We start from the raw sequence: 72,089 nt of genomic DNA, 5'->3' as shown, positions 1-72,089 counted from the left end.
GAGTGTGTCGTGAGAGGAGCAGAATGGCAGGACTGGTGTGGTCTGATGTCCTGTAGAGGGAGAGCGTCGTGAGAGCAGCAGAGCGGCAGGACTGGTGTGGCATGTGTGTCCTGTAGAGGGAGAGTGTCGTGAGAGGAGCAGTGTGGCAGGACTGGTGTGGTCTGATGTCCTGTAGAGGGAGTGTGTCGTGAGAGGAGCAGAGCGGCAGGACTGGTGTGGTCTGATGTCCTGTAGAGGGAGTGTGTTGTGAGAGGGGCAGAGCGCAGGACTGGTGTGGTCTGATGTCCTGTAGAGGGAGTGTGTCGTGAGAGGAGCAGAATGGCAGGACTGGTGTGGTCTGATGTCCTGTAGAGGGAGTGTGGTGTGAGAGGAGCAGAGTGGCAGGACTGGTGTGGTGTGATGTCCTGTAGAGGGAGTGTGGTGTGAGAGGAGCAGAGTGGCAGGACTGGTGTGGCATGTGTGTCCTGTAGAGGGAGTGTGTTATGAGAGGAGCAGAGTGGCAGGACTGGTGTGGTCTGATGTCCTGTAGAGGGAGTGTGTCGTGAGAGGAGCAGAATGGCAGGACTGGTGTGGCATGTGTGTCCTGTAGAGGGAGAGTGGTGTGAGAGGAGCAGAGTGGCAGGACTGGTGTGGTGTGATGTCCTGTAGAGGGAGTGTGGTGTGAGAGGAGCAGAGAGGCAGGACTGGTGTGGCATGTGTGTCCTGTAGAGGGAGTGTGTTATGAGAGCAGAGCGGCAGGACTGGTGTGGTCTGATGTCCTGTAGAGGGAGTGTGTCGTGAGAGGAGCAGAGTGGCAGGACTGGTGTGGTCTGATGTCCTGTGGAGGGAGTGTGTTATGAGAGGAGCAGAGTGGCAGGACTGGTGTGGTCTGATGCCCTGTAGAGGGAGTGTGGTGTGAGAGGAGCAGAGCGGCAGGACTGGTGTGGTCTGATGTCCTGTGGAGGGAGGGTGGTGTGAGAGGAGCAGAGTGGCAGGACTGGTGTGGTGTGATGTCCTGTAGAGGGAGTGTGTCGTGAGAGCAGCAGAGTGGCAGGACTGGTGTGGTCTGATGTCCTGTAGAGGGAGTGTGTTGTGAGAGGAGCAGTGTGGCAGGACTGGTGTGGTGTGATGTCCTGTAGAGGGAGTTTGGTGTGAGAGGAGCAGTGTGGCAGGACTGGTGTTGTCTGATGTCCTGTAGAGGGAGTGTGGTGTGAGAGGAGCAGTGTGGCAGGACTGGTGTGGTGTGATGTCCTGTAGAGGGAGTGTGGTGTGAGAGGAGCAGAGTGGCAGGACTGGTGTGGCATGTGTGTCCTGTAGAGGGAGTGTGTTATGAGAGGAGCAGAGTGGCAGGACTGGTGTGGTGTGATGTCCTGTAGAGGGAGTGTGGTGTGAGAGGAGCAGAGTGGCAGGACTGGTGTGGTGTGATGTCCTGTAGAGGGAGTGTGGTGTGAGAGGAGCAGAGTGGCAGGACTGGTGTGGCATGTGTGTCCTGTAGAGGGAGTGTGTTATGAGAGGAGCAGAGTGGCAGGACTGGTGTGGTGTGATGTCCTGTAGAGGGAGTGTGTTCAATTCTATGACTAAGTATGGGAGTTACAGTAGACATCATTCTAAGATAACTTGTTGAATCTATTTTGGAGATTACATATATTGAAAGCTTTTTTGAAATAACCTTTACTGGCAAAACACATACACATGTTTCAATAAGACCATGTGGCATTTACTAGTATAAAACATAATTCATGCATACAATTAATCACTTATGGTTTCTGATCTCTTCAGCGCTAGTCTGCTGATGACATACCATAGAATATATATTAAGTATGTCCCTAGGGGTCTTTACTGCTTGTTAATCTATAAATCACCAATAACATTCAGCACATATGACGTCAATGTTTAATACCAGCTTATTATCTTTGATGACGAGGAGTACACCTCATTACCCCAACTATCTTTCTGACGACATAGACCACAGACTTCATCAAATGACCAAACTGGTCAAAATTACACTTTTATCATTGTCCAGATAAATGTTTTCATAAGAGCTTGCACTGTATTAGAAAGGAAGTGAGCAGATATACAGGAGTTTATTAATATCATAGAGACAGCATGGCTCTGGGTGTGAACCTGAACAACCAGGGTTCACATCCCTGGCTGAAAGTAACTTGAAGCTGTTACAATGGCTGGAAGTAACTTGACACTGTTACTCTGGCTGGAGGTGACATGAAACTGTTACAATGGCTGGAAGTGACATGACACTGTTACAATGGCTGGAAGTGACATGACACTGTTACAATGGCTGGAAGTGACATGACACTGTTACAATGGCTGGAATTGACATGATACTGTTACAATGGCTGGAAGTGACATGACACTGTTATTATCGCTGGAAGTGACATGACACTGTTACAATGGCTGGAAGTGACATGACACTGTTACTCTGGCTGGAGGTGACATGACACTGTTACAATGGCTGGAAGTGACATGACACTGTTACAATGGCTGGAAGTGACATGACACTGTTACAATGGCTGGAATTGACATGATACTGTTACAATGGCTGGAAGTGACATGACACTGTTATTATGGCTGGAAGTGACATGACACTGTTACTCTGGCTAGAGGTGACATGACACTGTTACAATGGCTGGAAGTGACATGACACTGTTACAATGGCTGGAAGTGACATGACACTGTTACAATGGCTGGAATTGACATGATACTGTTACAATGGCTGGAAGTGACATGACACTGTTACAATGACTGGAAGTGACATGACACTGTTTCTCTGGCTGGAAGTGACATGACACTGTTACAATGGCTGGAAGTGACATGACACTGTTACAATGAATGGAAGTGACATGACACTGTTACAATGGCTGGAAGTGACATGACACTGTTACTCTGGCTGGAGGTGACATGACACTGTTACAATGGCTGGAATTGATAGATACTGTTTTTACGGCTGGAAGTGACATGACACTGTTATTATGGCTGGAAGTGACATGACACAGTTTCTCTGGCTGGAAGTGACATGACACTGTTTCTCTGGCTGGAAGTGACATGACACTGTGACAATGGCTGGAAGTGACATGACACTGTTTCTCTGGCTGGAAGTGACATGATACTGTTTCTCTTGCTGGAAGTGACATGACACTGTTACAATGGCTGGAAGTGACATGACACTGTTACAATGGCTGGAAGTAACTTGACACTGTTACAATGGCTGGGATTGACATGACACTGTTACAATGGCTGGAAGTGACATGACACTGTTACAATGGCTGGAATTGACATGACACTGTTACAATGGCTCGAAGTGACATGACACTGTTACAATTGCTGGGATTGACATGATACTGTTACAATGGCTAGAAGTGACATGACACTGTTACAATGGCTGGAATTGACATGACACTGTTACAATGGCTGGAAGTGACATGACACTGTTACAATTGCTGGGATTGACATGACACTGTTACAACGGCTGGAGGTGACTTGGCACTGTTTCTCTGGCTGGAAGTGACATGACACTGTTACAGTGGATGGAGGTGACATGACACTGTTACAATGGCTGGAAGTGACATGACACTGTTACTCTGGCTGGAAGTGACATGATAACACAACATTGTAACCAATATGTGTCACATGTTGCATCATAACATTGTTGATAAAAAAATGTTGTGAGTATATTAGTATTCTTTAAAGCAGTGAATGTATGAAAAAGACGTCATACAATTTGTGAGCCTGTTTAAATGATGATGAGTACCAGCATGTGACACAGTTACTGTGAGGCTCCCTGAAAGCCGATTCTGTTGCAACATGTCACACTATTCTAGTGCAACTGAATAATACAAGAGCGCGCCCACTGCAGAACTTGCACCCCTCGAAACAAAGATGACAAGTTCACCGTCCAAGACTACCAGAGGACATCAGCAGTCACGGGATGACAGATCATAGTTCCAAAAGTCTCAAACACTTGACATGTTTTAAAGTGGAGTAAATCTGATATTCATGCGTGAAACGGACCAGAATACCCCTTAGTAGATATATGCATCTCCACATTAAGTCATCAGGTGAGCCCTCGAGTCAAATGTGACCACCCAATAAAAAGGAAGGGTGTGTGGGTCCTTGAGACAATCAAATATCTGCTTTCTTTTCAATCTAAAATTGGGAATTTGGATTGAGCAAAAGTAAACCTGCACAGAAAACAAATAAACAGCTTCATGTTTTTGCATTCAGAGCAGACATGCTTGGACAAGAATTTAGAAAAATGGTGCAAATTGGCAGATTAAAAAGTTCACAGACACCTCCTCCTTTAATTTGGAGTGAGTGAGTGAGTGCGTTGGGTTTAACCCCGCTTTTAACAGTATTCCAGTTATATCACGGCGTGTCAGCTTAATGTGGGAGGAAAGCCCGAAGTGATGCAGGTCTCAGACGTTTACCACTTCGGTGAAACCCACGAGCACGGGTATGGCGCTGACAAACCTAGAAACATAATCGGGGTGAACCAGGATTCAAACCCACTATCATAGGTTTCTGGCACGCCCAAGGGACATAACTCTGCACAGTGAAGACTGGGCCACCCATGCCCCCTATTATTTGGAAGTGTTCTCAGATCTTCAAACAGAGAGGTATCAAATCTGAGTAAAAGATACGATTTCAGCAAGATTAGCCAGCAACAGTGATACAAAAAAAATAGAAACACATTTCACATGAAGTATGTACATTTTTTTTTATTTAATTCTCTGAGATGTCAAATGATGCATGACTGAAATGAAGGGGTTAGTCTAATTTTCAGAAATTGTGAGGTTTAGTTCAATTGTACAGGCTGCTACCATCCATCGGCCGAAACTTGAGTCTTACCCTTGTGGACTAGGTGTGAATAGGGCAGAAAGCTTCTGTTGATGGAGCCTATATCTAGCTCGGACTGCAGACTTGTACATGAAGAGGAAGCAAATGTAGATGTGGATCTCACATTTACCAGACAGACTATTAGACTGAAAGCACCCCTTAGTATCCCACACACACTGTAAATACACAGAAGAACTGCATTAGGATGCAATGCTGAATTCCTCATCATACATCCATCATCCAATAAGCATGACACACAGTGCCACACTAACACAACTTATGCTGTGCAGATATTACATTACAAAGGGATACGACATACAAACTGATACATCTTAAAATGTTCATACCATTAAGGACCAACCTTTAGATATTTGGGGGGTTATAAGAAAAATAATATATTGTCCCAGATTGCAAAAAAATAATTAGGCTCATAGTTTAAATTTTTTTAATCTGGTTTTACAGCTGTGGCTGAAAAATATAAAATATTTGGTTGACATATGCAAAATCCAAGTCCACCTCCCATAAGAATATCAAACAGTCATTCCCTTTTTGGTGCACAATGGCACATCCTGCTTCTGTTGTAAGTGTCTGGATACGCATAGTGTTATGTCCCTAACTCATGCTGTGGCTAGATCATGTACCTAGTGTGTGTTATGTCCCTAACTCATGCTGTGGCTAGATCATGTACCTAGTGTGTGTTATGTCCCTAACTCATGCTGTGGCTAGATCATGTACCTAGTGTGTGTTATGTCCCTAACTCATGCCGTGGCTAGATCATGTACATAGTGTGTGTTATGTCCCTAACTCATGCTGTGGCTAGATCATGTACATAGTGTGTGTTATGTCCCTAACTCATACTGTGGCTAGATCATGTACCTAGTGTGTGTTATGTCCCTAACTCATGCTGTGGCTAGATCATGTACATAGTGTGTGTTATGTCCCTCACTCATGCTGTGGCTAGATCATGTACATAGTGTGTGTTATGTCCCTAACTCATGCTGTGGCTAGATCATGTACCTAGTGTGTGTTATGTCCCTAACTCATGCTGTGGCTAGATCATGTACCTAGTGTGTGTTATGTCCCTAACTCATGCCGTGGCTAGATCATGTACATAGTGTGTGTTATGTCCCTAACTCATGCTGTGGCTAGATCATGTACATAGTGTGTGTTATGTCCCTAACTCATGCTGTGGCTAGATCATGTACATAGTGTGTGTTATGCTGCTAGCTCATGCCGTGGCTAGGTCATGTACCAGTACATAGTGTGTGTTATGTCCCTAACTCAGCCTTCTCTGGATCTATCAGTTGGTTTAATTTCAGGTCATTTCATTTATTGAAAGAATACTAATGACAGTATGACTCATGTCATGATGAGCTGTAAATCCAAACACATATACGTGTATATTCCACTTCTCATGATTCATGATGGCCTCACACTTGGTTGCCCACCAATATTAACCAGTTCAGTTTCCACACAACACGGTGATGCGTCCTCTCCAAGTCCATACAGATATGAAGGGGACATTCAATCACATTCAATCTAAAATGTCCATACAAACTGCCCCCCTAGTTAACAATTACACAGCTGGTTAACTGATGCTGATCATCCTTCATCTTGCTGCTTCAGTATCCTCAATCAGGGCCAGGTACTTCATGTTGATGGGCCCCGGACATGGATGCTGGCTGCAGGCAAGGGATGTGATATGCACTGATAATACATGTACTGCACTGAAAGTCCTTCACTGGCTCTAGGCGAGGTCTTTATGTCAGGTTGATGGCCTAGGCTTCAAAATAAGCTTTCCTGTCTGCAAGGTAAAAACATAGACAATAATTAGTATTAAATTGGATTTATTTCATTTTCACTTGCGGGCTACATGAAGCATACTAAAGCTCAAGCAGGGATTTTCTGTTGAGGCCACAATGTTTTCAATGATCAAAGCATAAGCCATCAGATTCGTTCACAAAATGACTTCATATATGCACACATATGTAGAAATACTATTTCAGTTTGGAAATGATCCAGGCAAGACCTGATAGCATAAGAAACAACATCAGAGTACACTGACACACATGTAATCATCTAGTCACTGTTTAAGCAAACTCTTATGGCAACAATTAATATTTTGAATCACATCAATGACAACAGATGGTAAATATTGCTTGTCATTTGGTGAAAAAAAACAACACTTGAAAAGAGTTCAATAGACGACATGTGCTCGTAAGGCCGTGAAACACTAATTATTAGATTTTCATCCAAAAGTTTCAAATATGTGTGCACAGTGTTGGGAGTGAGCCTGTCCTGGTCAATAATTGTCATCACAACAATGTAGCGGTAGCTGCCTTAACTGCTTCTCGGTGTGTTTGGTACCATCAGGCTTCTTCATGTTCTTGTGAAGCCAAACAGAAAAATATTTTCCACCTTAACATGTTTCCTTTCTGTTAATTGCTTGGTAGTACTGAGCGATTCTGGTTAAATATAACGTTAATTTAATCAGACAAGGAAGTTTTAAACAACAGGATGCACAGCTGTACATACCAACATCTAGAAATAACATTCTTCAACAAAAGAATTTTGTGGTAGTTGTTCCTTGTGGATTGAGGATGTCACAGCATGACTGACATTTACATTGCAATACAGCATAAATAATAAAGAGAGGTCACGAGGCATCCTACAGCTTTGTGTCATAACTGTGCCAACGCTCATTGCAATCATAAAGAAAGAATTATCAACTTCCTCTTTCCTTATTGTCTATAGCACATTTGTAAGTCAATCTCAGTAAAATCAGATCTTGGATCTGATACCACACCTCTCTGCATGAACATCTGAGGACCAATCCACAGGTCGCATCAGGTGAACTTTCAAATCACAATTTTATTGACATGACATGTATATATATGCTGTACCCGCTGAGATGAATAAAGAAGGAAAGATTGGTTGGTTTGTTGATTAACGCCGCACTCAGCAATATTCCAGCTATATGAGGGCGGTCTGTAAATAATCGAGTCTGGACCAGACAATCCAGTGATTAATATCATGAGCATCGATCCACGCAATTAGGATCGATGACATGCATCAACCAAGTCAGCGAGTCTGACCACACGATCCCCTTAGTCGCCTTTTACGACAAGCATAGTCACCTTTTACGGCAAACATGGGTTGCTGAAGACCTATTCTACCCCGGAATCTTCACGGGTCAAAGAAAAAATATATATATAAAACTTAAAAGAATTTAAATGCTTTTATGCAATAATTGGAAGAATTGCACCTGAAACTACTATTTCATCAGAAAAAAAATAATCAAATATCAAGTTATTTAGTGGCAGCTTTTACTATATATGTGTAAAATAATAATAACCATAAGCGTAGCACTTTTGAACAACTGGTTTTGGAACAATCTGACCAGTCAACATAGAGGCCTCCTGCATTCTTGCTACAGCAAATGAATAAAAATTAAATAATGAATATTGTAGTGAGTGAGTGAGTTGGGTTTAACGCCGCTTTTAACAGTATTCGAGTTATATCACGGCGTGTCAGCTTAATGTGGGAGGAAAGCCCGAAGTGATGCAGGTCTCAGACGTTTACCACTTCGGTGAAACCCACGAGCACGGGTTTTGGTGCTGACAAACCTAGAAACATAATTGGGGCGTACTGGGATTCGAACCCACAATCATAGGTTTCTGGCGTGCCCAAGGGACGCAACTCTGCACAGCGAATCGCGGCGCCTTAGACGACTGGGCCACCCGTGCCCCCAGTGAATATTGTAATTACAACCAAAATATGTATAGGTATAAAATCAGGAAGTCACCTTGTTCAAGGAAAATATCCGTCAATATTGTTTATTGTACAATAAAACACTGCAGGGAGAATAAACCACTTGTTGTTTATCATACAATTATACACTACAGGGAGATAAAAAAAACACTCGGGGCTGCAGTGTTTCATTCTATGATAAACAACTCCCACTCGTCGTTTACTTCTTGAATATATAGAGTGTTTCAGGACATAGTATCCCGTGTTCATCTCTCAACTGATCACATAAGTTTGTTTCAGGTGTTTCAAATAGGTGTCCAGTCTCATTGGTCAGCTGAGATAGCACATGTGACTACTAATTTCATGATGTCTATATGTCTTTCATGATGTTAAAATATCCCTTGAGGTAGATAACAATGAGCAATCAATCGTGGTATTATCGACTAATCCTTTGAACAAAGTATGTAGTTTTTACATAGGCAGATATGTGTGTATTCTGTCTGCTGCAGTAAACCTACATACATAAACACTTACTTTTGACAAAACCACTGTGCAAGATTACAGTAATTAATCAACATATTAACATCAACATATTAACGTCAACATATTAACGGTTTATCCTTTGCTCAATTTTTTTGCAACTCAACCAACAATTCCTCCATTGCTGCACTGCCACGTGCATACTACATAATATGCAATACATTAACCACATCAGACCTGGATTTATAACCCAATCTTAGATTAAATAATTACCGCAAACACGAGAAATTCCAAATGTGAACCACTGCTATATATCCTTGACACCCTCAGAGGCAGGAAATTTGCCAGGTGAAAGGTTTTAGTAAGCATCATCCAATCAAATCCAAGGATTCAAGGGGATTCCACCTCTGTCAACGAGGTCCTCCCTTGCATGTCCGAAGCCCAGTTTGTTAGGTCACTGATGATAATTGGTATCTGGTGATTATGCAGGATAGTTAAAATGGCACCAGCTAGACAACTGAGAGTTAGAGTGTTGTTTCCGTTTAAGATGACTGGTTTATTTAAGCTTGTTTAAATCATGCTAATAGTATTATGCAATCAGATCTAACATGTTGTTTTTATTGTGATGGTAAGGTATGCAAGTCATGACACAACCCGTAATAACAGAGTTCCTTGATACATAAAATGGGAACAGTTTTTTATAAAGGTACTGTTGTTATGTAGACATACTGGACAAAGCACACTTTCACTTAAAATGGCTCCTATTTCATTCCTGGAGACATGATGGTTGAGTTCTGAGTACCGGTATTGTTGTTTCTGTTTCATATTTGACATAAACCCAGAACCAGGTAACTGTCCCATTGCAGTGTCTACATTAGAATGTATTTCATGTCCATTGCTATACAAACAATAACAATGGTGAAAAATATTCTGAAAAAAAATGTTTATTGCTCAATAATTAGTTGATGCTGTTTAGTGAATTTCCATTCCAACTCCTTAATTAGCATAATTTAAATATTGGAAAATAAACTTGAATGCCTATCATTCTATTCCTGTGAGAATAAAAATTATTTACACAATTGTATTTAGGCCTCTGTTTTATTAGTTTTTTCCAGATCTTTCTTTGCAAAGCCATAGTGTTGTTGACCGAAATAAAAACAAAATTCATCTTTTTCTCTGATTGATTCCACAAAGATATTGATAGGGGAAATAAAGGACAAACAAATCTTAGCCAAAGGATTACTTCAACACACTGACCATACTGGCATACAGCAAATTTCTTTCCAGTTAACAGATTTTGCAAAACTGATTCTTCCCAAAACTTTAACTTCATTCCACATTTGTGAAATTAAGGTCGGAGGATCTGTAAACCAATTCTTAAAAAACCCACTTATTTCCCTTCCTAATGCTTCCTCTCTGTACAGCATAACCACAGACAGAGAACACTATACTGTGAAGGCAACATCCATAACTGACACTGAGAAGAAAGGTGAAAAGTCTTACGTCATCACAGGACATGTTATAATCTCCCAGGACTTGCCGGCATCTGGAAGCAATTCTGTGAAAGTTAAGGAAATTAACATGTGTTCTCAATTACCAAAAATATTTCCTCAACCTGAAATTCACTTTAATATAAATACATCAAATAACAAAATTCAAACAAAATAATATATAGGTACCAAGCAATTTAAATTATTTAAACTGAAAATAAAATATCAACTTGCAAAATGATTTTGTTGACAGGAAACATCTGTGTATGGCTTAAATATATATATAAGGAAAAAAATACCTGTCATAAAAAACATTCCTGTAAAAATAATAACATAAATAATGCCCCCCAAAAGATACTTATGTGAATTACAAAAAAATTACCAGTAAGTAAACTATACATTGTATGTCATAAATATACATACACAAGATTAACATAAACAACCATTCAAATTATCCGTAATTATAAATGCATGCACAATAAGCAGTCTACACAAGCTGAACAAGAAAGGCAGTCAGTGGAAACGCCAAAGTTATGTGTGTGTGTATGTGCAGACTGACACAGGACAAGCTGTCAGCATGGCTAGGGCTGTCTGCCTGCTCCTGCATAATGGGCCTGGAGACACACCAGTGCATTCATCCACCAGTCTCAGATAAATTATGATGATGTAGGCCCAGATGGAAGCATTTGTGTGACATGGCTGGTGCCGAGACAAGCAGAGTTACCTCCCTTACTGTAGCTGCCTTGGTTCATGCAATGTGTTCAAACGCCCATGTCTGCAGTTTTTGTTTCTGATATTTCTAGTCTTAGTGAACATAAAATGCATCCAAAAATGTGTTATATTGAATTCAAACAATTAATAGTATATTTTTGTTTAAAAAACCCAAAATTGGATATTCAAATAATTTTACACACACTGTTTGAAATAACTGTAATAGGGTGCAAGCAGTTGTTGATTATTGGGTATTACAGAACTTACTAAATGACAAGGATATACAGTAACCTGCGTATCTCACAACAGAAAGAACCCAGGAAGTGAACGATAGATCTAGCTTTCCAAAAATATATACTGTGTAGTACCATATACATGATACAAAAGAAGGGGCCCCTGACTTTAAACAACAGTAGGCCCTTGGTTATATATGCTTGAGACTGGCCAAAGGACCAGAAGTTAATCCCCTGGAAGTCCGGGTCAGATTTAGCTCCATAACACCAGCACCAGCGTGTTTGACTATCCATTACTTTTCCACACAACATCCAACACACTCAATACCTTTAAGCTTCATGTAGCACACTACATCAGTAATTCCTGTGTTATGTGTGATTTGTCATGTTTCTTGGGTGCTGCAAGATTATGTACATAGACTATGTTCCTCTTATGTTACCGCAATACCTCCTTAATTTATGTAAAATCAAGACAGTCATCAGAGATTTGAGATTTTATTTATTTAGATTAATTTATGCATCTATGTTTCAACTTTGGTGCAACCTAGTTGTCTTGTGCAACTAGCTTGTCATGTCAACATACGACTGGTGCAAGTTAAATGAATGTCTTTAAATCGGGCCCTGCATTATATGATGCTTGTCATTGATGACAGTGCCAAATAAGCACTGCAACCGTAAGTACTAACTGTATTAAAATCATGCCAGTCGTCAACATCTGAGATTGTATATACTTAGACTAGTGTAGGCATCAATGTTTCAACTTTGATAACTTGATGGGTCCTGGGTGCCACCTGGTATTGTCTGGTGCAACTAGCTTTTCATGTCAACATGCCACTGGTGCAGGTTAAATCGATTGCCTTTATTCAAGACCTCCTCAATTTGAAGTTGAGCAAAAGTCCAATACCTACTTCCCAATTGTGGACAGAGCAACACTTCATCTGTTCTGTTCTATCACTGACAGTCATTTTGGGCAATGCAAAACACAGCAAACAATTTCTCAACATTAGGTACACCATAAATATCTCTAGTTCTGACATTTCCCTGATAAAAGATCACACGTGTCTGTGTTTTTTCAAGACACCAACAATCATTCTGCCAAATCACAGATAAAAAACAGAAATTTGTTTAGATGGTTTCAGAAAAGACCTAAATATTAACACAGAAGTGAACTTTCTTCAATACTGGATAGCATGTACGAAGTCACGTTTAAACTGGTCATAAGCTGGTAATTGGATCCTTATTACATCACATATAATCACACTCACCGGCTGCTCATGCATCCCTAAATTCTACATTTTTCAGAACTAAATGACAAATGTCACAAAAATTGTATAGACAAAATCAAAAGAATCCACTCTAGTGTGAATACGAAAGCAACACTTGTTTGCTGATTGAACGCTGATTATACAAAAGTATACTACAAGAATTTAATATCACATGCAACAGAAGTAATGAATCTTATGATAACCTACTCTTCTCTAGAACTTTGTTTCACAGAGTAAGTTCATCCTGGTAATTTCATATAAACAGGTTAATGAAAAAACATTTTGTTTTATTTCTAATTAAAATAAACCGAACATGTGAAGAAAATTGATAATGCTTTAATTTTAATGATAACTATAGGCGAACAAAAAGGATGTTTTTGGAGAAAGAAATTCCTGATATAGTTATATAATAATGTAGAAATACAAGCATGTCTGTTAAAAAAATATAATGTTATGTTTTGAAATATTTTCATTTTATGTTTATTCACGGTATTTCTTACATAGCTCGAAATAAAATTTTATGCAATAAATTTTTATCTTATGAGGTTATGACATAAAAGTATTCAAATTTTCTTCATTTCTTAAAATTTTACGATGAGACTTACACAGTTAGTGAGAGGGCATGTTTTAGAGGGTCATACATTCAAGTTTTCTTAAATATACTACCATTTCAAGATGTCTTATGATTTTTGAAAAGACCATAATGAATATGGTTGCAATGTTGACATTTGCGTCGGGATAGCATGGTGACAATACAATACAAAAATATATTGTTGTGATCCCAAGCATATTAAAAAAATCCAATGATCTTCAGTTAAGCTTAGCAGAGTTATGCCCCTTTTACTTAGTGCCTGTATAAATCTCTGCAATGGGTATTGACATCAGAGAGGAAAGGCGATTTCCACCAAAGACTGCAAGTTATGTTTTATACCAAACGGGTAACATTACACATAACCCAACAAATACATTAGTCACATACATTTTCATGTTATAATTATTATCAACATGGCAGAAGACAGGAAATGTCTTGCTGTAACCTGTAATCAAAACCGTTCAAATCCCAATGCGTCTCAGTTTCTCAAATTATAACAAATATAACAGTATTTCTCTTAAAAATTAGTGTCAATCATAATGAATCATGTACTCCCCTAATGTCAAAAGTTACTTGCGAGGTTTTCATGTGCTTGTCTTTATGATAATTTAATTAAGTCATTCCTTACAGTAAAACAAATCAGAAATTATTAGTAGAGCTTTGGCAATGTTAACTTTTTTATACTTGTCTTAAACCCAGTAAAACGGTGTTTAGAAATCAAAACATATTTTGTGACTTGTATAGTTTATTAACTAAACTGACAACCAAGTTTGAAGTTTATAGTGTGTTTGATTTAAAGATAAAAACCTAAAAAAGGTAATGTGACCTTTATACTTGCCATTTGGGACTTTATAAATCATATTCAATTAAACACAGACAAGACAAAACAACTTATGTTTTATCTGTGCATATTACTTCCCTTGCATGAACTATTTAGCCTGAGTTGCCTCCCTTCGTTTTGCTAAGCCTTTGACTTTGTCAGCAGTGTGTGCTAGTTGACATTGTCTTTTGTGGGAATATTTGGTGTCCTGTTTGAGTTTGCAACTTTATTTTGTAGGCAATTGATACAAGCAACAAGCAGATTTGTTGTTGATAAATATGGTGAATGTTGTATCAATTTACATATCACGATACACGAGTCCAAAACGGGTAATGATTTTTCCTACCCCAAAAACCCTATAATAAGCCATGAGCTAGCTGAAGGATACATTGATGGTGCCACCACTCGCTTGTGGATGCCCCAGAGGAAGAGCATGACGAGGATGAGGCAGCTGATGGTGAAGAATGGGTGGTTCAGCAGAGACTGGGTGAACGATACCTGGAACATAATGTACAATATGAACGATACCTGCAACAATGTACAAGGTACTGGGTAACTGATACATGCAACAATGTACAACATACTGGGTAACCGATACCTGCAACAATGTACATCATACTGGGTAACTGATACCTGCAACAATGTACATCATACTGGGTAACTGATACCTGAAACAATGTACATCATACTGGGTAATTGATACCTGAAACAATGTACATCATACTGGGTAACTGATACCTGAAACAATGTACATCATACTGGGTAACTGATACCTGCAACAATGTATATCATACTGCGTAACTGATACCTGAAACAATGTACATCATACTGGGTAACTGATACCTGAAACAATGTACATCATACTGGGTAACTGATACCTGCAACAATGTACATCATACTGGGTAACTGATACCTGAAACAATGTACATCATACTGGGTAACTGATACCTGCAACAATGTACATCATACTGGGTCACTGATACCTGAAACATTGTACATCATACTGGGTACCCGATACCTGCAACAATGTACATCATACTGGGTAACCGACACCTGAAACAATGTACATCATACTGGGTAACCGATACCTGAAACAATGTACAACATACTGGGTAACTTATACCTGTAACAATGTACAACATACTGGGTAACCAATATCTGCAACAATGTACAACAGACTGAGTAACTGATAACTGCAACAAATTTCAATGTACTGGGTAACTGATACCTGCAACAATGTACAACATACTGGGTAACTGATACCTGAAACAATGTACAACATACTGGGTAACTTATACCTCTAACAATGTACAACATACTGGGTAACCGATACCTGCAACAATGTACATCATACTGGGTAACCGATACCTATGGGCTACTTGGGACAACTATGGGGTACTTGGGAAAGCTATGAGGTACTTGGGACAACTATGAAGTACTTGGGACAGCTATGGGGTACTTGGGAAAACTATGGGGTACTTGGGACAACTATGGGGTACTTGGGACAACTATGGGGTACTTGGGACAACTATGGGGTACTTGGGACAACTATGGGTTACTTGGGACAACTATGGGGTACGTGGGACAACTATGGGGTACTTGGGACAACTATGGGTTACTTGGGACAACTATGGGGTACTTGGGACAACTATGAGGTACTTGGGACAACTATGGGTTACTTGGGACAACTATGGGGTACTTGGGACAACTATGGGGTACTTGGGACAACTATGGGGTACTTGGGACAACTATGAGGTACTTGGGACAACTATGGGTTACTTGGGACAACTATGGGGTACTTGGGACAACTATGGGCTACTTGGGACAACTATGGTGTACTTGGGACAACTATGGGGTACGTGGGACAACTATGGGGTACTTGGGACAACTATGGGTTACTTGGGACAACTATGAGGTACTTGGGACAACTATGGGGTACTTGGGACAACTATGAGGTACTTGGGACAACTATGAGGTACTTGGGACAACTATGGGGTACTTGGGACAACTATGGGGTACTTGGGACAACTATGGGGTACTTGGGACAGCTATGGGGTACGTGGGACAACTATGGGTTACTTGGGACAACTATGGGTTACTTGGGACAACTATGAGGTACTTGGGACAACTATGAGGTACTTTGGACAACTATGAGGTACTTGGGACATCTATGGGTTACTTGGGACAACTATGAGGTACTTGGGAAAACTATGGGTTACTTGGGACAGCTATGGGTTACTTGGGACAACTATGAGGTACTTGGGACAACTATGAGGTACTTGGGACAACTATGAGGTACTTGGGACATCTATGGGTTACTTGGGACAACTATGAGGTACTTTGGAAAACTATGGGTTACTTGGGACAGCTATGGGGTACTTGGGAAAACTATGAAGTACTTGGGAAAGCTATGAGGTACTTGGGACAACTATGAGGTACGTGGGACATCTATGGGGTACTTGGGACAGCTATTGGGTACTTGGGAAAACTATGAAGTACTTGGGAAAGCTATGAGGTACTTGGGACAACTATGAGGTACGTGGGACATCTATGGGGTACTTGGGACAACTATGGGGTACTTGGGACAACTATGGGTTACTTGGGACAGCTATGGGGTACATGGGACAGCTATGGGGTACTTGGGAAAACTATGAAGTACTTGGGAAAGCTATGAGGTACTTGGGACAACTATGAGGTACGTGGGACATCTATGGGGTACTTGGGACAACTATGGGGTACGTGGGACAACTATGGGTTACTTGGGACAGCTATGGGGTACTTGGGACAACTATGGGGTACTTGGGACAACTATGGGGTACTTGGGACAACTATGAGGTACTTGGGAAAGCTATGAGGTACTTGGGACAACTATGGGGTACTTGGGACAACTATGGGGTACTTGGGACAACTATGGGGTACTTGGGACAACTATGGGGTACTTGGGACAACTATGGGGTACTTGGGACAACTATGGGGTACTTGGGACATCTATGGGGTACTTGGGACAACTATGGGGTACTTGGGACAACTATGGGGTACTTGGGACAACTATGGGGTACGTGGGACAACTATGGGGTACGTGGGACAACTATGAGGTACTTGGGACAACTATGGGGTACTTGGGACAACTATGGGGTACTTGGGACAACTATGAGGTACTTGGGAAAGCTATGAGGTACTTGGGACAACTATGGGGTACTTGGGACAACTATGGGGTACGTGAGACAACTATGGGTTACTTGGGACAACTATGGGGTACGTGAGACAACTATGGGGTACTTGGGACAACTATGAGGTACTTGGGACAACTATGGGGTACTTGGGACAACTATGGGGTACTTGGGACAACTATGGGGTACGTGAGACAACTATGAGGTACTTGGGACAACTATGGGGTACGTGGGACAACTATGAGGTACGTGGGACAACTATGGGGTACGTGGGACAACTATGAGGTACTTGGGACAACTATGAGGTACGTGGGACAACTATGGGGTACTTGGGACAACTATGAGGTACTTGGGACAACTATGAGGTACGTGGGACAACTATGGGTTACTTGGGACAACTATGAGGTACTTGGGACAACTATGGGGTACTTGGGACAACTATGAGGTACTTGGGACAACTATGGGGTACTTGGGACAACTATGAGGTACGTGGGACAACTATGGGTTACTTGGGACAACTATGAGGTACTTGGGACAACTATGGGGTACTTGGGACAACTATGGGCGACTTGGGACAACTATGGGGTACGTGAGACAACTATGAGGTACTTGGGAAAGCTATGGGGTACGTGGGACAACTATGGGTTACTTGGGACAGCTATGGGGTACTTGGGAAAGCTATGGGGTACTTGGGACAACTATGGGTTACTTGGGACAACTATGGGGTACTTGGGACAGCTATGGGGTACTTGGGAAAGCTATGAGGTACTTGGGACAGCTATGGGGTACTTGGGACAACTATGGGGTACGTGGGACAACTATGGGGTACTTGGGACAACTATGGGGTACTTGGGACAGCTATGGGGTACTTGGGACAACTATGGGGTACTTGGGAAAGCTATGGGGTACTTGGGACAACTATGGGTTACTTGGGACAACTATGGGTTACTTGGGACAACTATGGGGTACTTGGGACAACTATGGGGTACTTGGGACAACTATGGGGTACTTGGGAAAGCTATGGGGTACTTGGGACAGCTATGGGGTACTTGGGACAACTATGGGTTACTTGGGAAAACTATGAAGTACTTGGGAAAGCTATGAGGTACTTGGGACAACTATGAGGTACTTGGGACATCTATGGGGTACTTGGGACAACTATGGGGTACTTGGGAAAACTATGAGGTACTTGGGAAAGCTATGAGGTACTTGGGACAACTATGGGTTACTTGGGACAACTATGAGGTACTTGGGAAAGCTATGGGGTACTTGGGACAACTATGGGGTACTTGGGACAACTATGGGGTACTTGGGACATCTATGGGTTACTTGGGACAGCTATGGGGTACTTGGGACATCTATGGGTTACTTGGGACAGCTATGGGGTACTTGGGACAACTATGGGGTACTTGGGACAACTATGAGGTACTTGGGACATCTATGGGGTACTTGGGACATCTATGGGGTACGTGGGACCTGTTCTGATTCTCACAAGGTTGGCAATATTGTGCTATAAACTTTTGGACAAGTTTGCCTTCAACTCCATTTGTTTAGATTTTGCCAGTCTGAGGACAAGCTGACACTGTTATCATCAATTACAGCCCAGTAGTTGTGACATTGCTGCCAACACCAACATCCCCTGTTCCCCTGTAAGTGCCAGTGCCCACCTGAGGTGTGAGGGGGTCCCAGAGCCACGTCCATGCCCCTACTGCTGTACACACGGAGATGAAGATCAGGATGACTGAAACACACAATGACCATCAATGATTCAGTATAGTCAATGGGACTACAGTAAGGCTAGTCACAGGCACCTTTAACATTACAACATGATGTAGGTACCAATACACTTCTTGTCATTACAATACATATTATTTCTTAATATGTTTTGTTCCACAACCTTGTTTAGAAGCACACTCCGGTGCAGTGGTGACTTTGCATAACACCACTGCTACAGGCTCATTTGCATATCATGTGACCAGACTGCCTCTTGTTTATTAACAAACGCTCTTACCCTGAAATCAGAACAGATTTGGCTAAAGCGAGCCATTTGGGGCGCTTTACATATTGTTTTGCATAATCATTTAGATATGCTACTACAACTGCTACAGTGAGGTGCATGGCAATACATATTTATACATCAAAGTGACTGTATCACTAGCTCTCCACAGGGCTTGATCACAGCACGTTACTTACATATCATGATAAAGCCCTTGATAAAGTAAATAAGTTATTCAGTTTACAACAAATGAGAAGACTCTAAACAAACATGGGGCTGGAAAAGATGTCTTCCTGAGTATAAAGGCAGGGTGTGGGAAGTCCTTCTGCTACCAGCCGCACCTTGCTGTAAGTGAGATGGGAAATGCTAATCATATAGCTGCTTGTTTCAATCATCATCCCTTTTTCAGCATTGAGTCATTCCAACCAGACCCAGAATAGAATAGCAATACAGTACGCTTGAAGTTGATAATCAAGGATGGTCTAACTGAGATGTGAAGAATCTCACCCAAGTGTCTTTTGATACCAAATATATCAACACAAGTTGATAAAAGTGGAAAAACTGTGTCTTAAGTGTAAAAAGTACTGCTAACAGCTTCAGTAGCAGAGCCATAAGTGATGTCATTTGATTGTCACGTCATGGTAACCAATGATGTCACAATAGTCTGCAAAGGATTGTGATGCAATTTCATTGCAGCGATATCACTTGATCTCACCCAAGCCATATCCCCTGTGGGAGCCAGTTTTTGATGATAAACATAATCATACCTGAGCGCTGATTGTCTTACCCGAGCCTACTGATTGTTAAGATTATTTGAAAAGTGGACTTAAAACAACATTATGACTATGCATAATTGCAGATGTCATCCACAGTTCATGATGTAATAAAGAATTGAATGTGACATTTCATGCCTCTTCATATAAATAACAAGCCATTTGGTACATTTTCACATGAAATACATTGTGGGTAATAGTAGTATGTAAGGTAACTTGTCACAACTCGGGGGAGGGGAAACAATTCACTTGGATAATCCTAATTTTAAAAACTTTATTTTTTGTTGCTTAACGTTGCACTCACCTGTAATCTAGCTACATGAGGCCAGTATATAATTGACAATCTCCAATGATGGATATTATAAGCAATTTTGCAGTAAGCTTTCACAGAATTATATTCGGTCAAAAATACAAAGTTAAAAAAAGGACAAAAGTATGCAATTAAGGTCAAATATTACGAATAAAGAACTAAATATTACTACTAAAGGTCAAAATACAAAACAAACAGACGAGGGTTAAACATACAAAGTACGCAATATTAATAGTCAAATGTTACGAAAAGACGTCATAAGAAAAGAAAGAACAATGTGTACGAAAGAACGTCCGTGAGCACGAAAGGACGTTTTTAATAAAGAACGTCACTCAGCACGAAAGCAGTGGACAATAAAGAACGCCAGATGGCGCTGCAATTTGTAAAACGTTCCAAGTTTAATCGGCTTGTTCCGCCGTGTATATGATAACTGCATGCCGAGGTGCACAATGTATTACGTCATTCCTCGTGCACTCACCGTCTGACGTCACACATATATATATACATGTATTTATAATGTATAAGAACACATTGTGTATAAACATGAGAGCCTGGGACCCTTCACAACTGTTACTGAGTCAACCCAGGATTCACAACAAGACAGGTTAACCCAGGGCTTGTGTATCATAAGACAGGAAAACCCAAGGCTGGTGTATCATAAGACGGTTGCTTATTATTTTTCAAAGTAATTTTATCCGAAGTCTTCTGCTAACCATGCTGGAGTGCCTGGGTCCCACTGGTGTTATACCCCCATCACACCAAACTAGTTCTCAATACATTGAGAAAAGTAATGTTGTCGAACAAGCTCCAAGTGTATGAACGTAGTGGACGCAGTAGCAACTATTGACAGTCTTTTTACGAACTTCATGGATGGGCTCAGACGGGGAGGGTGCTCAAAATTTTATCCTGTCCATCCCGTTCTGCAATTAGTTGGATTGACAACGTACTTAAAACAAGAAAGACATAATACGAACGGAATTGCCGTACTTCGAACCTACTAGGGACGTGTTACGACGTGGTGCAGTCGGACATAAATTTCAGTACGTGTGCATACTGATCGGGTCGACTTCTCTTTGAAGGCATGATGTGTACAGCTCGGAGCCCTGAACTTGAATGAAGACTGGCTACAACGAGCTTGGTATCAATAGGCGTCAGGCCATGAATTAGTTAGAACTGGCTTGGACATATTGTGTTTGAGGTAGAACGGGGTTGAACAGGGTTGAACTGGTTAAGAACGGGTTCAGAATGGCTATGGACGTGCTTGAACTGCTTCGAAACATTGTCGGGATGAGGTGAACGGGCACTTTTACACAATCTGAACTGGATACAAACGGACTGCAGACTGGGTAAGAATGAGATAGATGTATTGAGGACTGCTTATGAACGAACTAGCATCGTATTTTACGCCAAACTACGTGTTCTACTACTAGGGTAGAACGGGATAGAACTACTTTGGTGTGATAGTATTATAAAGGCGATGGAAAAAAACCCTCCACAAGTTTGGGAAGACACGGAATTCTGCTGGTGGAAATCTAGTTAATACAGAGGAAATTCAGTGAGTTCAAAGCCACAGTCAGGCATTGCAGCCATGGTGACAACAGACGTGCACAAGTGCATTGTCCGAAGCCATCACCCTGAACAGACTTTGCCTTCTTCTTCAGAGGAGACGTTAGATGTTTCCACTGCTTTGACTGTTGTTTAGTCTCTGTCTGATAGTGGTGAATCCAAGACTCATCCAGTGTTACAAATTGCTGAACAAAGTAAGCTGGGACTGCTTCAAAACAATGTAAAGTCATTGAACTTGGATGATGAAACCTTTGTAAGATGAGACTTTATTATCCCGAAGGAAATTTGGGTTAAATCAGCACAAGATCTCAGCTTATTGATAAACACACATACAAATAAATAAGAGCATCACAAACCGAATTAGCATTAAATGTGGCACAAGATAATATTTGATTTGCATCCTATGTGAGTTTTGAATCAATGACAGTGCCCAGATATTTATACTTATCTACAACTTCTATTACCACATTATCATTAACAAGCGGATTATAACAGGAGTTATCTTTCCTAAACTCTATGACCATTTCCTTTGTGTTCTTGATACTTAAAAACAGACAACCATCCTTACACCAGGATATAAAATTAGAAATTTCTGTACTCAAATCTTTGATAAGACCTGCAAGTGCAGCGTCATCTGCAAGTTTTACAGTAAAACAATTAACAAAACGGCTGATACAGTCATCAGTGTACAAAATGAATAAAATGGGCAAGATAACGTGACCTTGAGGGCCCCTGTACAAGTGCAAATAAGAGGTGAGCGGGTTAATGGTGATGAACTGTGGCCTGTTTACAATAAAAGACTTAACCCATTTGACAACATTGAGTTAAACACTCATGGTGTTAAGGTTTTGCATAAGTAAGTGACTGTGATGCTCTATGGTATTGAAAGCGGGTGAAAAATCATCGAACAATATTTTTACATGTAATTTACTGTTAACCAGATGGCTGTAGATTTTATGCAGGAGAGTCTGTGTTGCATCCCCTGTTGGGCCTATATGCAAATTACCAAGCTCCAGAATATGCAGAACTTTGACAAATAACAATCTCTTGATGACATCAAGCAGTCGGTGTTCAAGGCATTTCATAGCTATTGAAGTAAAAGCCACAGGCGTACATTGTGTACAGTTGGGTTTAGCTTTTGGGGAACAGGTACAAAGTTATAACTTCTCCATAAGAGAGGAATGTGATGGTAATCTAATGAAGCTTGAAAATGATTTTGAAATATGCCGCACAACTGCTCACTGCATTCTTTGGGGTTGTAGCTAAAACGGCCCCTCAGCAAAATGGCACCTATTGGCGAAAATGGCACCTCGTCTGAAATGAAAACAGCTACTACTGCCTGGCGAAAACGGCACCTTATAAATTTTTTTACCTTGGTACTGAATACATGAAATAAAACTCACATGGTCACTTGCAAACACAAATAACTATGAAATGTTAAAAATAGTTTACATTAGAAACCTGCCTCTTTTCGCCGACTCTGATTTGAAGGCACAACTAAACTTATTGTGAAAACATTACATGCTTTGAAGTAAAATATATGAAATTAAACTCACATGGTCACTTGCAAACACAAATAACTGTGAAATGTTAATCGTCTTAAAACAAGTTTACATTAGAAATTAGCCTCTACTCCAATTTACACCCCGACTCTGACTGGGAGGCGCAACTAAACTTATCGTTGAAACATCACATGCTTTGAAGTTTTAAGTACCTTTACTCAAAGTAACTCAATCATCAGTCAATGTCAAGCTGAAACTGAGTCTGGCGGAAATGTCAAGAAATTGGACTACAGGTATACTTTATATTTAATATTTATTTTAGTAAGTAGGAAAGAAATAGTAATTTTATAGTTATTTCACATATATCTCCCCTTTTTGCTGGCAGCCGACATCACAAGAATGTTTCTTCGGATAACAGACGGTGTCCCACCCAAGGAAAACATATATACTACAACATAACATAATAAAGAATGTAAATAAAGCATATATACCACTACATAAATTGTTCTTATTGTTTTTAAAAATAGAGGTGCTGTTTTAGCCCAACAATTAGTAGGCGTTTTGCAAAAGGAGGTGTCCTTTTAGCCCGAGAAATCAGCAACTTTTTGCTGAGGTGCCGTTTTAGCCTGCACCCCATTCTTTGTCATACCCTCAGTTTATTCCTGAGGAATGTGATGGGAGATGCCTACTGTACTGGCTACGAGACATGTGGTCCAAGTGCAATCATCCATGATCAAATCATGTATTTTATCAACAGTAACCTTAGTGGTGGCAGTTGTTGGTCTTCCTGACCTTGAATCATCTACGAGGCTTTCTTCCCCTCTTGAACTCCTGATTGCGTATTTGGTTCATTTGCAGCCTGTAAGCTTTGAAAGTACTGTCCATAACACATGTGAACTGTTAAGGGTGTACTGTACATTCTTTGTAGTTTGGCTCTGAACTTTTCAGCCACTCTCATATATCGCTGTCGACATCATTACTCCAATCTCAGACTGTACTTACTTCTCCAGAACCTTGCTGCGGGCTGAAGCTTATCTATGACTTCTGTCAGCCTCCTCTCAAACGCCTTTAAATCTAAAACACAAAGTCGACACTTCTTGAAAACACCAGCTCATTTATAGAGATTATTATATATGTGTCATATTGATTTTACAATACAAGTGTCAGAATTCTTGAGCTAGGGCAATATATTAAATCTGACACAAGTTTGGGTGGGTGGGATAATTTTCAATATTTGGGAGTCATGACTTTCTTTACACAAATACAGTTATGATCTTACTGTTGTTTTTTCTATCAATTTATGCATTTACATAGTCCATGCAGTGAGTGTCATCTAAGAAAGTACAAAGAATGCATTACAGCGTTAGAAATTGGCACTAGTCCGAAAGTCCTTGCCAAACTGCCCAATGGTAAAGGTATCATAAGGACTAGTAGAAATTTGCCCTTTTTAAGGGTTTTGCTATATGTTATCATTATAAGAACTAGTAGACGAAAACTGTTAGTTTCTAACCCTGGCATTATTAGAATCCACATGAGCCATGATCCAGTGCAGGCAAACCTGAAGGCTCAGGTTAGATGGGTGAGTGAGTGAGTATGGTTTTATGCCGCTTTTAGCAATATTCCAGCAATATCACGGCTGGGGACACCAGAAATGGGCTTCACACATTGTACCCATGTCGGGAATCGAACCCGGGTCTTCGGCGTGACGAGCGAACGCTTGAACCACTAGGCTACCCGACCGCCCTCAGGTTAGATGGATAAACTTAATATTGTAGTCAGTAATTTATCATGTTTATCGCCTCAGTCATCAAAAATGCAGTATTTGAGGAAATTATTGAGTCAAATACACAGAAATTACATGTAATTATAAATACTTCAAAATATACAAAATGTTCCAAAATTGTATTCAAAATTATTAATCCACTTTCAATTATGTTAATATAGCGAATGGAAATTTTTTATTCAGGCAAAATATTTAACATACATTTGTTAGACATGCTTATACATTGTTTCCTTAAACTGACTCTCTCATGCTACAATTTATCAAATTTTCAAAACATCTCTTGGGACTTCAATTGACATTAGTTGGCCAGAACGTGGTTTATCAGACACAGTGTTTAGTATAGTGCCATAATCAATCAGCATAATATCCAGCTCTATCATAGCAACCTGTAATAATCAAGACTGAAACAGAACCAGTGGTTGATATTATGAGCAACATCCCATGCAGTCAGGGTAAGGTGACACACAATGATACACTGTTGTGTCGAAGTTGAGAGGACCTATGTAAATCATTCCAGTTATCCGAAGTTTGACACAACCAAAGAGGATGAATAAAGAAGGTACATGCAGGGACCAAGCTCTTACTTCAAGACATGATATTAGTCAGCTCTTACAAGTGTGGCATACTCCAAATGTATTCTAACCTGATCAGTGGAGAGCTAATATGTAGGCTAGTAGCATTTGACGACGAAAACCTTGTCAATGTGCAGAGATACCAAACATTCAATCATGCTTTATGTGAATCATATCAGCCTACCCTTAGAATACAGAACCACAAACTTTTCAAACACATGTCAATACCCTATGACGTAATTTGTGGTATTTTGTTGCCAGTCACACCGGCAAAACAATGCTCTGTGACGTCGGCGGTCATTGAGTGTGCATAAGCTCCTCCCAGTGATCTATCATCTCTACACACAAATGTTATTGAATACGCCCAGTGATGTTGAGAGTTTCGAATATTTGTTTACTAAATATAATCTGTAGCGGCGCATTTTATAGCAAGCGCTTATGAAAGCACTTTTATTTTCAATATATTTGTTATTTCGTCTTTTTCGTAATTCTAAGGCTGAAATGATTATAAATGGGAACTAATATCGATACATTATTATTTCGATTCATTAATTTTCATTATTATGCACCGGAATGCAGTTTATTAGGTATATTATATTGGCACTGAACACATCCAAATGTCTCTGGTGTTAGGGTAGGTTACCCCGAACTCTATCCTCAGCCCTTGGATCCCCTTTACTATCATAAGGGTTAGGTACCTGTTTTGTAGCTAATAGATTACCCGAACTCGGTCCTTAGCCCTTGGATCCCCTTTACGATCAATCAACCCTAGCTTTATGATCATTAGGGTTAGGTACACGTTTAGTGGCTATTATAGATTCTATAGCAGGACCTAATATTTTTCACACAAAAATGTGAGGAAAAAAGGATGAAATGGTTTAGTGTCAAATATTTTGGCTGCTGGAAACTCCTGGAACATTCACACAAGCCACTTTCACCCGCTACATTTTTTCAGTACTGATTCAAAAGCAAACTCACCCTCATGTCGTCACTAGCCATGGTTATTCTTCCCTCCTTCCTTACTATTATCCCCATTATCCTTACAGTGTTCCCTACCACACTTTTCTGCACAAAAATCATTAAATACCATGTTACCCCAGAGTTTGACGTGTGATGCATGGAGCCGTTTTCAGTTTGCACCATATCAGCTCATTCCTCAACACTTGGTATCTTGTAGATTACGGGACGAGTGTGCCAATGGCATCAGGATCACTCGTAAGTGTCTGTGGATGAAAGTCACGGGACACCATGCCTACCCGTAACCTTCGTAAGTGTCCATCACCTTTTCGTTCAGTTCTGAAACGGTGTAGGCATGACTAGGTAAATTTTCTCTAGTTTCTCAGTGTGGACATAGTTCAGTCGGGTACCTGTCGGACAAACAATCCGAAGGTTGCGAGTTCGTGTCAGACAGATTGTCACAAAAACTGGTTGCTTGTCTTTGAGACATGTGACCTACGGCAGATATCGTTCTCACAAGAAGTTGTGGTACTGTATTCTTAAGGTGCTCCATCATATCCATTGACAACAGTGTTTGCACATGAAGCCTTGATAACAAGACTATCAAAGGAGAAAGGAACCGCACAGACTGACAGAGTGGTACATTTCTGGTCTGCATACTTTGCAACAATAAAAGGAATAAAAGGAATCTCCCATTATCTTATATGGCCGGGTGATATTTTTTCCACCATTACATCGACCCATTTACTATATATTATTGTTCAGGGCTGTAACATTATCATTACTGCTACTAGATTGGGGTGAAAAAAAACGTGTTTCCGGTAACATGCACTGTTGCCTGTGGCGCTTGTGGTGGTGTAAACATAAGTCTTCGAGTTATCCTTTACCAAGAAAACATTGACACTGCCCTTCGGGGACATTTTTGAAGATTACACATGCATAAATATACATTTGAAGTTAATAGTTTGATTGCAATTTTTACAATATGGCCCAAAGCTATAAAAACATATCCATGTACTATTTTCAGAAGAACGTTCTTCGTTTATTCTCCAAAATATTGTTACCTTCCGTTTGTTCTGCCATCAGACCGTCTGTATACACGATATCGTGCATATAGTGGACCAATGCCGTGCAATATACACGACTGGAAAACTCCCTTCTCCGCCGTGAGACGCGAAAGCTGATTGGTCTATTAATTTCCTACACAACAAACCTGGTTCCCGGTCTCAGTTGCGCTACGCTACATTGTATATTCCCCAATAATGACCAAGTGTCGTTATTTACATAAACCCATTATTCAATCTCTCGATGTATTCACATTTTTCATCATCAATATTTTGGCATATTAAAAGACGAATACCGGAAATATTTTCCAAAAATAATTCGAATACACTTATGATCTTCTTAAACAATATAAATGATGACAGATTGCAAAATTGTGATGTCAGTTAACAGGCAGTCTGGTTATTACAGTTTGTCGTTGAAACTGAAATGGTTGGTTGCATCCGCTAAGTACGGCAGGTTGAAATAGCAGAATTCAACAACAAACAATACACCATAACAAGTATCAGCTGACTACCAATCAGTCACCCTGCACACTCAAGTAGCCCTAAAAATCTTTCGATTACTTTTCGTATATGGATTTTATTAGCACGAATTGTTACTATTTTCAGTATAAAACAATTGACTCTGTAAAGGTCATTTGTTAATCCTCGAAACTAACGCTGAATTTTTACAAATAGTTCAGCTGTGAGAATTCTGTCGAAATATCGTCATAATAAACAACATATAACTTAATGTCATATCAGTTGACGATCAACCAAACACCTGTGTCTACCAACCAACAAAAAGGTTTTTTTTAGAGAATCACAGACACGCTTGCTTCCAGTGACAAACACGCTTACTTCCAGCATAGGCACAGGAAGCACTTGTTGAATTATATGTTGCATGCAGTTTGAAGACGTGTGAACGATTTACTGAAGTACTTGGGGAGTTTCTTCAGCTTGTCAAAAACAGATATTTTCAAAGATTGTTGATTGTGTATACGTGTTTGGATTAACGCAATTATAAAATACTCATTGAACCATTTCAACGAATCACTTCTTACATATCCATAACAAATAATTCCTTCGTTAATATATCTGTCTTGTGTGATTTTTCTTTTTCTTAATTTTGTTAATATATACTATGCCAATCGTCTTAAACTGACAGTTTTTCTCCGTCAGAACATGATGACATGGTAAGCTCGTTAGTTAAGATGTATTAGTGCACCAGTGTGTTGACCGAAAACTTGTGTAATTCAGTATGAATAAGAAATAATATGAAAATATTGTACACCGACACCAACACAAAGACAGCAAACCTTTTACATACATGTATATATGTTATCGTCTGGGACACAATTCTAGTTACACCCCCTACCCCCATCGGCACCCACCCTCGTTACCAAAAAACATGTTAGGATCCCCCAGTCACAAACATCTTTATTTGACAAAAAGAATGTGACAAATAGTGACTGAAACGGACGTAAAATATTCATATACATGCAAATGTGTCTGTAATTAACCCCTACCATTTATAGATTCAACGGAAGCAACATTACATGTCTTTTAAACAAAAAAATAACATTAATCATTTAAACACCAAAGATGGACAAAATGTTTAACGACTGATCATAATTTGCATGCGAAAATATCGCATTTTGATTTAATATGTAAAAATTTCAGTTGAGAACAATATTAAAATTTGTATTTGGAACTTTAAACCAATAATCAGTCATCAGATATATGAATACATAAACCGTTCTTATTAGAATTGAATAGGGCAACTCTGATATGTTATTTAGGTATTTATTTCTTAGCATACGTACACAGTAGTGTAGGTTATTGTCATTATGGGATCGCTACAAATTGCGTACTGAGGAATATATGACAGGGTTGTCACACATCTATCGCCGTTGAAAAAGCAAAAACGACTTTTTGCGCAATTAATGTCTACATTTTAACGAGGCATATAAATTATCATTTAATATAATGTAAAATATACCCAGTAAATAAGATGTGTAAATGATTAAATATGTATTTGTATGTATATGTATATAGATATGTATATAGATATAGATATATCTACTAGTAGATGATTGCTTTTAATATTTATCATATTCCATTTTATCAACGAGTATCATTAAAAACCAGTGTTGTCGGTTCTAACTGTTGCGCAAATGCCGAGATCGATGTGTTGATCTGTGTAGATATTAGGCCTATAAACCGCAAACATATATATATAGCGAGTTGATATAATGTTCGTAATCGCTGCTGATAGATCCAATCATATAACCCGTGATACCATAACGTGTGAGTATCGTGTGCTGTTATTCCCACGATATCGTGCATATTATGGTAAATGTTTCATTATTTACACGATATATCGTGCATATTATGGTTCTGTTATTAACCTGATTAACACGTGCATATTGTGATAAATTGTCTGTTATTTATACGATATCGGGCATATTGGGATAAATTGTCTGTTATTTACACGATATCGTGCATATTGTGATAAATTGTCTGTTATTTACACGATATCGTGGATATTGTGATAAATTGTCTGTTATTTACACGATATCGTGTACATTGTGGAATATGTACTCTTTATGTACACGATACATGGCCTTCTGCCATGATGATCTGTTTACGTTATGTTACTTTATCTGTGATTGGCTGATTTGTGATTTTTAACCAATCAGATGCTATGTTGCAAACAGGACTGTGAAACGCGAGGAGTCGTTCGGGCGAAGAAGGAAAGCCAATCAATTTGTCATTTTATGGTGAGAATTGTGGAATTAAATATTTTGTCCCCCTTAGCAATTAAGGTTATGGGTAAGCAATAGCAATATGGGTGCCAGATCCCCCCCGTGGTCTTTGCTATCGCCTCTTTTCTACGATTGATTTGCCAGCAGATCGGCGTGCACTTTTCAACATGGCGGTGCATTTTTGGAAGAATTTATTTTCAATTTGATAATTTTACCGCGGTTTGAAATTTGTTTCCCTATTCCTGGAATTTGCATTTACACAGCGATAATATCTACAAGAAAAGTGCTTTCAAAACAGCAGTCGCGTGCAGCATGGGGAACACATCAGATCTTAACAGCAACGTCTCCTAATTTCGTGTGTTGAGAGCTTGTTCAGATAAATTTTGAGGGAGAAAACTTTATTTGAGGTTTGTTTATTACATATACCTACAATTTAACCTTTAACCTTTGATTAAAGGTTTACTTGCTAAAGTGAATTTGGAGTATGATGATTATGCGAATTTATGGTGTCAATCTGCAGAAGGGAAGCGAGGCCACATCAAGTTTGAAGAGTTGACATAAACTCATTTTGGACAAATGGTTTATGTAAGGAAACTCCATTTTTGCAGTCCTTGCAGACTTGTAGTTGTCTCGCCATTCTGCCACCATGTTGAAGTTGGTGGTTGTTATGAACAAGGAGATCCTTACAGTGGTATATTGATGTCAACTCTTTGATTTATGTAGAAATTGGCATTTACAGATCTATTTGGAAATAGTGTACACAAATAAAGGACGTTCGCATCCAAACACTAACAATGTAAAGTTACCTGAAACATTCTGATAGACCTTGAGATACCTTCAACGTTAGCACAATCAGTCAAACAAACTTTGATGAAGGCTACTTCCAATTTGTATGCCTGAATATAGAATGCTACAATGAAACATTTGCACTGTTCTATATCAAACCATTTATGGTAAGCACTTCAGGACCTCAGCAGTAATTTATTTATTTTTTAATTCTAATCACAAACTACTTCTACTTGGTGTGGGTGATAATTTTCAAACTGCTGATTACAACGACTGACCAATTGGACAGTGATCCTGCTTAGTATGTAGTGCATGCACTGAAGGATGTCATTTTAATGAATTGATGTAATAATTTCAGACTTTTGTCTTCTGGTTTCACACAGAAATTTTATGACATTCTTAGGCAACTTAAAATATTCATATGGGCTCGAAATAATGTGTAATCATTATATATCATGTACAGTTAATTACAACATTCCATGAGCATCTTTCAAAACAGTTTATACAAGAAGACATATCTATTTCAGTACAAAAGTTCAATTGTAATTTAATATGGTCCATAGTACATTTGATATACAAAAGTGATTTTGATATTTATCATTACATGAATTTTTCTAGTATTCTTAATCCTGTTATTTGCTTTCCTCCACAGTTGATCTTCTCTCATGTTAGCTGTTAACCCGTCATTCTTATATGAGCATGATGGATATCTCCAGATTGTTGGGTTTTTTTTACAAATTTTATATTTTTACATGTCTTTGCACAGCATACATGGACTTTGAACTCTCTTAATTTCAATCATTTATGTATGAGCATGAGAAGTAGGGAATGGGTCAAATTTTAGTGCACAGGTCAGATGACCTTTGTGTACATTAACACAATGTTATAGGTAATAATTGTCTCTATTCATTCATTAGTTTTAATGTGTATGTTTATGTTAGTGGTGTTATGATACAGCAATACGGTATTATATTGCAAAACAATGCCCACTGTACAATACATCTATTCACAACCCCTGTACATTACAAGTTATATTGGTGTAAAAACACCTGAATAGTAACAAGAATTGTTCAACAAACAGCTTACTCGGATTCTCTAGAATTCCGAGTTGGCTATCAATAGCCTAACATTTACATTGCCCCTAGGCTATGTAATTCTGCCCTGTCATATCCCTTCTTTGATCTCTAAATATATTGCACCCATAATATCGTAATACATTTGTATAGAAATCCTACCGTATCATTACACCTTGTGTTTGTGTGCTAACGTGTGCGTGTTACAAATAGTTGTCGTAGAACACTCAGATGTCTTTGCCATGTTTTGCTGTAAGGCATTGATCCACCATCAAGTTCAAATTGAACTTCGAAATGATCAAATGCTGAAATGGTTCATTTAATGTAATATAGTATTGAGGCATATAAAACCTGTATGTGTCACAGCAGCATATACCACGGTCATCGGAAACTACTGTGATGGAAAAAATTTGTGCTATTGATCTAAGTGGTGTTCAGTAGTTTTATGAACAGAAATGTAGCATGTCAACAGTCTTCAATAATGTGGACCAGTAATAATGATTGTATGCTTTGTGTTTAGCCGACATTTGTCCATAGCAGTTGCAGCATTATTCTCGATGCCAAGAAGCCCTTACCGACGCCGGAGGAGCAGCAGTAGCTCCTCCTCCAACTCATCAAACAGCAAATCCCGGAGCCGGAATAAGCGCAACAGGTCCCGCAGCAAAAGCCCTCGACATCACAGAGGACATACTTCTCGAGGTCAAAGATCCAAGAGTAGAGAGTCCAGTCGCCAACGTAAAAATTCAGTTAGTCCAGTGCCAGAGAGACCTATATCTAGTGATGACCCCAAGTATTTGAATGCAAGGATCTTTGTTGGACATCTGCCATCTGACAGAATAACTAGAGAAGAATTAGAGAAACATTTTCTTCCATATGGGAATATTCTTGGTGAGATGATTTGGAAAGTAACATCAATGTTATACTACATTTATCTATTGATCAATGTTTCTCTTTTGACATGTTCAGTCGTGTTTCTTTTTCAAATTCATGCTGGAAAGTAGGATTGACGTTTAACATTTTTGATAGACAAATAAATTGACATATTTTAGTGAGTGAGTGAGTTTGGTTTTACGCCGCTTCAGCAATATTCCAGCAATATCACGGCGGACATATTTTAGATTTGCTGGATATGATGTTGAGTATTGTTGACTTATTTAAGTTATGATGTAGATACAAAGTTGATATTATGTGATGTATAAACTTTGTATTTACTTGTGGAAGTTATGAATTATGCATGTGAGCTCAAGTCACACAACATGGAGTTTTTATAACAGATCTTCAATCACCAATGTCCATTTTCAGATGCATCTGTGCATCCAAGGGGTTATGGATTTGTCCAATTTGTAAACGAAGCCGATGCCAGAAATGCTGTTGAAAAAGAGCAGAGATCATTAATTAAAGGGTCCTTAGTCGGTAGGTGATGTTTCTCTATGTTTGTCTCTGATGTTGCTATGCATCTCATCGCCTTCATTTGCAATAACTCTAAAATTTGGAATATTGGCATTTTATTTTCAAAAGAAATTCTCTAAATTTGCTAAAGCTTTTGTAGAAATCTATTAATACCACAAAATAGCGGATTAGCATGCATGAAGAATATTTTGCAGAGGTTTTAATGCTTAAACAATAATGTGAACCATTCTCTGACTTAACTTTTGTGGACAGCATTGGTTGATCATAATCTACATTATTATGTTTCTGTGCGTCATCATGGTAATGCATATATTTATTTCAGATATATGTGTTGTTTAAAAGGTGACATGGAATGTCCAATGTATTGCGATAATAACGTAAAGTGATATGTTCTTGAAAACATTAATAACAGTGACCACAATAGCCTCCGTCATGAAAGAGCAGTCATTGACCATGTCTCGATGTATTATCTTTACAATAAAAAAAGGTACCAAAAAAATTTGTTGTTGGTTTATTCCTTACACTTTGTTTTTAAACAATCACTGATAATTGCCTTTGTAAAAAAAAATTCTTACACCTGTGCGTCGGTGTATGCTGTTGTATGTGAGAATGTGTGTATGTGTGTGGGCATGCATTAGTGTGTATGTATATCACAGCGAGAGAGTGGACTTGCATGGAATGTTGCTTTTCTGATTTATCATTAAACGACCAAACACGCCTTACACATATTGCGCTTAAGAATATGAGGAAATTTTGTTTTTTGCAAGAAGATTTTTGAGGTAAGCCACAAGATTGCCGTTCTTTGAATTCTTTCTCTCTTATGTTACATATGTTTTACTGCAACATGCTTTATGCATTTACTGCTTGTTCTTGACAGAAAAAAGAGCTGTGTGAGGTCTTGCTGAAGAAGTTGTTCCAACTGGTTGTGTGGCTAATCCCATAACACAGCTCCCACATGACCACGGAAGTGATTATGTCACGTATCATCACATTACTGCTGTCACTCAGAGACCGCCTCCATGGTCTAGTGGTAGAGCGTCCGCCCGGAGAGCGGAAGGTCCGGGGTTCGATCCCCGACTGCGTCATGCCAAAAGACGTTAAAAGATGGTACTTGTTGTTACCCTGTATGGCGCTCGGCATTAAGGAGCTAAAACAAGGACTGGTCGGCTCGGAGTCAGTATACTGTGTCATATTTGTCATGGTAAGTATCAGGCATATTATTGTTCCAACTTGCCATTTGAATTCACTTTGTGGATCCTTTTTTCGTGTCATGCGTTTGTATTTTTTTTAATGCAGACCGTCTCCGTGGTAGGGCATCCGCCCAACGAGCGGAAGGTCCTGGGTTCAATCCCTGGACGCATCATACAGAAAGATGGTACTTGTTGTTACACAGCCTGGCGCTCTGCATTAAGGGGTTGAAACAAGGACTGGTCGGCTCAGAGTCGGTATACTGAGTCTGAGTGGGGTATTCATGTTAAACTGCTGCATGGTATCTCAGTTGGCTAGCACTATGAAAATCAGCATTAGTCGGTACTAACACATACAAAAACAAAAACAAAACGTTCATGATCCAGCAGACGCTGGCCTGGGTGTGAATAAACGAGACACTATTGGTCCAAGGCTGCCCCCATTCCAACAGACCAGATGCTGAAGGATCTGGTGTCAGAATAGGATGGAGAATATGCGAAATTATCTCTATCATCAGCGTTGAAGATTCCTGGGTTGAGGAAGGACAATTTCCCCATCCATGCTTTGGAGGTGGTGGACATACCACACACCTGGGATGGGAGGACCTCGCAGACAAAAGTTAGCCGAAACATGATCTCCTTGTGGTTACGTGCTGTCATTCTACAGGCTTATGAGTCTACCAGATTGGATCCCCCAGATCCCTACAACCCTGCACGGGATCATAGTGGTTGCTGGACACACAATTGGCTTTTATACAACAGAGCTCCAACATTTTCCTCAAGTCCTTGGCAGCGCCTGACCTTATGGTGAGGGTTCTGTGAAAGTTCCTTCCAATTCTCCCTGTCTATGTTGGCTCAACAATTCCACAGTGAAGTACTCAAAGAATTACTTTTCTGTGCCTTCTGGTAGACATGATCTGCACCAAAAGTTGAAGATCATATCAAATTCACGACCAATTTGACTGAATTGCTTATGCTACCAGGTACCCACCACAGGATCCTTGTTCACAAGTTAGGACCAGATGTCACACTTATCATGGTGATCAACTTGCCCTTACACCGGCCACGTCACTCGTTCTACACAGAACTTGGAAACACCCCTTGTCTGTCAACCACACAGTTCACAAGGGATTGTCCGTGTGTGGAGCTTGAACCTTGTCTCTGACAAAATGCGGGATTCCAGATTACTGCACAGGGTTATTTACATGTCACATGTCAAGAATTCTCTGACTGTAAACCTCTCCGACCGGAATTAGGTAAACTGTTTTGTCGAAGCCTCTGCTTTCGGTTGAGGGGCAGGTTTATTTCGTCCACATGGGATTTGGCATTAGTTCGCTGACACTTTTCCATGTACTGTCAAAGCACGACTTTTCAACTTTACAGTCTTGTAGACAGGCAAATCTCTGCTACCCGCTCTTCAACAGCGACTGACATTTTGTCAGTGGCAAGGGCTCCTGGGATTGCTCACATCAGCCCAGAATGTGACAAGCTGAGGTCAACTACATTTGCGTCCAATCCAACAGTTCCTGGTGCCTAACATAAGAGGTCAAGACCCTTGGCCTATCTGTTGCTCAACCACCTCACCTCCGGAGTCTTTTCAGCTGGTGAATGGTAGAGTTGAACGTTTTAGGAAGTGTCTCCATAACAGAGTTATCTCCCAACATACCACGTGTGCATAGACTCCTCAACAGGATGAGAAGCACAAATAGAGGACCATCAACAACTTGGCAGGAACACCTCTGGTACACTCAACTCTCCATCTCACGGTGGTCTGGTGCCTGCACCATCAGGGGATGACTCACTCTCACTCTATTCCTTGCATCTTGTAGATCGCGTATGGCAGCAATCCAGGCCAGACAGTGTAGCCTTGGTCATCCCATCATTGCCCTTGTCACCACTGATTGCACCTCTTGTCTCTCCGATACCAGACCCGCAGGAAGGGCTAAGAGTGTACGCTTTTCTGCTACCAGTACTTCTTCCCAGGGTGATACAGAAGATCCTTACCAGGATGATGCAGAAGATCAGGGCAATCAGGAGCGTTACTCTCATTGTGATTGTGCCTTGGTGACCGGCGAGAGGGTGGTTTGTAGATCTCGGAAGTCTTGCAGGAAGCCTTTCACTACCTCATCCATCTGCACAGCAGGTCACCACATCCAACGCCATGCAGGTTTCGACCAGCACCTGACTCTTCTAGGCACAAGAGGCTATTCAGCACGGGCAGTTAAGACCATTGCTATGGCACATTGAACATCAACCCGAGGCCTTTATGATGACAGAAGGCGTTCCTACTGAACCTTTTGTAAAGGAAAGGATCAGTTGGTAAATCAGTTTCTAGACTTTAGCACACGCTTATTTCTCTTGATGCTTTTTACCAGGATGTCCTCATACTCTTGTACCATCCATGGACAGGATTGACTAAAGCAGTTACAGATCTACGCAAGTGATGTGCTCAACGACTGCTGTGAACTAATGGAGAGTTTGTCAATGAGGACCGCATCTGAATGTATGCCCTCTGTCTGATAAAAATGCATTAAGGAGTAATGCAGGATAAGTTAAAAAATCTAGTAAAGTCAAGAAATATTTTTTATATTTGTATACTTATCCTACATTACTTCTTCTAAAGTGGCCCACCTGTCGCAGAACTGCCTCCCCACGATGTCTTCAGATGTTACGATCTAGCAGTAATGTGATGATACTTGATGTCATCACTTCCGCTGTCATATGGGAGCTGCGTGATGGGATAAGCCTCAAAACCAGTTGGAACAACTTCTTGTTCAGCAAGACCTCACACAGCCCTTCTTTCTGTCAAGAACAAGCAGTAAATGCTTTAAGGAGTTATACAGTATGAGCATACAAATGTTAACAAATATCTAGATATGCTAGATTTAGAATATCAGATACCTATTTTTCCAGAAATAAACATAATTATGTCAAAAAGATCCATAACTCATTGATTCTTTGGGGCTTTTTTTAGCTCACCAGGACCACAGGTCGAAGTGATCCTTTGGCATGGCATGTTGTCTGTCATGGCTACAACCAAGTAGCCAGCAGCTGGTTTCAGACTAGTTGTTTATGTAAAATAACTAGATTTTTGTGGAAGAAACAACTAGTCCCTCGATAGTTTCATGAGTCTCACAATAACATGGTATGATCAGATATCAGAGCTCACTACTGCTACGAAAACATCTGAGGACATCCCGTTAGTGATCATTACAGGTTGAGTCAGAACGAGGGGAGGGACAGAGGGGATGTAATGCATTCGGAATCAGTCATAAAGCCCGAAACTGCCATTTGGAATGCCTTTTCACGGTTTCATGATTAAAAAAAACATTTGGATTTCACTTTCCAAGTTTCACGATCTCGTAAACTGATTTTGCCAAATATAGGGATACTTTACACAAATGTTTACTTTGAAATAATAAAAATACTGCACGAGAATATTCTGCCCTTCTCAAATCAATGAGACCACATTTAACAGCCACACGCTCCTTTCTTTTGACGGCTAAAGATTTCACAATGTTGGCTTATTCAGTGTGTGCCAAATACCTCCCTGCCCAATAGTGGCTCTCTGCATCTTTTTCAGTGGATTTTATGTTATGATTAGTTGGGTATTAAGAATAAACAGAATGTCATTACAAAGGCTTCGGGCTAGTAGCTCAAATTGAAGCGTGTATATTTACATTTGGCTCACTTTCAATGTGCCTGGTGAGCAACAGTGCCAAGGCACTATTTATAACATGTTTTAATGATGATTGTTATGAGGTTGCTCTTTCAATTAGGTCTACGCATGCCATAGATTAATATTCAAAATAGTCAAATATCAAGGTTATTTGTTCCAAAAAGCTTGTTTTGAGATGCAGTAATGTACTACAAATTATGATAAAGTACACACAAAAATAAAGCATTTTATGGAACATCTTCCCGAGTCAAGGGAGTTAACTGATTTTAACAGTCCAGTGCTGGAATTATGGAGTTAAATTTTGTCTGGACCAAAGAGTCCTGTAAGGAAATCGACATCTGATAAATAAACTGCCATGCCGATTTCGGTTGATTGCATTATTTCCGAATCACATATTTAAAAAAATTTAATCAAGGTCCTCATGTAATTTCATGCACTTCATTAGGTAAGACCAGTTTTATTACAATATAGATCATTATTATGACTCTAATCGTCTTGACTGGGCGTCATTAATTTGTTTTAAGCAAATGCAAGTAATATGATATGCAGATTCTGATTGGTCAGTATGAGGGACATAGAAGGGATATTATTCGTAATAGGCACTGGTGACGCTACGATTGAGCCCATTCCAGCCTAGTTCGGCAAGGGTCGAAACTGGACTTTTAAGGGTAGTTAACTTCCTTGCCTCGGGAAGATGAATATAGAAAAATTAATTTCATTCATCTTATTTGTAAAATATGGAATCATTAAAACAATTGATATGGAAAACTACAACTGAAATAACTAGCCTATATTTGTTGAGAAATTATGGCCTTAATATTACTTGTTACATACAGATTTTATTGCATAACTAGATAAAAAAGGTACTGATATGTGTCCACAGATTTCCCACTTCGCAGATTTGTGGACAGTGTTTATACCAGTATTTTATTGATTCTCATTTGCCCACAACATAGTAATTCTAAGTGGGTATTACACAGCCGATATTATCAATAATATTGGAATGAATTGTGAATGTAAAATGTCTGAGATGAGAAATGGTCACAACAAATTTACATCATCATAGTACACACAGGTGTTTAAGCAGACTACGCAGAAACCAGAAATCTTGAAAAAAACAGTGCCATAGGAAATTCAACTTTTTTTGTTTCCACATAGAAGACAAACTCTTTGTAATCAGTCAACCCTATTTTTAATGAGAATTTTGCCAAATATATGAAAGACTGTTCTACAGTAGACATTTATTATGCTTTGTCAAGCTACACGTTTATTCTTTGGTATCGCTCTTGTTTGAATACTATACCTACCGCTAACTACTTTCGAAAAAATACGAACTGCTGGAATTTCTCAATACCCTCTTGTATGTTCACGTCTTTGTTTAATCCTTACCATTACATCCAAGCAGTTTGAATATTGCATATTTATACATGTTTTTAGTATGATAAGGGGAAAACATAATTGTTTGGTTCCTTTTTACACATTGAAAGAAAAATGTGTCACTGTTAAACTTATCAGGTTGGGAGCGAAAGTTGACAGGCTTTGATAACTGAAACCTTGCAGTTAAGTTATTTTCCCTTATCATTTTGTTTGAGAGAAATTAAGAAATTAATGACTAATTGCAATGTTTCAGACGTGAAGATGGCAGCAGAGGGCCGGAGAGAACGTGTCATGGTTCGGGAGCGCAGGCGTTCTCCACCCCCATTTGCAGATCATCCAGCAAGGTGAGTGTTAGGTCATGTACTGCAGGGTTCTGTTAACAATGTGGTACTATGTAAACAGGGAACAAACTGTGCTGAAACGTGTCATAATAACTTGCATGCAATTTGATTATTAAACAATCTCATTAAAATCAGATCTAAGTTCTCGCTGCCGCTAAACCAAAGATCTGAGGACATCCCATTACGGGTCACGTCAGAACGACTTTTCGCGAATTTTGACCGAACACTAAAATGACCAACAAGAAGTTGACATCAACCAATTAGAAAGCAGCTTTCTCAAGCTTTACGACACACGTTTCAACCTGGCGACTTCCATTTCAGACTACGCTTGAAAAATATGTTGACACAGTTCTTGATTAAAATTTGAAAACTGAACAAACGAGCATTCCGGAATGTCTAATATATGGTTGAGATTGTATGGCAGTGCTTCCCACACACTGTGCAACGCCTCCTCTGTTCAAATGTTTATCCCACGGAAACGAGAGATAAGACGATAATTTTGATGGAATCAGTCGTACGGCCTTAACTGTCGTTCGGAATACCCCGTGTTAACGTTTTCGAGGTTGCATGATAAGAAAACACATTCCGACTGTCACTTTCATGATCTGGTAAGCGACGCTTTGATTGGTCGGATGAAAGGTCGTTCTGACGTGACCGTAATGGGATGTCCTCAGATCTTTGTTTAGCGATAGCGAGAACCAAGACCTGATTTTAATGAGATTGATTATTAAAGATCTCAGGACATCCCATTACAGGTCACAGAAAGCCCTTTCATTCAGCCAATTAGAGCATTGCTTACCAGATGGGGAAAAATTGGCAGTCGGAACATGTTTTCTAATCATGCCACCTCGAAAAGGTTAGCACAGTATTCCAGACGACAGTTGGGGCTGTTTGAAAATTTCCGTCAAAATCATCATCTTTCTCTCGCTTCAGAGACATTTAAAACAGAAGACTGTGAGAAGTAGTGCCATACAGTCTCGGCTATCTATCAGATAACCCAGAATGCATTTTTTGTTCAATTTTCAAACTTGGAATTGAGAACTTTGTCAAAATATTTTTTAGTTAGTCATTTCATTGGTTGGTCATATTTCGCGAAAAAGTCGTTCTTACGTGACCTATTATGGGATATCCTCAGATCTTTGTTTAGCGTCCAGAAACCGATGATTGTGGGTCCAAATCCCTCTTGACCCTGATTATTTTTCTAGGTTTGTCAGCACGATACCCGTGTTCGTGGTTTTCGCCGAAGTGGTAAACGTCTGAGACCTGCATCACTTAGGGCTGACATGCTGTGATATAACTGGAATAATGTTAAAAGCGGCGTTTAACCCAACTGACTGACTGACTCTCTCACTTTGATTAGCGGAAGCAGAAACTAGGACCTGATTTTAATGAGATTGGCATGATCTGTGAACAGAGTCTGAACGTGAGCAGCCCTCACCAACCAGTATTGCAGAAGTTGGTAGCCAAGTGTTGCAACAGCAAATTACATTATTTCAGTTATTTCAACGTAATATATGTTTCATTGATGCAAGATGTATATATCACAAGACAGGAATTTAAGACAACTATGATGTGACAAGCTTTCTGTAAGCTTTGATTTCCCAAATAATTATTTGGTCTCTATATACAGTTTGCCCTCATAATAAGGACAGATAGACACAGCATTATTGGTTATTATGTTTGGTACATATCATCCTCAATGTGGGCCTTCGATAGATCCTTCTGTGAAGGTCAGGCAGGGTCATTGGAACAGTTACCTCAGTGTTGGTATGACGTGTTTGTAAGAGCAAGCAAATTCAGGCTCATGTTCATTTAGACACGAAATGCATATCACTTTCTTATTGAGGTAGCTTGGGACATGTGACTTTCTGTTTTAAAGATAACTAAGACAAAATTGTTATGGATGAGCAACTTCTTTATTACAATTGGGCGACGTTTGGGTGTAGATTCTAACACCGTTATCATTTGCTTGTTAACAGTGTTAGAATCTACACCGAAACGTCGCCCAATTGTAATAAAGAAGTTGCTCATCCATAACAATTTTGTCTTAGTTACCATTCCAACTTCTAAATGCCACTCAAAGAAGTTGTTTTAAAGATGTATTGCATTGGACATGTTTCTCAGCTAAGGATAAAACACTCCTCCTCAGTTTTGGTTGAAAATGTAAAACCGCGAGCAAGGGAAAAGCCCCATCTGAAGGTTTTACAACCAAAACTGAGGAGGAGTGTTTTATCCAACTTCTGGAACAATCTAAATGCAAGAAATATCAGAACAATAAGAACAATAGGAAAACATTGGGATACCTTAAGGTGAAACAATACAGTGTGATGTGGAATAAAAGGAGTTAAATCAAGGCCTGTGAGAGAAAGACCATGTCATGACTTGTAAAATTGAACAGCCTTTCGTCACCCATCTTCCCGAGGCAAGGGCGTTAACAGACTATTAAAATCCAGTTTCCACCCTTACATAACTAGGCTGGAATTCTGGAATCACATTTTGCCTGGACTAAAGAGTCTGTGCATAATCCAATCAAAATTGCGCAACGAACTAGACATCCTGTTCGTAAACAACATGGATTTCAACCTGCAGATTTCGTTCGACTGCAGGATTTGAAAAGCATGTGAAAAGCATTCGTCTCATGTTATTAATCAAGGTGCAGGGTAAAGTCTGTTTTATTACAATAGTGATGATTATCGATGTGCTGCCATTTTGTATTATGCACACACTGGTAGTCCAACGGTAGTCAAATATTGTATTTCAGTATTTTCTTCATCAAGGAAAACATTTATGTAGGGAGGCCCTTTTCCAGGTTGAAGGTACACTACTGTTTTTTTGGTTGCATACTAGTAAGAACAACAACAACAAAAACACAAAAACACAAAAAAAACACTGCCCGCCTGCACTATATTTTCAAGTGTCATTGACTGAGAACCAATTCTTTTATTTTTTTAAGCCTGACTTACTTAACTTTAAGGTAGCTCTTGGCAGACAACTTTCTGGTTTTAAGATTCTACTGCATCATCTGCATTGCTTATATAGTGCATGGTTTGTTTACAGGGTTAAAAAAGCCTTGAATTTTAAGATCCCTCTTGAAAAGCCTTGAGTTTTTAGCGTCAACCTTGAAAAGCCTTGAATAACACCAATTAGCTTGAAAAGCCTTGAATTGGTACAAATTGACATATACTTGTAAATCAAAGTATTAAAGCACACAAAAATATGTACCAAAGATGTGTAAGTGAGATTTAACACAGTGATAGAGTTGTGTGCCATAGACACTGAAGAATTCATGACAGACTTAATTTATTTGTATTCCCCCCAGCATATAATGGTGGTGCCTTCTGTTATTTACCTATTTTTGGCATTTTTATTTTTCTCAATTTCCATGGAAACAGTTTGGACTGAGACTCAAAAGGGGGTGGTGGATTTCGTTTCCAGAGCACAACTTGAAAACAGTGAAGACTTTTCAACCAAACCTGATACATGTATTAATCAAGGGCTGAAGTGGTGCCTAGTGCTATTTAGGAAATTTTCAAAATTAAAGTTCCGTTTCCATGGAAAAAAGGTTAGAAGTAAATGAAACAGAGGTAGGTTTCGTTTCTAGAAAACTATTTAACATTCTTCATCCAATTTTGTTACATGTTATAATCAGGGGCTGAAATGGTGCCTTTTGCTATTGAGAAATTAAAAAAGAAAAATTAAATCCTGTTTCCATGGCGACAAATTTGGCTCTGTTCATAGTGGTGTGTTTGTCAGGACGATATCTCTAAAGCTAATAGGTATTCTTTCATGACACTTTGCACATACAAAGACAAGGTTGTCAAATGGTGCCTTTTGCTACTTTGGAGTGTTTAGAATTGTTTTTTCCGTTTCCATGGCAATGAGTTTGACTTTGACTTGTTCATATTGGTCTGTACCCGACAGAGAAATACAAAATTCCAGATCCCCATGGAATTGTTTTGCTCAATCACACAAATAATGTCGTTAGACCGGAAATGCATTTAGGTTTTCTTGATTTATTGGTAATTCAAGATAGTTTATGTATATTTAGGTGTTTCTTTTAGAAAGGGTTTTGTTGCAAGATAAGTTTTAGGGACTCGGGGGGGGGGGGGGGGGGGGGGGGGGGAAGTGGTGAGGTTGCTTTCCTATTTCTACATTGATCTCTGTAGCCATACACTTAACAGTGGTCAAAATTAAGCATGAAAGTAAAGGGGTTACTAATGTATAAAAGTTAAGATTTATGGGGTCCCAAAATACCAATACCACAGCAACAAACCTCAAGGGTACCAAACCAGTCATAGATCAAACATTGCTTTATTTCAAATCGTGTAAGATAATTGCATGTGTAACTTGTAAGTTGCAAATACATGAATGGAAGGTAGCAGAAAAGTCTTCCTCATATCTGAAACAATTGGAACATATTTTAACTGTGTGTTGTTGGTTTCCCTTTCAGTCTGTCTGATGTTAATTGTCATATCTCCTTACAAGCGATGAAATAAAACAGCTGCAATTATGTTTACAGTTATCCAAGAGAACGTGAACGAGAGCCACTGGTGAGAGGTCCCCCTGTTGCTCGAGATCGATCACCAGTTAGAGACCCCTATGATGACCGATATAGAGACCCGTACAGAGAACCCAGAGACCCAGCAAGGCCACCACCACCACCAAGGTATGGATCCACAATTCATGTGTGATCAGCAAATGCTGCAGTTTACCTACCATAGAATTTCCGTTGCTGTGGCTTGGGAACATGTACGGTCAGTCCTTTGGAACAAATAGAAAAATGTAAATAGGATTCAGTAAGGCATAGATTATGTATGTCATCCAAATTTGAACACTGAGTTGCTGTGTCCCAACCGATGGCCCATTGTAATTAATTGGTTTGTGTTATTTTGCTGTTTTTCAGAGTTAAGTTCAGTGAACTAGATCACACCTAACAAACACAAATACTTCAGCGTTATTTGCTTTGGTAAAGAATAGTGATTTATCTGGGATTCCAAACAAGGTGTCCTTGACAGGCACTTTTGGGGAGAGAAAAAATCATTGTTTTTTACAAAATTGGTATAAGTTGTTTGATAGGCATTACTAAGAAGTTGTATGGTGTTGATTGCAACGTCTCCATGTGGACTGAAGATAAATTGTCATATCTTTAAAGTTTGTGATTTTTAAAATTCAGAATTCTACATGTTTAACTTTTCATTCATTACAATAATGCTTCTACCTCCATATTGTTCTTGCTATTAGAATTTAGTGAAAAAAAGTCCCCTTGACAAGACTATAACATTAAGGATAACTGTAATAACATGAATTGAGAAAAAAGTATTTCCAATTTGGGAATTTGTACTGACATCGCGACTGACATTTTCTGCAGACTTGGTGCCAAATATCAGTCTCTGAGCTGGTCCAGATTAATCCCTGCAAAAAAAGACACTGGCCTCACTCGTTCATACTTTATTTTTCTCCAAGTAATTAGTGAGTGAATATGGTTTTCGCCATTTTTAGCAATATTTCAGCAATATTGCAGTGGAAAGACACCAGAAATGGGCTTCTTCACACATTGGTCTTAGGAAAACTGGTTGTGAGATATAGTGTATGCTTAAACAGAGTAACAGCTGTCAATCTTTTCAGACTTTAAATTTTGTACTTTGCAATTGAGATCAACATGTTTTAAGTTTACAGTCGTGCCTCGTTTATACGGACACTTGCGTCATTTCACAATTCGTCCGTATAAAGGAATTTCCGTATAACTGAAACCAGCTTCTTACTGGAAGAGTTACTTCCCTTCAATTATGCAACTCATGACAGATGACAGAGCAAACAGATACATCCACTCAATCTTTATTCATACACGTTTCAAAAAGTCTGTCATGGAAGTTTGAACTGTCACCAATTGTCGATTTTCCTATGGTATGTCCAAATTCAGTGCCATAATGCTTACTGATGGTTTCTAAACTTGCTGACGGGTGTTTTTCTTTAAACAGACAAATTTAACTTTTTTCGCGTGCTGTAACTGCGTGTCGCTTACGTTTCGCTGGTTGACAGGCCATACTTACACAACTTTGACCTCTGACCTCCACAGACGCCATATTTATCGAAGGGGATTACATGTAAAATAAACAAGCTCGTCTCAAACGTAACTCAGTGTCACTGGGTTAATTGACTTCTCACGAATCAAAGGATTACCACCAGCGGAAGTGTATTGTCCGGATAAGTGAGACAATTTTGTGTGCATTTCAGTTTTTTGTGTATGAAAATGACTGTCCGGTTCCGGAAACTGAATTTCCGGATATACGGGTAAATTTATATAGTAATTATTTCGTTTTGAATGAAAATCGTCCGGGAACCGAGGTTTCTGGATATCTGAAGTCCGTATAAGCGGGGCATGACTGTATTACAATTCAGTGATGGTTTTTTTCCTTACTTATTTCAGTACAATGTAAAGACAGTTGACTATGTATTCCTGTAGTCACAAGTCAGTAGCAACATTTATTCAACTACTTGTTTCAGCCTTACAAATACGGATGTCATCATGCTGTTTATGTCCTGGAGTGCATACAATATTTACCACACTGTGAAAGTTCTTTGCTTTACAAATACATTGACAATATATTCATCATGGTCATCGGTTATTTAACCTCTAGCCTGCTGAATTATTTTCACACTACTTACCCCTGCCTGCTGGATTAATTTTAGCATAAGGCGCTCTAAAGAGGGTGGGTGATTTCAAACAGTCGGTGCCTCATTAAACAATGGCCAATTGAAGAAATATTTTGCACATATATTCCTGATAGAAAACTACACTGTACTACATAAAGATATCCCGATGTTTTCCATCATACCAAGGTTAAGACCAAATCGAACACAAAATTTGTAAATTTTCTTGAACTTAACTGAATTGCGTTATTATCCCCCGCCGCGCAAAAGCGCGAAGCGGGGGATATAGTATTCACGACCGTCCGTATGTCCGTCCCACCTGTTTGTTGCCGCGATATCTCAAGAACTAAACACTGGATTGTCTTCATATTTGGAACTATGGTGTATATACAGACTCCGCAGACACCAGTCGGTTTTGGTGACCTTGATCCCATTTTCAAGGTCACAGCAGACAAATCTGCTTTTAGAGTTGGAAAACGGTGTTGCCGCGATATCTCAAGAACTGAACACTGGATTGTCTTCATATTTGGAACTATGGTGTATATACAGACTCCGCAGACACCAGTCGGTTTTGGTGACCTTGATCCCATTTTCAAGGTCACAGCAGACAAATCTGCTTTTAGAGTTGGAAAACGGTGTTGCCGCGATATCTCATGAACTAAACACTGGATTGTCTTCATATTTGGAACTATGGTGTATATACAGACACCACAGACACCAGTCGGTTTTGGTGACCTTGACCCCATTTTCAAGGTCACAGCAGGCAAATCTGCTTTTGGAGTTAGAAAACGGTGTTGCCGCGATATCTCAAGAACTAAACACTGGATTGTCTTCATATTTGGAACTATAGTGTATATACAGACTCCGCAGACACCAGTCGGTTTTGGTGACCTTGATCCCATTTTCAAGGTCACAGCAGGCAAATCTGCTTTTAGAGTTGGAAAACGGTGTTGCTGCGATATCTCAAGAACTAAACCTCTCGATTGTCTTCATATTTGGAACTATGGTGTATATACAGACACCGCAGACACCAGTCGGTTTTGGTGACCTTGACCCCATTTTCAAGGTCACAGCAGGCAAATCTGCTTTTGGAGTTAGAAAACGGTGTTGCCGCGATATCTCAAGAACTAATATCTGGATTGTCTTCATATTTGGAACTATAGTGTATATACAGACACCGCATACACCTGTCAGATTTGGTAACCTTGACCCCATTTTCAAGGTCACAGCAGGCAAATCTGTTTTTGGAGTTGGAAAACGGTGTTGCCACAATATCTCAAGAACTAAACGCTGGATTGTCTTCATATTTGGTACTATGGTGTATATGGCGGGGGATATTTCGTCACTCTGTGACAAATACTTGTTGAAGGTGGTTTGCATTTCATGCTAGGAACCTTTTTATATCGTAACATTTGTGCAAATTGATTTCAATAATCATATCTCCGATATATTAATTTTAATAGAGTAAAAATTAGTTGTTGTTTTTTATCATTAAATAACAGCGAGATGGTAAATTATAAACCATTTCAGTAAATTTATTATCTAAATGTTAAACAGAAAAATAACTTAATTTTCGAGGTCATCATGTCGGCTGCAGAAATACGAACATTCGGGTTAATCTGACGCGTCATGTTATAAAATTTGCAGGAAACAATTAATGACTTATAAATATTCACTAATCCCAATTTCAAACGTTTTGGTTGAATATTTACGATATACAATAATAAAAACATGGTGCGCTTCACCCGACCTATGAATAACTTTTTGCTATTTCAATATCAACAAATATTACATTGCCTTTATAAATATGCCTAGGCGAAAGTTGACGATCTTCTAAATCGAAGGATGTTTTATTCATTATTTTCCAACTACTGTGACGAGAGAGAAAAAAGAAAAAAGTGCGTGAATTCTGACAGCACTATTTCAGTAAGTGCAAAGCTCACTGGATGTGATGTCACAGACAGGGGTAGTCTCCTGATAATTTTTAGTACCTAAACAATTACAGTAAATTTTGAAATATTTCGCCTATCACATACAACGTAAGTCAATACATAGTATCAGTAATCACAACTAGTATGAAATAAAAATGTGACTATTATTTAATCCGTTTGACCTTGCTTGCTCCCGTGACCCGGAAACGGTAGACAAATAAATCAACATGCCACATGCAAGTTTCTCGGTATCTTTTATTTGAACTTTTGTTGATATTTAAGAATCACCATTCAATGTTATGGTGAATAAAAAAGGACATGATTCATATTTCTGTGATGTGCACACTGATAAGTTTCACTATAATAAGTGTATCCCACGCAATATGTCTATGGATATCGTCGATCAGCAAGATCACCCTCTACAACAGGTGCACGAAAATGGGCTTGACAAAACCTGTTTCAATTGCAATAAAATGCAATATACATTTTTTCGGTGCTTGTTCCAAATTAGATTTGGGACAGTTTTCCTTTCATAATACATTCATAGATTCTAGCATGATTTTAGAACAATTTCACGAAGCATTTCTAAATTTATTCCCAAAATATGAAGACCGCCATGATTGCGTATTGATTATAGATTTGTAATTGTATAGTTATTTACAGCTGTTTACAGGTTTTTAAATTTTAATTTTTGATAAACTTTTGCATATTTTGCCTCGGTGTGTGAGATCCGGTACGTGCTTCCGGTTTCAGAACGATAGATAAAATTGCAAGGATCTTGATTGTTTTTCGTAATATGCATTATTTTTCTAATGAATTGTTTACCTATAATGTATATAAGTTCAGATTTTGCGTATCATAAAATATTATTAATTTTTCGCAGCATTTGTTGACTTTGTTCAACTAAACAAATCGTGAGTTAGGCCTAGCCTGCGTTGATCGGTTTGTCAACAACAGGTCAATGTCAGAAAGTTTATCAAACGAAATCATTTGCAAACTCGATAAAAATGAGTTTTTTTACAAAGATATATACATCCATGTTACTAATTATAGAAACTTAAGTCAGATGTAACTGAATGGTTATAATAGTGTTACGGGATCACGACGTATGTGGAGTTGTTTGTTTACCGCCGTTACCATGATCATACAAGTTCCATCCAATCGATGATGTTACGATTTAGATTTAATATTGAGCAAGCTAAGCATTAATGCATGTCATACGTAATTTAAATGTTACGCAAAGCCTTCTTGGTAAATAGATATGGCAAGTTTTATTTTGGGGTGTCATTTTGCTATTCGCCTCTCGAATTGGTTCGACATCAGATGCACGGGAAGTGACACCTCTGTCGACATTAGCGTGCAGAGCTTTAAGGAACTTGATTAACTTGCACTGCATGCATGTTGACATAAAAACCTAGTTGCACCAGACAAAACCAGGTTGCACCCTGCTCCCATAAATTTATCTGAAACCATAAAACCTCAGATGGCTGATGACTGTGTCATGATTTTTAATACAGTTAGTACAACCTGTTACAATACTTAATTGACAATTGTCATCAGTGGCAACCAATATATGATCCATAATTATGTAGTTGGGTAATCTATATATCATAACATGATACGATATACTTCCTCAGTGATAGGTGAAGCTATAGTACAGTACATAATCTTGAAGTACTCAAGGTTTTGATGACCGTCAAGCCAAAGAAAGTACTTCATGCTTGTTATTATTACTAAGAACATCATGGCGTTTTGCCTCAGGGCAACAATCATGCAGGCATACAAACATGCAGGGTCAGATCCTCCTTAAGCACATAATCCACACGGAATCATGGTCCTGGCATCCGTGATCAAGGGTCCACCATCAACTGTTCAGTTTGAGGTGTCATTAAGAAATGTTTTGGCAAACAGACATCTCACCTCAATGTAGAAAGTACCAGGTTTGACAACTCTTGATTGGCACAGTAGTTGACTGTTCTGCACCATGTATCACAGATGTCCCCAATTTCTCTTTGGGCAGGGAAGGATGTCTCAACAAAACTCTTGACAGATAGCCGAGCTCTTGTTAATATACGATGCATTTTAGACTGCTTCAAACACTCATCAATGCTTTTTCTTTCAAGCATTCAGATTGTCATTACAAGCTACAGTGGAGTGTTAACCCGATATTTCCCTTGTGTAGCGTTAAGTATTCTGATGGGTTGTTCGGCTGTTGTTGCTATTCGCTACAACTCAAAGCTCCAGTCCTCCGGGTGTCATGTATCATGTTAGAGTAAGGATGGGACAGATGATATGGGATTATTGAAGCGAGTACTCGCTGAGCATAGCCTAATCCAGATGGTTTCCAGCACTGGTTACCAATAATGCCTCTAACTGTGGGATAAGTGTTGCAAAATGTTGCAGTGAGGGATCAAGGAAAGATAATTCTGATTGGTAACCAAGAGCAGCAGGTACCCCAGATGTAGGATAGGCACGTTTTAGGTTCTGTGTTATATGATCGGAGTGAAGAAGGAATTTGCTATATGTTGTGTCAAGATAAGTATGCTAATATCATAAGTATACAAATTCATGTAGTATTGTTGTTTTAGTAATACAACACTGAGAGATGATTTTTCCTGTTTCAATATTTCTTATTTACGTTTCATTTGTTGCATGTGCAACCTTGCAGCCTTGCTATTGTATGTCTTCCATGCTTATTCATTGTCGGTCTTACCATGTTGCTGAACGACAGACGCCAACTTCAGGACTTAGCTCCCTTCCTTACACATACATATGGAACACATGTTTTTTAAACTGCATGTTACTCCAGCTAAAATGACTGAGTGACTCATGCATTGATAACTATATGACATTGAAAACATAAATCAGGACAACTATTTGAAGTGTTATTGTCGTCTGATCCTTACCCAACTGCGATTATTTAAGGAGTTAAGTGAATTCACTGTTAGCATGGTTTGAATATCACCTGATGTTTTCACCTTTTAATCCTTGTTGTGATTGACCATATGGTCAAGAAATATTACACAATGTCATTTTGAGCAAATAGATTTAAAAATGTGTCACCATATTCTGAAATAGAGACAAAAGCAATTATACTAATAAAGTTGCTAAACATACTAAATGGTTGCCGATCTGCAGGATCCATGTTGAAGTACCTGCCAATGTTGTCTTGTTCTGCTTGCAGAGAGGCTCGAGACCCTTATTATGATGACCCCTATAGACGACCGCCTCCACCAGACCCCTACTATGACAGATATAGAGATGACCCTTACAGGTGACTCACGATTCCTTCATGCTTAGTCAGCTTATCCTGCTTGCGTGTTACTTGCCCTTCTGTTGTTAGTCTTTGTTGTTGTGTAAGTATCATATTTATACGCAGTGTTGTTTATGTTGCTCATGACAGAAGGTAAGTATTCTCTACTGTCCATATACCAATGGGGATTCAGGGTTTGAACTGCTCCCCATCAACCTATGCTGAGGCGACTTAATGGATCGTGTGGTCAGACTTGCTGGTTGATTGTGTGTCATCATACCCGACGGCATTGTTACTAATGATATCAATCACTGGTTTGTGTGATCAAGACTCTTATATACAAGGGGGCAGTCGGGTAGCCTTCTGGTTAAAGCTTTCGCTCGTCATGCCGAAGACCCAGTTTCGATTCCCGACATGGGTACAATATGTGAAGCCCATTTCTGGTGTCCCCCACCGTAATATTGCTGGAATATTGCTAGAAGCGGTGTAAAACCAAACTCACTCACACTCACTCTCACTCACTCTTATGTACAGGCTGCCATGATAGTGCCGTCATATGGCTGGTAAATTACTGAGTATGGCATTCAACAACACTTAAGCAAACTACCAGCCATGAGGGTGTACAAATGACCCTGTCTTCTGTGTTGCTGCAATTTGCTTTACTGAGTCGCATCCTTATGGCGTATCTTAATTCTATGATTGTGGGTTCAAATCCCAGATTAGGCCTTATTATGATACTTGCGTCACTTTGGGCTTGCTTTGATATAAATGAAATACTGTTCAGTGCCATTGAATCCAACTCTCTCTTACATTTTTAGCTTTAATGTTAATTCCTGTGTAGTTTATTGCAACTTTGATAGCCTCTTGATAGCATATTTTGTGTAAGTATGTTTTTGTGTTGTCAAGTGGGAGTGAATGGATGTTGTTCATCTCTGCACCGGTCAGCAATATTTCAGCCATATCAATATTATCATGTCATCCTGTAAATGTTTAGTCTTGACCAGGCAGACCAGTGACTGAAAGCATGACCACTGAATGATCATATCTGGGGACCTCCCAATATTCTCACACAAAAAAACAATATTAAATGGTTGCAAGGCACTTCATTTGGTGTTTTGAATCAACTTGTCTTGCTTTCAAATCATCTTTTTGCTCACATTGATTTTGTTTCAGACGTGACCCATATGCTGCCGACCCTTACAGAGATCCATACCGAGACCCCTACTATGACCCTCCACCACAAAGGAAGCCACCGCCAGCACCGGCTGAGTGTGTTGTTGTTATCATGACCAACAAACTCCGGTAGGTTTGTGGTATGCTCCTTCATGCTGTGACCCCTGTTCTTGAAAATATCATGAACTCGTTTCTCAGACAAGTATTCACCTCCCTGTCTGAGGGCAATCAAAGGGAAACTTTTCTATAATTAATATTCCAGCTTGTGAAGTTATCAGTTGTCCCATGGCAAATATTGCTATAAGTTCAGATGGGACTATGGTAACAAATGATATTTAGGAGATAAACCTACTGTGTTTTGAAATTTGATGTAGTCCCACTGTTGAGAAGATATAAATAAGCACTTGGTTCCAAATTAAAATAAGAGGTATCTACTCTACAGTGGAACTACATCAAATTTCAAAACACAGTAGGTTTATTTCCATTATACCATGACGGCAAGAGCGCTTGGAAAACGGTGCTGTCTTGCAACACTTATCAACACAGGGTACAAAGGTCTGCAATCCTAGAACATTCCGAAAAGTGGTCACAGGTATAGCCTGGAAGGTAATTAAGGTACCGACGTTTACTACAATATCTGAAAAACTATTGGACCTACTCCAGTCAAAGTTGGTATGAGATTATTAAACAGTCATACATAACTGGATATTACATTTAAAGACAATCGGTGTATGAATAAAAAATCTGTCTATTTAGCTATCACTCTATTTCATCAACAACCAGACCTGTTCGTCACGGGTGGAACGAGCATTCATTGAAACAGCCATCTGCATAATGCTACCTCTGTGTCACAGGGCCATATGACACAGTTGAACCAATCAACTCAAATCGAAAGGGTGCACAGGAATCACGCACGTTGAGACGCCCAATGCTAACACTGTATTCGTGCGTGTGTGCGTGCGTGCGTGCGTGATTCCCATTTTTTAATGCTACCATAGTTTGCATTAAGTACTGTTCTTGCATGTGATTGGAGGAAGTTGAAGTCAATGTCACTGGTATCTAATGTTAATTGACTATAAAAGTCCAGTTTATGCAAGTCCAGTCAAAATCGCACTACAAAATCGATACCTGGTTCGTTAACTGTCGATTGCATGATTTGTAAAGCATGTGTACCACCAACTCGGTGTGAACAGATATTTTCTAAATCCTTTCATGTTCCTAATTAAGGTGCCTGTTTAATTTGATGCACATTGCAAAGTAAGACCTATATTATTACAATATAGATCTTGTGTATCGATCTGATCATCTTGACTGGGCACAGCCCTTTTTGTTGAAGCAAATGCAAGTGTTATGAGAGGTGGAATCTGATTGGTCAATATATACGCACGCACGCACGCACGCACGCACGCACACACATACATACATTATACATCTAGGCAGTTCATGGCTGAGATTGGAGGTCAAGGCCATTGAACCAGAACCAGAAATAACATTGTCATTAAAGTAGCTGGAGGCATGGGACTCTCTGTTTCAAAGTTGTACTGCATTGGAGATATGTGACATCTGCTGATGTGGTCAAGTCAAAATGGTTCCTCATACATGTTTCTGATGGGAAAGTTTTGGGGCATTCAAATAAGGAAATGATGAGGAAATGCCTGCTTCTGTTTTTGCATGTCATGCAAACACCTCTAGTTTACATCTTCTCTTGATAGAGATTTCAAAATATCTCTTTTGACGTAAATACTGCTATATATTTCAGTACATACTTAATTCTGATTTGTCATGTTTTATTACTTGTTTGTGCAGGGTTTTACAAAAATGTGCGTCTATTACTCACAAATATGTACAGCAGACGCAGGAAAATGTAGAGATTGCATCTCCCGTGGGACACAATAATGTTCATTGTACCTAACTATCATCAAGAAATGTAAAATTCCTGTAATTATTTACAGTACAGGACACTTCGGCATTTCATTACCTTACATTGCTCTCATATTTATTGTAAGGACCCTTGAAATTAGTGTTTGGGGGTGCTCTAGACCCCTAGTTTTGTAGGTCAAGCTGAATCCCTGATATATGTATACAAGAGTTAATGATTTGAATTAGTAATAAGAAATCTTTTGTAGGTACATTTGATACTAAGGCTTCTAAATTAAGCATAAAAGTGAAACGGTTATAGCCCTTATACGAAATGTTTAGGATTTGGGGATCCCTTTATTTAAATACTATAGGGGCAAACCTCAAGGACCCTGAGACCCCCTTTATTTCAAATAATATCTTTACAATAAGACAGTTTGAGTAACCTCCCTTACATTGACAACTTTATGTGGCTTCTTGCAGAACGTATGGTGAGACCATTGAACGCCAAGTGAAGATTTTGAACCTAATCACGGATCTGGTCGTGATCCCAGAGGACAGAACGCTGTCTCAACAGATCGAGGATATCTCTCATCGTGGAGGCTTGTTTGCCATTGTCATCAACAGTCAGAACGAGCTGCATCGCTCTCTCACCCTCAACATTCTGCATGGAAGTCCACAAGGTAAGAGTTTCCTCTGGGTGCCGGTTAGGAAGGTAGTGATTAGGATTTTTATTTGTGATAGTGTGTAACTTGTTGGAGTTCAGGGCAGAATAGCCCCCCAGTACTCAATACTTGTCTTATATGTTGATTAAATGGTACAATGTGTGGCTTGGCTCAGTGTTCATTCTAGGGCTCAGCATTGCAGCATTGTTGTGTCTATTTCAAATATATGGCAGGTGAATTATCAGGTACGGCAGTTTGGTGCGAAGTGTCAAAAACAATTAATTTCATATCTAAGACATAACATGTACCTGTAACAAACAGTAGTCTTCAGATTGGAAAGGAGCATTGTGCATGCGACCTGTGATGAAGCGAGCTCCATCCCATTCTGTGACACATACATTAAAAAATAGTCTTGCCGTTGTGAGCTTGGTTGTAAAGTGGATGTGCCAATCAACATGTGAAACAGTTTGGTTGTGTCTTTAAAATTTGGGTCAAGTTCCCTACTCGTTACAATCAACATATTAATAGTGGTGTCAAGAGTTTTACAATGATTTTTTTTAAACATTTTCCCTTTCTAAGTCAAGATTACTGTTAATTAATTTTCAAAAGTACATTAATACAAACGTAATGAATGTAAGTTAATACCTTTTTTTTAACAAAAAGGGGGAAAAATGCAAAATTGAATTTCCACATAGACTTATGGGAATTGAATTGCCACTTGGGCAAGAGGCCACCCTGACTGTTTACAGCACTTTTTAGTTCAAGCAAAATATTGAAATTTACAACCAATGTTACAGCAAGCATATTTTTGTCAATTCCAGTCTAATAGCAGACTTCCATTCATTATCCTGTGAGTCAGCAAGCTAAACAGGCCTAGCGGTATCAAAGGGCCTTGACTGACTGACTGTTCATTTGAAGAAAGTTTTTTTGTCTTTGTATCCTTGGCCTTTTTAGAAATAGCCCTACTTTTTGACTACCGATGGCTCCACAGGGCCCTGCTTTACGACACTAGAATGAACACTGATGGCTGTGAATGGATCACATGGCTATCAATTATTTTGCTTTCTGCATTATAAAACAAGACTCTGACTCATTTGTGGGGTCATCACTGTGCGGCAAGACATGCAGGTCAGATATAATTACAGTAAAAAAGACAACCGCCATGAGTATACTGATTCACATGTGTCCTTCATCAAGTATAAGAATAGCGAAAACATTTTGTTGAAAGAGTTTGTGTGTAATGGTGGTGGGATGTTTGTCACATTGTAGTTTTTGTCATATGCGGTAGCAGATTTCTTCTCATTTATCATGCTGACAGCTCACCATACTTTTTCATTAATTGAATGGAACATGAACTGTCATGAACTTTTGAAGCCACTGCTCTGAATTTAAAGAAATATAACATTTGAACATAATTGACAAAAATTTAACATTCAAACAGATATGGTGTGGGTAAATGCTCAGTGAATCAATGTAATCTCAACACACCTTTCAGTTGTATTCGACCTACATACTACCAGAATATACTAATAAAATATTAATATACAAATGAAAGCAAAACTGACACAAGCGCATGAACTTTTGTTAAATCAAATTTAAGAAGTGCAACAGTCATTCTGAAAAGAATGCAATGTTATGGACATAATTTAATGTACCAGTATTCTGAAAAATTGGATTCTTGATGTTAAATTGAAACTACTAATTCACCTTAAAACTTCTTTAAAAAGACTTTAACTACTTTTAAAAGCAAAATATAACAAACAAAATTGAGCATAAAATAGTGGCAAAGGTATGGGTCGTACTTTTTGCCTCAAGTTAACCTATTTTCCCCGCTGTATAACAATAAACGACAACATGAAGTCAACACAAATTATACGATTAACCATATGCAATTAAAGAACCAAAATGGTATATTTATATGCCTCTTTGAACCCCGACATCCAAGTCGTGCATTAAAACTTGATAAAACTCATCGGAAAGACCATATGCGATTTATGAACCAAAATGGTACAATAATGCGGCTCTTTCATTTGGATACTGACATCCAAGTCGGGCATTAAAAATGTCCCAATTTTCCAATGCAAAGCATTCACATTAATCCAAAGTGTTTGTGATAGTTTTTTCAATTCGCTTGCGTACATATAACACAAACAATACCAATTTAATGAAGATGACCAAAAATGACAATCAGAGACTAATGACTAATCCTTTCTTTAAAAATAAAACATGCTACAAATAATTTTAAGCATGTGGAAGTTAATGAAAATCAAGATTTCAAACAAAAACATGATTTTTCAAGATTTCAAACAAAACATGATTTCACGCGAACTCAAAGATAAACAAAAACTTTTAAAATTCCAAACAACCGTGGAAACATAATGATGTTCACATTTTGACAGCATATAAAGGTTGCTGATGATGCTGCAAACTGTTTTAACAGACTCCTGTTATGGTCAAGAGAATCCAGACAGCATGAAGATGTGTCATGGCTGCCATGGTACTTGTCATGAGGATGAAATACATGAGTGGTTTCTTTTGGAATATTATTTTAATGACAGCTCTTTGAATAACTACAATTGCTATATTAATCTTGGAAGTAATTGCATGTTTGTTATCATTTATGCTGTAACTTTTAACCTTCATTTGCCTTCTATGCACAACAGAACACAGGAATATGCCCGTTGAAGATGCTATGAGCCTTGTTGGCCGCAGTTTTGAGAAATATGTGCAGACGCTGAAGGAGAAAGCTGCTGGTGCGGCGGCCCCTGCTGCTGCTGCTGCTGCTGTTGTTGCCGCTCCTGTAGCAACACCTGCCGCTGGGGCACGGCCACCCCCATTCTTACCCCCTTCCAAAGAGGTGTCTTATTTGCTTAACCTTCTGGCTGACAATCGCCAGCTTACCTTGGAGGAGTTGGATAAGATTATCATGTACTTAAGAGATAGGAGGGACAAGATGATTGAGTCGGAGAGAAGACCAGTGGCAGGAGGAGATGGTGAGTTGGAGCATCCCTTTGCCAATAGACGTATGGGGGTACTTACAGCTTTTTAGAATTACTCTTTGTTCAACAACAATGTCTTTTTGTACCTGATTTTGTAAGTCACAATAAAATTTTAATCATCAGCACACCATGTTACTCTTTACAGTTCTATAAACAGTCAGGAGATAAAATATATTATTTCATCATCCTTGCTGTTAGAACATTGATTTGTCAGCACCTGGTGAATAGATGGTGAATGCTGGGCTGATGATGATCACTGAAGGATTTTAATAGTCAGCCGTGTTATTTGTGCATCATTGAATTATCTCAATCCATGGCTGTCCAGCTGGATTATCTTCCAACCTTTTGTCATCACTGTATAAGCAAAAAATGTCACAAAACAAAAGTGTCGGTCAGCAAGTAACATTTACTAAAGAGTAGACCTTGGTGTTTTAGTTGGGTACCGTGAACCTGCACCAAGCGCACAACTTCTTCAAGAAGATGGTCTGCTTCAGCAACAACAGCAACAAGAACTTCAGACCAAGATCCTCAGCATTCTCAATGGTAGTGGACAGCCGACTGCAGGAGGGTCAGTTGGAATTCCCCAAACCCACATGTCCAGCCATGGTCAACCTCCTCCTGTAGCCCCAGCCTCAGGCTCTGGCAGTGTTAACACAGCACTTATCAACTTTGACAACCCAAGTGTTCAGAAGGCTCTTGACAACCTGATCCAGAGTGGCCCCAATCTGTTGAGGAACATCAGTGCTGCCTCCAGTACCCAAAGCGCCCAGACAGCTTCAGGCCCTCATATGGCCAGGGACCTGTCTGGCCGACCTGGTCTCCTGAACACCCCTGGCATCCCTCGCCCGAGTTACACCCAACAGGGCATGGCCACAGCTCCCCCTGTTAGAGGAATGCCAGTTGCTCGTCCACGATACTAAGGTCACACCACAGCTTCTAAGAATATTCATAAGGTGCAGCCTTCACTGTATATCAACTCATGTCATTGTGTTTTATGTCAATTGAATCATGGTTAGTGTCTTGTCATTTTGTCACATTCAATCTTTATTTTGTCTTTTAATGAATCTGTTACGTTTCACATTCAGTATTTTAGCAGGAATGTGATAATATGACATGAATAGTCTGAAAGAGTACATGCTGTATCTGTTACACTTCAATAAAATAATAAGCTTTATCACTGTTCGTATTGTCCCTTTTTGTCTCTTGATCACACCTTGTTACACTTAGCATATCCCAACTATAACCTGTAATAAGGAATTTGGGGGAATCTGTCTGAATTTCATTATATGCTGAAGAGATGTATGGTTATGTTTATTGGGATGGGTTTGAGATTCTTGTCTATTTAGCACAGGGATATATCAAGCATTTGTCAAGCACCTATTTTGCGCCAAATCGGGAATCACTTTACAGCCCATGTTTCTGAGGCCTTAAACTAAATTCAGTGTAATGTTAAGTAAGTATGAAGTCTTTTTTTATCCTGTAAATTCAGTAAACTACAAATGAGCTTTTCAAAGCTAAAACAAAAATAGTTAGTATCATGTGAACCTTAATTTTTATGCTGACACGTTCTGTGGACCTCCAGTCTAGATAAATCCCTGTAGTAGTACTATCCAACAGGAAAATCACTCACCGACAACTAAAGACCTAAACATACAGCCACCTATTTGTGTGGCATCTAATGTGGTTGAAAGTGAAAATGGTTGCATTTCAAGAAAAGATCACCGTCATATAAGATTTGAGAAAGAACTAGCAGAATAGATTTCTACTAGCCATTTCTTTACTGCCTTCTGCCAAAGCCCCATTCTTTTAGAGATTGTTGCAGGAGAGTAAGTAATCCCTAATTACAAAATCTTTATTTTGAAATAAATGTTATCTCAGAAAAGTACTTGAATTTCATCTCCCCAAAGCTGTATGAACTTTGTGAAGAGTCCATGAATGAATAGGAATGATTAAAAAAACTGTCCAAGATTAGATGAGTCTAAAATCAGATTTGGTAAAATACAACCTGATGTAATTATGATCTGGGTACCAATGAACATCACAACAAAACATCATTAGAGGTTTTAAAAGGCCTTTGTCTGTAACCTCTTCATCAATGCACCTAAAATGTTTTTGTCAAAAATAATTACACCCACATCCAGTATGGCCAGTGAACAGATTACTATTTTGGAGTCAAATCTGAGGGCAAAATATTTTTCTCTATTTAATTTTTATTTTAGAAATGCACAAGTTTTTTTGTGGTTGGGTGATGGAGTGGCCATGCCATTCATGCGTTGCTTGTCATCCCCATTCAATGTGTGGAGACCATTCCTGGTGTCTTGACCACATATTGCTCGATTATTCCTAAAAGCGGTTTTAAACTATACTTACTCACTGTTGTGATCAGTGCCTTAGCCCTTTGATTCTCAATATCGTTTCAATTTGTTCTTCTTCAGGTCCATTGCTCAAATAATAATGTCAAATAATACTTTGGTAACTGTTAGACCTTCTATAAACATCAACTTACAACTATAACTAAAAGTCATCACCAAATTATGTTTAACACATGCTGCCTTCCTTTAAATTGAGCAACCTGCCTTGAAACTGATGGAAATAATTTTAGAAGCTGTGTTTGAACCCCAACTTGTGTACTTTTCATCAATGAAATGTCTAACTATTAACTTCAAAACTAACCCGAATGTTATGAATGAACCTATAAAAATGTGATGACTTTGACCATGACTCAATATATTACAACCTCCCCATTTAGTATTATGCAAGCAATGATAAACAGTAAGTTCGATGCCATGCAGAAAGCCCCAAACCAGGTGGCCAGGAGCCTCAAAAAAAGTTTCTATTCCCACATTTTCCTGCAACTAATCTGTTGAGGGGGTCTCTGCACACAATATCTGACCAGTACTGCAGTTGCAAATGAGTGCATAACTTTCATGCAGTAAAACATAAAGCTATTAAGAGAAAATTACATATTTCTATGAAAATGGTTATATGTGAGTATCAAAATATACAAATTGTGTTTCTGACACACGTTTATGCCAGGTGATCTGGATATACCCTAGCTTTTCTTTTGCATCGTTTTGTGATTCAAAGTAAAACAATCGAATAATAATCTTGATATTTCCTTTGAATTTCAAGTTTATGAAACAAAACAAAAGAAACCAAGAAGTATGACATTAAAACCGCCATATCAACCCACCAAAATTTAGATGGATTTATTTCCAGTTGTGTGCAATAAACTATAAAAATAGGATGGCTGATGTCCACCAAATATCCAACTTCCATGAAAACTGGATACAGTTTGAACAAAATGGCAATTTGCCCTTTGTATCTGATTGCCTTTGATGGGGAATACATGTTTTCCCTGCTGATATGAATGTCTTGTAGTCATTGGGAAAACAACACTATTTTGATAATGACAAAGAATTTACAATAGTAATAAACATTTCTCCAAAATTTCATGGTTAAATAGGATCAATTGTAAAGTAAACCAAAATAATTTATTGAGGACTTTTTCAGTTTCCACCTTAAAAAAAGACATGTATTACTTCGTCATATGTGAACAAGATATTTGACTACTATGAGTTAAGTATTTGACAGTATGCATGTATCCTCCTCAGTCCCGTGAGTCATGACATACATCCACATGCATTCACCACAGCCTGGTTTGGCTTCACATACCACACCGCCATGTGCACACCACCGACTCCTGCATGACATACCTCACCTGCGTGTACACCACAGCCTTGTGAGGCATGACTTACGATGGTGGTAGGTAACTTCTGAGCCAAACTAGAAATATCTAACCAAAAGACATCAATATCATCTACTTTTTCACATTGATAACTTTTTGGATGTCCTTCTCTTGGTTGTCCAAAACGTTCTCCGCAGCTGCAGTGCGTTACAATGGAAATGAATTCCATCAAGAACTTTCTGGATCAGCTTCAAACAGCTAGATCATCGCGGGACGTGCCTGTTGCCTTTTCGATCAGACGTCAGAGGCAACGAGCTGGTACTTTCATCATTGCCATATTTTCTGTGATAATGAAATGTACTCTCCCTCCTGGTAAATGCTACTAAACTAGCAAAGTTTGGCTCAGTCTTCACCATGGATTCTCAGGATCTCAAGCATCTCAAGGATCATTCCTTGAGTTGCTGACGTCACAGTCCTTCCAGAATTGGGGAGTCGTCTTTACGGCTTCTCCTGCCGCCCACCTTACGGTGACCAAGGTTGAGGCATCTTTTCCTGGGGCTGTGCTCAAATTTTCATGCATGGATAGCGTTTGGTGTTGAGCCTTTTTTCTGCAATTACTTGATCATGGCAATGCTTCTGAAATTTGTCTATTTTCCCAAGGTCACAGACACCTGCTTTTATTACTTATGATAGGTATTTGTCAAAAGTAATTACACCTTCAATTTGACCAAAATATATATATATATGCTCAATATTCCGATCAACAGAATCACATGCGTTGCAATGATATATGATTATATCAATTTAATGTAATTTTTACCAAGATATCGTAGATTGAAAATTACTGTAACGTGTGTGTCGCTTTTATTTACAAAAGTATGACTTAATAAAAATGTCGGCGGTTTTGGCACCAGTGCAAAATGTACAGGTCTTGTTAAGAATCGTACGACTGGCGATGTGGTCATGCAAATTTTTTGGAAAAATGATCAGCGACGACAATATGCAGGGGTTTACAGACATCGAGCCAAAACCTCCATTTGGGGAGAATTTTATATTAAACTTTAACCGTTAATTTTGCACGGGATTTCACATTGAAAGAATTAGTTCAGCTCCAACTGGTAAACGAAAGATACTACCAATTTTCAGTCATGCAAATGGAGCTGTAAAGTCGTTTGGAGAGAAATATGAAGTACAATGATTCCTCATGAATTGAATTATCGATCTTCGTCTGATTTAAAAAATAGTATGATTGCGTACTCCTCGAATAACTAACTACGAGGATTGCCTACCCATCATGTCGCGATCCTTGGAACTTAGAATTAGTTGATAAATGTAAAGGAATTTTGGGTCACGTGATCTTTAAATTCTATTAATGGCTAAATCGTAATAAACTCTTCAGATCCGATTAGTAAATAAACTGTGGAAACTGTTTTAATAAAATTTAATACTTTTATCGGTAAAATAAAAATCGGTAGCCAATGGAACAGAAATCCACGACCCCTCAACCGGAACATTCGATTCCACCGCGAATATGTATAAGTATTCTTTATCTAACTATATCATTTATCCATGACAAAAGCTTATGACATAAATACATGCATGTCCTATACCAATAGCATAAGTTTGCAAATTAGATATGCCAATTGTTAACCGGAAGTGGGACTTTTCTCGCCGGTGCACGTGAGCAGGTGTTTACCAGCAACATGGATACCTTTAATTTTGGAGACAATGTTTTAATAGATCAAAAGGGGAGTGCTATAGTGATATTGGGGCTGCCAAATGGATATTACAGGTTACAGGTTGATGATATTTAATTTGACTGTGATGAAGGCCGATTATCTAAAATGCCCTGTGACCAACGTTTCGTCTTTGAAACACAATCGTCGAGCACATCGAAGCAGACGACGAAAGCATAAGGCGATGCAGATGTGTCGCTGTTGAGGACGGCGTGATCCTAAAAAATGGGGAAAAGTATGAACCAAAGAGCCTCACGGGTTTTCGGAGCAGCATCGAAAGGTCACAAAAACGAAGGGGATACGGCTGTTCCTCGCGTCATCCTTAGAATTTTCAAGATCATGGGAGGTGTTAAAGGGGAGGCTAATCGAACAGAAGAAAGAAGGACGTGGCAGTTTACCAAGGAAAGACGACTGATTAGTGATGAAGAGTTCAAGTCCCTGTGACAGTCTAGATCCATTGGAAATAATAATCCATTAAGCATAATAAACTGTCTATAGCTCTACAACACAATCCATTTCGGGTTAAGGGGTTTCAATGATCACTACAAGATGTTGTGTTGTTTTGTTTCTTCTTTGGGGGTGGGGGACGGGACATCACCTTGCATGTTGATGGAGACAATCAAGAATAGGTTGAACTGTCCAAGAGAAAAAAATAGATCTGATGAGAATCCTCGTGATTGTCGCGACGTTAGGCCCAGAATGTTGTCTGATATTGCAACAGCAGCAGTTTATATTTAACATCTGCCGCGCCCATGAGTGTAATTCTTCCCCGGAGGCGGGAGAGGTAAGGGTTACTTTGTTTTTGACTGAAGGAGAGCCCCATTTTGGTTTCTCTTAAAAAAAAAAATGAGTCTGCGAAATGAAATGAGAGTGACATGTGGACATGTGTTCACCAATCGCCTGTCACATTCTGTCATTGATACATATAGGACGCCTTGCTACTTTTCTTCTGACGCATTCGTGACCAACTCGTGATATTCCGAGACAAGCCGAATAGCAACTCTCGTGGCCATTCTTGCAACTGGGTTCCGTCTTAAGCGCACACGGACACAGCTGAAAGAATTATCAACTCGTTGCGTAATCATTCACGTATATTTCCCCCATATATCAAAAATATTCACATAAAACACATCGGGACTTCGGTATTATACAGTATGATTGAACACATTTAACTGTATCTTAGATAAAATTTTGATGCAAGACATATGCAAAATCAAAAGTTATTCATGAGGGATTCTTTGACCGATGTACTTGAAGTCATACGCGCACTCTGATTGGTTTGTCGTATTTTCAAGCATAACATTCATCGATAGGGGGACGAGTCTTTTTGCAGGTTACGGAAAGGGGCGAGTGGTGACGAATGCTGGCAGCATGCGCAGATGCTCGTATCTGAGGACTTGAGTAGTCTGGTAAACAAGCTAAAGCAACGCTTGAATGATGCGATCTAATTAAGTTTGCTTACCCACAATCGCACTTGGTGACATTACAGTATTTCGAGGATTGTGCTAAGCGCAGTAACAAAAATACGTCGCATGCTTTGGTGAAACGAACAGAAGATCGATAAAAAAACTTGGTCAATGAAAATGGGAAAATTGCGATAAATCATCACTAAACATGATCTACCATTTTAATTATATTCCCGCTTCTGCTAGGCATTGTTGTCTATGCAGAGATTAATATTACCGTGTGTATTTATCTCATAAATTAAGCCGGAAATGGCAATTAGCTGTACATACATTTTCTCCTTGATCCACCGTTGAAAAAAAACAACCAATAATATGACTTGAAGATATATTGATGCAAGGAAAATGTATCTCAAGTTATTTTTTACCAGCAATGGTATATTCCAATAACGGGTTACTTTGGCTGCAGATTTATGAATTAGTAATATTAATTATTAATAATAACCATAAGCGTAGCACTTTGATATACAGCCGGAATATTTTTGAGTATGGAAGTTTTGAGGGTCACCGTTAAAGCCTTCCCGCGTTTTTGCTAATTCGATCGCGAAAAGATTATGTCAGCATGTAACAGTTAAACTTCAACAAATATGACTTTTAAAATGTCAAAATATGTCATTTGTGATATATGTTCACACATTCTCTGTCAACTAACGTTAGTTTCAAGGCGCCAATAGTTGTAATCTGATCGTCGTTGCTGTAAGTAACAGCTTGTTCGAGCTGAATGATAAATATAATTCATCGCGAGTGTGTTTTTTGTAATATGGGAAATAGCAACCTCGCCCCGTTAATTGGTATTTGTCTCGCCTTAATACCGATTAACTAAGACTCAGTTGGTATTTACCATTTTCAAAAGCACTCGTGATGAATCCTCTGTGTATGTATTATTGGTGTATGAGCAATGTTAACTGAAAGGAAATACGATATATGATTATCGATATGTGATATTTTATGAAACACTGTTCTTTTGCTGTCATTTCTGCATATTATGTGAAGTGCGTCGAAGAATATAAACGGAAGTGAAACATACGTTTAATAATCGCGATGTGTGTGAATTGCATTTGAATGACTAAATCACATTTTTCAATTTGTCTTGTAAATCCTTATCGTAACATATTGTATTCTAAACTCTAAACTAGCTTACTTGCTTCTAGAATAAGTTCTAAATTCGTAAATCTTGCAGCTGGTCATCTTCCCAAGCAGGTGATGTTCGTGAAAACTCTTCCACCACTGCTGTCTTATATAATCAAAAATGTGTATTTCATTGAGGAGAAAGGGTTGTAATTTCTCTTTGAGTTTATCAGGATTTAAGTGACAAAAAACGTGTGTAGATTTCTATTAAATTGTTCACAAGTAGTCACGAAAACAATGCAAAGACTAAAAGTTAAGCCATATCCAGATCATCAAGCGTGATACCAATGTATGTGTATTTTTTATCATTTTCATAAAAAAATAAACATTAGAATTTTCTCTTAATATTGCATATTTACTGAACTGCAAAAGAAACGTCACCATGGATAGATATATGAGAAACCTTATTTGTCCAAACACTGTAAACATACTTTGAGACATAATAAAAAGATGAAACTTGGCAAAACTGATCATCAAGGTTGAAATTAAAGTGTCAAATGTTCTTAAGTGAAACACAACACTAGTCTCTGAGAAATTGGCATCCCACGTCAGTATCTCGTGTGTCCGCCATCTGCATTGATGACTGTCGTGCAACGTCGATATATGGAATGGATGAGGCGGTTGATGAAGGCCATAGGCACTTGAGCCCAGACTCTGAGGAACGCCTGACGCAGTTCAGCTGCAGTTGTCGGCCTTGGTCGGACGTCATTCAGCCGTCTTTGAATCTCGTCCCACAGGTGCTCAATGGGATTTAAATCGGGACTGAGGGCAGGCGACTTCATGGTTCTGATGCCATTCTGCTGGATGATCTTGTTGCCCTCGCAGTGTGGACACGGGCGTTATAATGCTGAAACTCGTGGTTGCGGCGACGTGCGAAATGAGGTGTGGCGTGTGGTCTCAAGACTTGATCAATGTACCGAGCTGCTGTGACACCATTGCCTCTCTCTGGACCGATGTTCTGGAAGACCACAGGGCCGACCCTCTGTGCAAGGCCAATTCCAACCCACACCATTATGCTCGGACCACCCCACGAGTCTCTCTCAAAAACACAAGCATCCGAATTACGTTCCCCATTGCGTCGCAAGACTCTCTCTCTCTGCCATCTGCTGTTGAGATACAGTAAGGGCTCTCGTCTGAGAAGAGAACTCTTCTCTACTGCTGGTGGCGCTAATGTTGGTGCTGTGATGCCCACTGAAGACGGTCCCGGCGATGACGTGGTGTCAGAATGGGTCCTTGGTGAGGCCTGTGACGGTGGAGGTGTCTGCTCGTCAGTCGTCGACGCACGGTGTTCGCACTAATGTGTTGCTGGTTTGTCCCCATGGTCTGTCGAGCAGTAACAAAGCGATCTTAAAGATGCTGTCGCGCAATCTGACGATCCTGACGTCGGGTGGTGACCATTGGTCTTCCACTACGTGGTTAGTCCTCTGTAGTGTTGGTGGTCTGGTACCAATGCTGGAGCCTGTATATGGTCCTTACGTGTACTTGAAATGCATTGGCGACTTGCCGGGCGGTTTGTTCAGCTTGCAATCATCCAAGGGCTTGGTGTCGCTGATTTCTTGCCAATCTTGGCATGTGGTAGCAATTCAATAACGAATGGATGTTATCCGATCTGGGTGGATTTTAATAGGGCAAGAAATGGGGGAACGCATTTGCATTTCAATTTGCGTGCATCGGGTTACCATGGCCGTTGCCGTGATGCGTTTGTGCGATCAGTTTTATTGTCATCTGCTTTGGGGGTGTTTCTCATCAAATTTCATTTTTTCGGACAAAGTAATCTTAAATTTTAGAAAATTTGACACAAATTACCCAGATATTCAAATGACAACTTTTCATGCAATGTTACTTGGGGTGACGTTTCTTTTGCAGTTCAGTATATTTGTTTTACCCCGTGCAAAGCTATGCACATTTGCAACAACCGTAATACTGGTCAGAATATATTAGAAAAGGGTTGTGGGTGTACAGGAAAAAGTGGGAACGAAGACCTCGAATAACACTCTTTTTAGCCAACTGTCGACAATTTACTTATGCCACAACTGCCTTAGTGTTGCACTGTCTTCAGCACGTATGATGTAATCAGCGTCAACAGGGCCGATGTTCATAGCTCCCACAGTACTCCCGTAACTCGTGCTGAGAACGAGCGCTACATTTGTATGTTTGAATCTAGCCGTTAAAACCATTGATAACGGGCATTGTATCATGTGTTATGAACCTAAAGGTTCTAATGATCATCCTAATTACACAACACATGTCCGCTTCACACATGACATCGTGACTGGGCATGGGTACCATTCCCGCCTGGAGTATATTGTATGAGCATCGGCCACGTGTTCGTAAAGTGACCTTAACCTCACATACTAAAAACACCCCCCAAACAACATGTGAACTAATCAGAAGAAAACAACAACAAAATGTAACAAGTATATCCAACACGGTTTGTTCAACATTGCCAGTTATATGAATAGTTTATGCACAAAAAGCGGAACGAATGACTCGCATTACTATTTTGCTTGAATATTGCTGATTTATCAGGCACACAGGTTAACACTTGAAACTGCAAATTACTTAGTAACATTTTAAGGATATATTCATAAACAGCATATCACCACGTACACTCTAAGTAATACAATTAAAGTTATTCAAACATACATTTTGTGTACAGCTGAATATAAATACGTTACATGGGTACATTGGAATTCGGGAAATATAGTAACTTTTGCATTTAGAAGATAATGGCCACACTGATTATGTACTGGTATAGTAATCAACAGGACTCAAGATTTATAAATGATGGACACACTCTCCCTTTGAGAGGTGATTGAAGAGCTCGAGGGGAACTGGATTTTTCCCTTCTTGCAGCGCCTCCCCTGTGCCAATCAAGAGTATGACTTCATTCCTCCACTGGAAAGACGCTTTTCATCGTCAGCAAATCGAATCGCCTGGTATTACCATCATGAACATAATGCAGTTGAGACAAGCATACGATTATCATCTTTGAACATTTTGGGGTCCTTCGCCATTGTATACTTTGAGACACAATAAACGCAATGCAAGTTGTGTATTGCCAAAGTCGCCAAAGTTCCAGTATTTGAACGTTATAATCGGAGAAAATCAGGCATCCGCATATTTAAAGCATGAGGTGACCAGCGCAGTGTATGTTTTGATGTTCATCCATCAACGAGAGCAAAGTTTTGTGATTGGTACAGCCTCAGGAAACGTTTATGATCATCCACGTTCATGCATCCTACGCCTTCCACATTTCTTTTTTCAGACAAGTAACAATGTCAGTGCCTCTTCGGTTTCAGGGAAGACACACAGTATTGAATTAAGGCGACTCCCGTCTGCGTTCAATGGATGCGACACCCAGTTCCATCCAGTTCTATGAAAGACATCTTGTATCATGTTTCAAAATACATTTTCCGGACTCAGTGTGTACAACCATCTGCGAAAATTGAAACTTGGTCTGAACCTCAGATTTCATTTCATTGTATATGTTACAGAACTGCGAATATAATCTGTAAGCGGAATAGAATACAACTGATGTCAATTCCATGTAACGTGGGCAACAAATGCACCCATCTTCACTGCATTTTCCGTATGTATATCTGTAGAAACACTTGCGGGGTTGTTGATGTCCCTAACGGTAGAATTGAACGTTTAAGAAAAACTAACGTCAAAAAACATAAAAATAAAACGTCAACGACAGAGAATAACCAGTCTAGATTATCCGCCGCGACAAGACGAAATAGACGTGAAAATTATAGGAATGGATCACAGAAAATAGTGATGACACCGGGTTTTCACAAAAAGGAAAAGTATTTCCTAACCTACTAGTGGCACCCGCCACACAGTTTTCATAAAAAGTTAGTGTTTGTTGCGTGATCCCACTCAGCAGTGTTGTGTTAACTCCTGCCATGCGACGGTGGCCCGTAAACAAACCAGCTTAAAAAAAATCCAGTCGGACAATAGCTAATTTACCTATTTTTTTAAACTGAAAACAATGTTCGTCTTGCAACAAAGTGGGAGTCCGTCTAAATGTCTCGACCCAAACATTGCACCTTGAGCACAACATGCGACTTGAATAAATGTTCTGAAGACGGTTGTTGACAAGGAGATAGAAATAAGACCATGAAGTCAGGTGCAATGTCATTTTTCTTTTTTTGTAAACCGATGCTTTAAATGCTATACACCAAACGTTAATAAATGGACTCGATACATATGTGGTCCAGTAGTAGAAAGCGCTGCAATCCTGAGGCGTTCCAAAACCATTTGATCACATGGATCGAATCCCGAATACTCGCTGATGACATTCTTGGTTTGTCAGCACCATACTCTTGCAGTGGTTTCATAAGAGTGGTAAACGTAAAAGCATCGCTTCGGGATTTCATATGACATGCTGTGATGTAACTGGAATACTGTTCAATTCAGCTTGAAGTCCAACATGGTCACCTTTTGGGGTCTGGGTTTCATGCTAACGGATCAATCATTACCTCAACGCGTTCAACGTTTCCTTATCCAAAACACATTAACTACATTGCTTCGACCTAAAAGCACATCACGTTTATTAGCTAAAATAACCCAGAACATTGCAAATGTAAATGTCTCAAAGGTTATGTGTGCCGTAACGTGAACAAAAGACGGGCACAATTCACTGTATAATTCGAAAGGATACCGTTCGAAAAACGCAGAATAACCGGTCACGGGGAGTATCACATGAAGGTAACCAATTCTCAATATTACGAAGTCGGCTGATGTAAACACTTGAGCCTTTTCGTATTTAACTAAAGTGTAAATGTAGTAAAAAAATTTAGAAAGACTAGTGTATATACAGAGATCAGTCTGATATGATAAATGCATGCGTACCTTGGGTTGGCTGCTCCAACCATCTCACAACTGGTGTTGCCTGCCTGTGGCCGATCGCGATGTACAGAACAAGACACTGCTTCTATCCATTGACCTCTACGACATAAGCAAGATTTGCATTTGTAATGAACAAACGTTGTCAGGAAAAGATTCTGTAAATAAGTTCTTTGTATATACCTTTAGACGAACGGTATATATTTAGATGAACGGTAAATTAAAAT

At 39.3% G+C, this 72,089-nt stretch overlaps 3 protein-coding genes across 3 annotated transcripts; 1 reads left to right on the top strand and 2 right to left on the bottom strand.

Moving 5' to 3' along the window:
* Positions 1-480: 480 nt before the first annotated feature.
* LOC125381680 (mucin-4-like) lies at positions 481-1,461 on the bottom strand. Its single transcript, XM_048399114.1, has one exon. The coding sequence runs from the start codon at positions 1,459-1,461 to the stop codon at positions 481-483; it is 981 nt and encodes a 326-aa protein (XP_048255071.1).
* Positions 1,462-4,692: 3,231 nt separating this feature from the next.
* Positions 4,693-27,994, bottom strand: LOC124120835 (nuclear envelope phosphatase-regulatory subunit 1-like). The gene is made up of 6 exons (XM_046483707.2): positions 27,865-27,994; positions 24,491-24,562; positions 19,009-19,082; positions 14,560-14,669; positions 10,564-10,618; positions 4,693-6,634 (listed from the first exon to the last, which is right to left on the bottom strand). Exons 1-6 carry the CDS (start codon positions 27,911-27,913, stop codon positions 6,596-6,598), a joined length of 399 nt encoding a protein of 132 aa, XP_046339663.1. The 5' UTR covers positions 27,914-27,994; the 3' UTR covers positions 4,693-6,595.
* A 2,560-nt stretch (positions 27,995-30,554) lies between these two features.
* On the top strand, positions 30,555-60,167 carry LOC124120846 (nuclear receptor coactivator 5-like). The gene is made up of 10 exons (XM_046483730.2): positions 30,555-30,626; positions 32,991-33,358; positions 33,773-33,883; positions 40,377-40,467; positions 44,984-45,130; positions 52,231-52,320; positions 53,473-53,601; positions 55,813-56,012; positions 58,658-58,987; positions 59,429-60,167. Exons 2-10 carry the CDS (start codon positions 33,028-33,030, stop codon positions 59,911-59,913), a joined length of 1,914 nt encoding a protein of 637 aa, XP_046339686.2. The 5' UTR covers positions 30,555-30,626; positions 32,991-33,027; the 3' UTR covers positions 59,914-60,167.
* Positions 60,168-72,089: the final 11,922 nt, after the last annotated feature.

Source organism: Haliotis rufescens, unplaced genomic scaffold (genome assembly GCF_023055435.1).
Source record: "Haliotis rufescens isolate VD_foot unplaced genomic scaffold, xgHalRufe1.0.p SCAF_19, whole genome shotgun sequence".
Classification (NCBI taxonomy): Eukaryota; Metazoa; Mollusca; class Gastropoda; order Lepetellida; family Haliotidae; genus Haliotis; species Haliotis rufescens.
The sequence above is the reverse complement of the archived record's forward strand: the minus strand, read 5'-3'. Positions and strand labels throughout refer to the sequence as shown.

Bases quoted from the DNA above. Each gene is read 5' to 3' on its own strand.
- LOC124120846 (XM_046483730.2), top strand. From the start codon at position 33,028: ATGCCAAGAAGCCCTTACCGACGCCGGAGGAGCAGCAGTAGCTCCTCC. The intron at 52,321-53,472 runs GTGACTCACGAT...ATTTTGTTTCAG, and splicing joins TATAGAGATGACCCTTACAG to ACGTGACCCATATGCTGCCG. The intron at 58,988-59,428 runs GTGAGTTGGAGC...TTGGTGTTTTAG, and splicing joins ACCAGTGGCAGGAGGAGATG to TTGGGTACCGTGAACCTGCA.
- LOC124120835 (XM_046483707.2), bottom strand. From the start codon at position 27,913: ATGCACGATATCGTGTATACAGACGGTCTGATGGCAGAACAAACGGAA. The intron at 24,563-27,864 runs GTAACAATATTT...TTTGTGTTTTAG, and splicing joins GATGGCAGAACAAACGGAAG to ATTTAAAGGCGTTTGAGAGG. The intron at 19,083-24,490 runs GTAAGTACAGTC...TGTGTGTTTCAG, and splicing joins CGCAGCAAGGTTCTGGAGAA to TCATCCTGATCTTCATCTCC.
- LOC125381680 (XM_048399114.1), bottom strand. From the start codon at position 1,461: ATGCCACACCAGTCCTGCCACTCTGCTCCTCTCACACCACACTCCCTC.